The sequence below is a fragment of the Lepisma saccharinum genome, chromosome 13, assembly GCF_977018435.1.
Source record: "Lepisma saccharinum chromosome 13, izLepSacc3.1, whole genome shotgun sequence".
Classification (NCBI taxonomy): domain Eukaryota; kingdom Metazoa; phylum Arthropoda; class Insecta; order Zygentoma; family Lepismatidae; genus Lepisma; species Lepisma saccharinum.
In genome coordinates this window covers 15,755,185-15,815,288 of record NC_139241.1, presented here as the reverse complement: position 1 = coordinate 15,815,288, position 60,104 = coordinate 15,755,185, and the positions used below count along the sequence as shown (strand labels likewise).

The window sequence follows — 60,104 nt, the reverse complement described above, 5'->3', positions numbered from 1 at the left end:
TGCCATTGATATCCCGGGCCTTTTTTTCAAATTTATCAATATTCTGAACAGTCATTGGATATTCTAAACCCTCCATTGCATCGTCAAAATCATGTTCATGTTGTTTGTAATAATTTATTCTCTGAGGATTCCTTGAAACTGGAAACAAAGCAGCTAATATACACCACAAAAAGCATTTATTATCATTATTTTCTATATTAACCACGGCTCTTCTGTTTTTAATATTGATAGGTAATGGCAAATATGTAGAACCTTGTAATGGGCTGAATTCAGAAATATTAACATATAACCTGTGTGGAGAGCCACATAGGCTCCATCCAGACTCTTTTCCAGCAAATTCAGAGTGTTTAATGTTCAATTGATCTATCAACCTGCTTATTATTCTGTCCGAATTTGCATTTGAATATACCGGTACAGTTTCTGTCATGTGGGGCTGTGTAAATTTTGTGCCGTTTGGCTTCTTATATTGTGTATACAATTTGAGAGACAGCTTATAAGAGCCATTTTGTGCATTAAGAATTGCCTGCAGATCAGAATTTATACTGTTCAAAAAATTCCCAATGCCACATCTTGGCTCTGATACAAACCGATAATCCCTAAGTTGAGCATTAAAACTGCTATGGATAGGTTCATAGCGTGGCTGCTTTGCTGCTCTGGCATTAAGAGGTGCTTCATGCTTCCTCTTCAGACCAGATGTGGATGGTTGTGGGGGCAATGTTGATGACTGTGCAGAACAAGTATTTTTATGTGTATATGTGAAGTATTGCATGTTATATTTTCTATGGCATTTGGGGCAAATTTTTGTGGGAGCTCTGCATTTGTCTGGGTTACAAATCTTTTGGTGTCTAGCCCAATTAGAGCTAAATATATTTTTATTGCACTGATTGCAATATTTTTGTTTTGGCATTTTTGCCGTTGTTTATTATATACAATTTCCCGGGTTTCAATTCAAAATTCTATGCTGGATCAGTTGGGTTCAACACTGTGCTGTGTGTGTGTGTGTGTGTTAATATTTCTCGCTTTGGTATTTATATAAAATTTCCTGGGTTTTAAATCTAATCTCTATACTGGATCAGTTGGGTTCAGTGCAGACAAAAAAACTGCATAGCTCTATGTCAATTAGTTCTTGAGATATTAATTATTTTGTATTTAGGAACCACTTTGGCCCCCCTGCCAAAAATTGGCTTTTACTGCACCAGTGTATATTGTTCCTATGATCTTGCTTGGGTTATTCCACCAGACTGTATGGCAGACAAAAAAAACTGCAAAGCTCTATGTCAATTAGTTCTTGAGATATTAATTATTTTGTATTTAGGAACCACTTTGGCCCCCCTGCCAAAAATTTGGCTTTTATTGTATTAGTGTATATTGTCTCTATGACCTTACTTGGGTTATTCCGCCAAATTATATGCTTCAAGTCTCCTATACTTTGGTGGAGCCTGTTCAGGTTCTATCCCCCACTTGTGGGTTCCATTGCCGATCCAGCAATGGTGAAGAATCTGCACTTTGCCCTGGCTTATATAGATTTACAGAGCCAATCAGAAAACACCACATCATCACATTATGTCATAAGCATTTAATCAATTAATATTGCACAACATAATGCAATAGAACTGGACTGGGAAGTAAATATGTATGGATGTGGGTGGGTGGGGATGTGGGTAGGTGTGGGGGTAGGTAGGTGTGGGGGTGGGTGGGGGTGGGGGTGGGTAGGGGTGGGGGTGGGTGGGGGTGGGGGTGGGTGGGGGTGGGGGTGCATCTTGACTTAGTTTTAAGTGCTGTGTTCAAAATAAAAATATAGTGGCTAGTAGCTATATCCAAGCCCTATTATAATTTTTGTTTCTCTATTCTGTTACTAATTTTGATCCTAGGATAATTATATTTATGGGGGTGATTCTGCATAGCTGGAGTATTTTCTCCTGTGCGTACCTCCCGTTTCTCTGCTGGGTGTACATGCAATCAACACTGCACGCCATGCCCCAGGACTCTCCGGAACTAATCCATCAGGGGCTTCTAATAGAATCGCTCGAAATCAATAGAACAGCCCAAAATATTGACCGGCCTCACTGCGCAGGAACTGCTGTAGCCCGCACGGTGCAGGAAGCCCAAAGTATTGATCTTACCTCTACTCTATCCCACAGCGCTACGGGAATTGGAGAAACTATAGCCCCAAACATTGATCCGAGGTGCTTGCAGCGATCCGATGCTCACAGCACCTCGGGAATTGGAGGAGCTAATGTATTGCCTGCAGTCTTGAGAATCAATATATTGATTCTCCCCGGTACTAGGGCATTGAGACTCTTCAGACTTGTGGCTCATATACAAACATCTGCTTGGCCCCCGAGCAACATACTGAAATTTTGGAAAAAATCGATAATTTTGTTTCTCTTATATCTTCGGAACCATGAATCCTAGAGACATGGGGTTTGTTGCTTTGGCCTGGGCATGTCAAGATGCAACTTTTTGATGTCTATAAATTTTTCAAAATATCTTGCTGTTCTCTAGATCTTGAATAACTTGCCTAATTTTCAAGATAGGAGCATGGGGGTTGCATATTTGAAATCTAGAGGCTGTTTAGAAGTTTTGTTAAAAAATCGATAATTTTTTTAAATTTGAGATTTTTCAGAAACTATCAATACTGGAGACTTGAAATTTTGTAGACATATTCTATTCGAGATTCTCTACATTTTATGTCTCTATAATTTTCCTGTTATATGCAATATTTAAGCTACAAATCTCTGATTTATATCTGTTCTATAAATAGAATTTTCTGAAAAGTGCAATATTAACAAAGTTGTTAATATCTTCGGAACCATGAATGCTAGAGACATGGGGCTTGGTGATTTCTCATGGGCATTTCAAGATGCAACTTTTTGATCTCTATAAATTTTCAAAAATCTCTTGCCATTCTCTAGATCTTGAATAACTTGCCTATTTTTCTTGAATAACTTGCATATATCATACAATATCAAGAGGGGCATATTTTTAACAAGTTTATGGACAACAATCTCACAGAAGTGCCTTTTTGTAAGTATAGGCACATCAATCTGAGGGGGCTCTTCCTTTCTCATGGAATCCATGAGGGCTTTTTTACAAAAATCTTGGATTAGAGGGGGTGCTACACTTGAGCAAAAAGCTCATATGCTCATGTTGAGCTAGCTTTAAGTATAGCCAAATATGCTTGGGGAGAGCTCTTCCTTTCTTGAGTTTATAATAGCACAAGTACTACTACTTACCAAATATAGGTTAGACCGTCTTTGGCGTAAAAGTTGTCAGCATCGCACAACCAGAAGATCTTAATGTCGTATTTGGCTAGCTTGCTTCCTATGTATTGCACGAACTGGCATCTCCCACGGAAAGGCACTAACTGTTCATCAATCGTAAGAAAGGCGCCGGGCACCATGATTCTGCTACAGTTTTTGATAAAAAGTGTCCAGATATATCGAAATGCAGCCATGTGATCAGTCTCCAGACATGCAGCGCCAGTATGTTTGTCATCAGATCAGAGCAGTCTTCTGATGTCTTCGAAACGATTTACTTCAAAGGTTGCTTTGTATTTCGGGTTGAAGAATTTGTTGATAAAAAGCTAAGGAACAGGGACATCCCAACTTCTCTCAGTTGGCCTCGATCCGCGCCAAATACATCTGCGCATGCGCACTTTGCAGTGAGTCATGGCAGGGTATGTGGTTGACCTTGAGATGATTGCGTTTAGTTTGGGCATAATTGAACATAATATGTAGGATCAATTTCCCTTTATGAATGTTTTCCTGCTGTTTTCAGGCTGGGGTCAAAATGACCCCACACATGGAAAGGAAGGGTATTGTTAAAAAAACGTAAAAAATATAATTTAAAATAAATTGTAAGCAATTTATTTATACATGTTCCTATAGCTGAAGGAGTATGGTAAGATGTCAGAGAAAATCAGAATTATTTATTTAGATTTTATTATAATACCAGGAAATAAACAGACAGTAGGGTCAAAATGACCCCACACATGCATCCGAGGGTTAAATGTGTATCATTCTCTTTATTGTGCATTAGAATCTGCTCAGTGGTTCAAAATGTACATCAAATAACACACATATGGTGATGAATACCGTGGGCCACGTTTAAAATTCATGGCTATGATTTATGCAGATGTTTAAGATTTAGATCCATTCACGATAATAATTAATCAGAAGCTACCACTTGGACTCAGTGGGGCCTGGAAACTGTGGATTAGTGGGAGCTTCTCCAACAGCGTACAGGCGAGATTTAAGACTAACATAAATGTGTATTTTAAGAAGTTAGTCAAGCGTTTGCTTGTAATATGAACACAATCAATCCTTGGATGTTCTACAAATACATTATTTTTCATTATTCTAAAAAAAATGTCATCTTGGCATTTTGTTTAAAAGTTTTATTTTTTAAAAAAAAATATATCCTTTTCGACAAATCAACATTAAAAGCATGTTAAAACAAACAAGAGAACACAAATTTGCCAACCCTGTATGGAAGTAACATTGTGAAAAAGAAGTCGTTAGCGTATGATAGGAAATTTTGGAACACAAAATTCCTTTTACTTATTTCTTTCTCTCTAATTTACAATTGTCGAAATGTAACTTGCTTTGATGCCGAGAATTATTACGTTAAGTAATTTCCACGGAACTATCTTGTTTTATATTCATGGTTATTTCCCAATCTATACTAAATTTCGAGATTCCATCACTACATATATACGTGCAAGAATCGCATGACATTAAAGTGACCCGTCACAACCGAAATAACTGCGGTAATTTTCTTTCTTGCTTCGGTTTGGTTTCTTTACGAAACATTATTAAGCATGCCTGTGGGAGAAACCCGAAAGTGTAATCGTGTTGCATATGAGAACAGGTAAACTGAAAATTCTTCGTGAAATGGAATTTGTTGCCAAAGTACAAGTTCCCACTAGTTGAAATGGTGGCCGAGAGATGGCAGAATTTGCTGTCGGTTTATCATTTGTGTACGTTGGTCCGTGCACATGACGCAAATTAGAAATCGGCACGGATTTATATTTTTATTCTCTCGTTTTAAGAAACGAAAATCACACAAAACGAGGTTTTATGTTTCAACAAGTAAAACAGCAAATTCCTACGAAACCTACACGTTCCCATGCGCAGTGAATTGAACTTCAACATAGGCTAGGAAAAATTGGTGGCCTGGAAACAACTCTGGTTTCCCTTCATACGCAAAAATCTTTCGCCTTTTACTAAAGATTTCCGTGGAGGGGAACAACAAACGAGTCTAATATTATTTTTTATAAAGGCTTGGTACAAACTGAGCCCGATTAGCAAACACAACGAAAACTGTAGGTGGAAATGTGTGCTCTTGCTCAGCTTGATAATCTCTCACCTTCTGAAATTTGCAGGCAGGAGGATCTGTATGGGCGCTTGCTGCTAAATTTCCAAATGTTCTTGTCATTTCACAACGAAGCCGAACATGGAAATGACTTCACTGGGAGGATTGTATGGAAACAGAGTTAGCATGATCAAAACGAAGTGTTTTGAACAATATGGTTTTTCCGTTTAAAACATATTTCTTTGTTAATTCAAATGTTTAAACAAAGCGTTTGAAACATGTTTCTTTTCAGATTTGTTTAAAACACATTTTGATACTTGACGTTTGATAGTTTGTGATTATTTGTGTGTTTTGTAACTACGCGTTTTCTTTAACCCTCGGATGCATGTCACTTTTTTTTACAACTTTACATATGTGTGGTCATTTTGACCCCAATGCAATTATGCATTGAAATAAGTACGACAGAGTAAATAGTTTAGCTAATATGGTTTATGGATCAATAATTTCTCTGAATATAACATAGGAAACAATTATCATTTTATTATTATTATTTAAGCCCCCCCAAGAAAATAACAATGTATTGACAATTCACTGTTCTACATATTAATGGTAGTTACACTTCGCTCGCAATTATCAGAACTTCAGTTGACATGAGAAACAGTATTTTAAAGATAACACAATACAGCCCTAAATATTATTTTATCTAGAACAAATAAATTAAAAGAAAAATATTATAAAAAAATAATAGAAAATAAATAAATAAATTTCCGGCCTCTCATGGCAATCAAATACACCTCACTCTTATTCTGAGCACATCACTATCACACTGCTGTGGACCTTGCACACAGGTTTCCCACATCTTCTGCAACGTTCCGTCGTCTTCCTGCCCTCTTGTCTTGTGCAGACCTGGCATCTTACTCTTCTCTTTGAAGATCTATCCTACAGTCTCTGTGCCTGCCTTACTTTACTACGCCGCAAAGTTTCATTGCCTCGGTTACTGGTTTCTTCAGGTTCAAGCTTTGGCACTTCCCCGCATGTGAGGAAGAATCAACTCATTCGCACACTCGATAAGGAACGTACGGCGTCTGTGACTGAAGCCTGAATGGTTATCAGAATGCTGTGACAAGTAGCATGTGTATGCATTTAGAACGCCTACATTGATTACATTATAGAAGAGGGACATTGGCCATCGACGTGTCTGTATTCTGCAGGTGTATGTTTGAACCAGTTTGTCCATGGCGTTCACTCCCTTCTTTGTTTGGTTGTAAAACTTTATGATTTCTGACTTCTTCTTACAATCATCATCAATGTGTGTGTCATGATGCATGGTGCTGAGTAGAATAACACTCTTGTTTTTCTCCGGCACGTAGCTTACCAGGGTCTCATTTTCATGGAAGGCGAATTGTGATGTGCAAGGCTGTCTTGTCTTGATATTGGTAACTGCAGGTGGGATTTCACGTCTGTTTTTCTTTACTGTTCCAACAATGGTTACATTTTGTAACAGGAGAGCGTTAGCCAAGTCATGACTTGTGAATAATTGGTCAGTTGTGATATTTCTTCCAGAGTTCCGCAGTGTGTAGCACAGTTTCTTCACGACGTTGCTGATGAGGATCTTTTGAATTGGCTCTCCTGGCTGTCGTACCAAATATAGGTTAGACCGTCTTTGGCGTAAAAGTTGTCAGCATCGCACAACCAGAAGATCTTAATGTCGTATTTGGCTAGCTTGCTTCCTATGTATTGCACGAACTGGCATCTCCCACGGAAAGGCACTAACTGTTCATCAATCGTAAGAAAGGCGCCGGGCACCATGATTCTGCTACAGTTTTTGATAAAAAGTGTCCAGATATATCGAAATGCAGCCATGTGATCAGTCTCCAGACATGCAGCGCCAGTATGTTTGTCATCAGATCAGAGCAGTCTTCTGATGTCTTCGAAACGATTTACTTCAAAGGTTGCTTTGTATTTCGGGTTGAAGAATTTGTTGATAAAAAGCTAAGGAACAGGGACATCCCAACTTCTCTCAGTTGGCCTCGATCCGCGCCAAATACATCTGCGCATGCGCACTTTGCAGTGAGTCATGGCAGGGTATGTGGTTGACCTTGAGATGATTGCGTTTAGTTTGGGCATAATTGAACATAATATGTAGGATCAATTTCCCTTTATGAATGTTTTCCTGCTGTTTTCAGGCTGGGGTCAAAATGACCCCACACATGGAAAGGAAGGGTATTGTTAAAAAAACGTAAAAAATATAATTTAAAATAAATTGTAAGCAATTTATTTATACATGTTCCTATAGCTGAAGGAGTATGGTAAGATGTCAGAGAAAATCAGAATTATTTATTTAGATTTTATTATAATACCAGGAAATAAACAGACAGTGGGGTCAAAATGACCCCACACATGCATCCGAGGGTTAAATGTGTATCATTCTCTTTATTGTGCATTAGAATCTGCTCAGTGGTTCAAAATGTACATCAAATAACACACATATGGTGATGAATACCGTGGGCCACGTTTAAAATTCATGGCTATGATTTATGCAGATGTTTAAGATTTAGATCCATTCACGATAATAATTAATCAGAAGCTACCACTTGGACTCATTGGGGCCTGGAAACTGTGGATTAGTTGGAGCTTCTCCAACAGCGTACAGGCGAGATTTAAGACTAACATAAATGTGTATTTTAAGAAGTTAGTCAAGCGTTTGCTTGTAATATGAACACAATCAATCCTTGGATGTTCTACAAATACATTATTTTTCATTATTCTAAAAAAAATGTCATCTTGGCATTTTGTTTAAAAGTTTTATTTTTTTAAAAAAAATATATCCTTTTCGACAAATCAACATTAAAAGCATGTTAAAACAAACAAGAGAACACAAATTTGCCAACCCTGTATGGAAGTAACATTGTGAAAAAGAAGTCGTTAGCGTATGATAGGAAATTTTGGAACACAAAATTCCTTTTACTTATTTCTTTCTCTCTAATTTACAATTGTCGAAATGTAACTTGCTTTGATGCCGAGAATTATTACGTTAAGTAATTTCCACGGAACTATCTTGTTTTATATAATGGTTATTTCCCAATCTATACTAAATTTCGAGATTCCATCACTACATATATACGTGCAAGAATCGCATGACATTAAAGTGACCCGTCACAACCGAAATAACTGCGGTAATTTTCTTTCTTGCTTCGGTTTGGTTTCTTTACGAAACATTATTAAGCATGCCTGTGGGAGAAACCCGAAAGTGTAATCGTGTTGCATATGAGAACAGGTAAACTGAAAATTCTTCGTGAAATGGAATTTGTTGCCAAAGTACAAGTTCCCACTAGTTGAAATGGTGGCCGAGAGATGGCAGAATTTGCTGTCGGTTTATCATTTGTGTACGTTGGTCCGTGCACATGACGCAAATTAGAAATCGGCACGGATTTATATTTTTATTCTCTCGTTTTAAGAAACGAAAATCACACAAAACGAGGTTTTATGTTTCAACAAGTAAAACAGCAAATTCCTACGAAACCTACACGTTCCCATGCGCAGTGAATTGAACTTCAACATAGGCTAGGAAAAATTGGTGGCCTGGAAACAACTCTGGTTTCCCTTCATACGCAAAAATCTTTCGCCTTTTACTAAAGATTTCCGTGGAGGGGAACAACAAACGAGTCTAATATTATTTTTTATAAAGGCTTGGTACAAACTGAGCCCGATTAGCAAACACAACGAAAACTGTAGGTGGAAATGTGTGCTCTTGCTCAGCTTGATAATCTCTCACCTTCTGAAATTTGCAGGCAGGAGGATCTGTATGGGCGCTTGCTGCTAAATTTCCAAATGTTCTTGTCATTTCACAACGAAGCCGAACATGGAAATGACTTCACTGGGAGGATTGTATGGAAACAGAGTTAGCATGATCAAAACGAAGTGTTTTGAACAATATGGTTTTTCCGTTTAAAACATATTTCTTTGTTAATTCAAATGTTTAAACAAAGCGTTTGAAACATGTTTCTTTTCAGATTTGTTTAAAACACATTTTGATACTTGACGTTTGATAGTTTGTGATTATTTGTGTGTTTTGTAACTACGCGTTTTCTTTAACCCTCGGATGCATGTCACTTTTTTTTACAACTTTACATATGTGTGGTCATTTTGACCCCAATGCAATTATGCATTGAAATAAGTACGACAGAGTAAATAGTTTAGCTAATATGGTTTATGGATCAATAATTTCTCTGAATATAACATAGGAAACAATTATCATTTTATTATTATTATTTAAGCCCCCCCAAGAAAATAACAATGTATTGACAATTCACTGTTCTACATATTAATGGTAGTTACACTTCGCTCGCAATTATCAGAACTTCAGTTGACATGAGAAACAGTATTTTAAAGATAACACAATACAGCCCTAAATATTATTTTATCTAGAACAAATAAATTAAAAGAAAAATATTATAAAAAAATAATAGAAAATAAATAAATAAATTTCCGGCCTCTCATGGCAATCAAATACACCTCACTCTTATTCTGAGCACATCACTATCACACTGCTGTGGACCTTGCACACAGGTTTCCCACATCTTCTGCAACGTTCCGTCGTCTTCCTGCCCTCTTGTCTTGTGCAGACCTGGCATCTTACTCTTCTCTTTGAAGATCTATCCTACAGTCTCTGTGCCTGCCTTACTTTACTACGCCGCAAAGTTTCATTGCCTCGGTTACTGGTTTCTTCAGGTTCAAGCTTTGGCACTTCCCCGCATGTGAGGAAGAATCAACTCATTCGCACACTCGATAAGGAACGTACGGCGTCTGTGACTGAAGCCTGAATGGTTATCAGAATGCTGTGACAAGTAGCATGTGTATGCATTTAGAACGCCTACATTGATTACATTATAGAAGAGGGACATTGGCCATCGACGTGTCTGTATTCTGCAGGTGTATGTTTGAACCAGTTTGTCCATGGCGTTCACTCCCTTCTTTGTTTGGTTGTAAAACTTTATGATTTCTGACTTCTTCTTACAATCATCATCAATGTGTGTGTCATGATGCATGGTGCTGAGTAGAATAACACTCTTGTTTTTCTCCGGCACGTAGCTTACCAGGGTCTCATTTTCATGGAAGGCGAATTGTGATGTGCAAGGCTGTCTTGTCTTGATATTGGTAACTGCAGGTGGGATTTCACGTCTGTTTTTCTTTACTGTTCCAACAATGGTTACATTTTGTAACAGGAGAGCGTTAGCCAAGTCATGACTTGTGAATAATTGGTCAGTTGTGATATTTCTTCCAGAGTTCCGCAGTGTGTAGCACAGTTTCTTCACGACGTTGCTGATGAGGATCTTTTGAATTGGCTCTCCTGGCTGTCGTACCAAATATAGGTTAGACCGTCTTTGGCGTAAAAGTTGTCAGCATCGCACAACCAGAAGATCTTAATGTCGTATTTGGCTAGCTTGCTTCCTATGTATTGCACGAACTGGCATCTCCCACGGAAAGGCACTAACTGTTCATCAATCGTAAGAAAGGCGCCGGGCACCATGATTCTGCTACAGTTTTTGATAAAAAGTGTCCAGATATATCGAAATGCAGCCATGTGATCAGTCTCCAGACATGCAGCGCCAGTATGTTTGTCATCAGATCAGAGCAGTCTTCTGATGTCTTCGAAACGATTTACTTCAAAGGTTGCTTTGTATTTCGGGTTGAAGAATTTGTTGATAAAAAGCTAAGGAACAGGGACATCCCAACTTCTCTCAGTTGGCCTCGATCCGCGCCAAATACATCTGCGCATGCGCACTTTGCAGTGAGTCATGGCAGGGTATGTGGTTGACCTTGAGATGATTGCGTTTAGTTTGGGCATAATTGAACATAATATGTAGGATCAATTTCCCTTTATGAATGTTTTCCTGCTGTTTTCAGGCTGGGGTCAAAATGACCCCACACATGGAAAGGAAGGGTATTGTTAAAAAAACGTAAAAAATATAATTTAAAATAAATTGTAAGCAATTTATTTATACATGTTCCTATAGCTGAAGGAGTATGGTAAGATGTCAGAGAAAATCAGAATTATTTATTTAGATTTTATTATAATACCAGGAAATAAACAGACAGTGGGGTCAAAATGACCCCACACATGCATCCGAGGGTTAAATGTGTATCATTCTCTTTATTGTGCATTAGAATCTGCTCAGTGGTTCAAAATGTACATCAAATAACACACATATGGTGATGAATACCGTGGGCCACGTTTAAAATTCATGGCTATGATTTATGCAGATGTTTAAGATTTAGATCCATTCACGATAATAATTAATCAGAAGCTACCACTTGGACTCATTGGGGCCTGGAAACTGTGGATTAGTTGGAGCTTCTCCAACAGCGTACAGGCGAGATTTAAGACTAACATAAATGTGTATTTTAAGAAGTTAGTCAAGCGTTTGCTTGTAATATGAACACAATCAATCCTTGGATGTTCTACAAATACATTATTTTTCATTATTCTAAAAAAAATGTCATCTTGGCATTTTGTTTAAAAGTTTTATTTTTTTAAAAAAAATATATCCTTTTCGACAAATCAACATTAAAAGCATGTTAAAACAAACAAGAGAACACAAATTTGCCAACCCTGTATGGAAGTAACATTGTGAAAAAGAAGTCGTTAGCGTATGATAGGAAATTTTGGAACACAAAATTCCTTTTACTTATTTCTTTCTCTCTAATTTACAATTGTCGAAATGTCCCCCTCCATGTAGGACTGCCTTGACGGGGCGAGGGGGCTTAGTAGGGAGGTCAATTTCATCTAATCATTTCACCCATTCTTCATATCCATATCTCACGTTTTTCACCATTCCATCACGTCATTCATCTCCATCTCTTTGACCTCCCTCTAAGAAACTAAGGTAGGGAGGTCATTTTCATCTCATCATTTCACTCATTCTTCACATCCATATCTCACGTTTTCACCATTCCATCATGTCATTCATCTCCATATCTTTGACCTCCCTATAACTAAGGGTCCTGCTAGAGGAGACAACCTCGATAAAAAACCCCTATCCCAAGGTGTGAGTTGCCGATGGGACAGTGTTGGCTGCAGGGGTAGGTGCAGTCGCGAACGTGGCCTCGGGGATTTCGGTTTGGTCCTCGAGTAGCCTCCATTTTTGGGGGTAGGCCTTCCTCGGCATAGAGGGCATGTCGAGGCGACAATTTATGGACCCTCAATCATAAAATAATTTTGTATATGGGTACAAAAAACAACTCAAACGGGGGGAAACTCCCAAAACGAGCGCGGCCTTCGAGCCCGCTCCAAGTAGTGGAAAAGACAAGTAACGTGCCACGTTACCTTGTTATCAGTATTGTTGAGAAGACCGATAGTAAGGATGTTTCTGCAACAACAAAAAAACACGGAGCTGCTACATTGAAGGACTTGTCACCATTCCTTATCAAGAAACAGCTAGACTACGCCGCTGGTTCCGATGTTCCAGAAATAAAGAAGCTGAGAAACGGGAGTCTACTTATCCAGACCAGCACAGATCGCCAGACCAACAACCTTTTAAAGTTACGATCTTTGGGCCACTTCACTGTTAATGTTGAACCCCATCGTCAACTTAACAGTAGTAAAGGTGTGATTCACCACTGGGATCTGCTAAATGCTGAGGAGGAAGAGATCCTTGAAGCACTCTCAGACCAACATGTCACCGCAGTGCAGCGAATCAAGACACGAAAATCCGGAGAACTTGTGCCAACTGCTTCGATTATACTAACGTTCCAAACGACCACTCTCCCAGATATTGTTCGGGCTGGATATTTGAGACTTAAAGTCCGGCCATACATCCCTAACCCGATGCGATGTTTCAAATGCCAGCACTTTGGGCACACTCAGCCTTCCTGCAAGGCCACTACCGCCCTTTGTGGTAAGTGTAGTAAGCCTGATCATGGGACCGAACCTTGTTCTTCAGGTCCCAAATGCATTAACTGCCAAGGCGAGCACCCAGTCTGGCATCGTGACTGCCCCTCTTTCCAACAAGAGAAGAAAATCAGAGAGTTGGTCGTTATAGAGAAAATCTCTGCTGGAGAAGCAAAACAACGTCTCCGTGAAAGTATACGCACCACTTTACCTGTGCCATTCGCTACAGTTGCTGCAGCTGCTCTTACCCGCCGCAGTGTGGGTGTACAAACCAGCGACGTGTCAACTCAAACACCAACGATTCCCGTAGTAGCCCGCCCTGCTTCGAGGAAACCAGCAACCACTCCTCGCTCCACAGAGAGGAAGTTCAAGCAGGTGCATAGCAAAGAATATTTTCTGAAGTCTACTAGCTCTCCCGTCAGGGTGGCAGCCACCACCCTGAGACTTAAGGCGCAGCTGAAGGCTGCCCGGCGAGCGCTCAAAGCACCTGCCCCCACTAAACCTTCTTCATCCCCTTCGCCCTCTGTGTCCTTACCCGAGGACATGATACAGGACGAAGCCGCGGATGAAGAATTTATCAAGGTGACAGGGCCTAGAAATAAAGTACGCCTTAAAAGGTAACACCCATACCTCCAGCTATGGCTTATTGTCTCCAATGGAACCTTAACGGTTTCCGTACACATCTCGAGGAACTGCAAATTCTAATATCTGAATTTGACCCTGCCATCATATGTCTCCAAGAGACACATTTTCGTCCAAATGAATCGATGATTATAAACGGATACACGCTTTACCGCACCGACAAGCTTCCTGAGGGTCGTCGTGCACACGGTGGTGTTGCAATCGGTGTTCGAGATAACATCCACTCAACACCAATCTTTCTCACCACCCCCCTCCAAGCTGTCGCCGTGCGGGTCCATCTACCACAGCCAATATCCATTTGCAGTGTCTACATCACAAGGGAGGAGCGATTCTCTCTTGACGACCTCCTTTCTATATTCGAGCAACTTCCGTCTCCTGTAGTTCTTTTGGGCGACTTTAATTCCTACCATCTTTTGTGGGGCTCCGTTCGTACAGAGCCCCGGGGTCAAATTATAGATCAATTCCGTGAGGCATCAGGTTTAACGTTGCTGAATGATGGGACTCCCACATATTTCAGTCCTTCCTCAGGCACACACTCTGCGTTGGACTTGTCCTTCTGCAGTCCCAGCCTTGCTCCTACCACATCTTGGAGCGTTCACCCTGATCTCTGTGGGAGTGATCACTTCCCTCTCATTCTTACCTTCGAACATCTTCAGCAATCACGTGAACAACACCCTCACTGGAATCTCAGTCGGGCCGACTGGGGTGCCTTCGAGCGTGCAGTGGACCTTGAAGTCGATCTTGCGTCGACTTTACCACCAATCGACGCCTTAGACATCTTTGTGTCAGGAGTGCATGATGCTGCACGCACCTCCATTCCACATCCCAGTGGACCTGCGAGGCGACGCCCTGTCCCATGGTGGACTGCGGAGATCGGTGCAGCCATCAAGGACCGCAATCATGCTCTCGATCGATTTAATAGGAACCACACTGCCGCAAACCTCGAGCAGTTCCGCATTAAACGTGCCCGTGCCCGTCGGCTCATCAGAGCCAGTAAGAAGGCGTGATGGGTCCAATACGTGTCTTCTCTGACGAAGCAGGCTTCGTCGAAAGCCGTTTGGACCAAAGTACGTCGCATCCAGGGGGGTGCATCTACTCCTCTGAGCGCTCTGGAGCACGATGGGACGTTGTACACTGATTCCGGAGACATAGCTAATATCTTGGCCACGCAGTTTTCTGATGCGTCTAGCTCTGAAAATTATGAACCACGTTTCCGCCGTGAGAAGGACCGTCAGGAACGACGCCCTCTAGTTTTTCGAAGTCATAACACCGAGCCATACAACTCTCCATTCACTGAACGGGAGTTCGATCAGGCGCTTCGAGATTCTAAGAATACAGCTCCTGGAGTGGACAAGATCCACTACGAGATGCTTCGTCATCTGCCCATTGGAGCCAAACATTTCCTTTTGGCGGTATTCAACAGGCTTTGGTTGGAGGACTCTTTCCCCACTTCCTGGAAAGAAGCTATTATTGTTCCCATCCTGAAACCAGGTAAACAACGCACCGCAGCCTCGAGTTATAGGCCTATTGCCTTAACTAGCTGTGTGTGCAAGTTGATGGAACGCATGATCAACAAGCGTCTCACCTGGTTTTTGGAGGAAAACTCATTGATAAGTAATTTTCAATGTGGTTTTCGCTCCAACCGTTCCACACTGGACCATCTGGTTCAGCTGGAAACACATATTCAGGATGCATTCATCAACAAGGAACATTTAGTTGCAGTTTTCTTTGACCTCCAAAAAGCATATGACACAACGTGGCGCTTTGGCATCCTAAAGCAGCTCCATTCTTGGGGCGTGCGTGGCCATATGGCGTACTTTATTGAAAATTTTTTATCAGATCGCTTTTTCCGCGTACGTGTTGGGAACTCCTTTTCGGATCTTCACGAACAAGAGAACGGTGTCCCGCAGGGCAGCGTACTTAGTGTGACTCTGTTTGCCATAGCAGTAAACAGTGTTATGGCAAACATTCTTTCCCCTGTACATGGCCTCCTCTATGTCGACGACCTCACGATCTTTTGTCGCTCACGGAATCTCGCGTCAGCTTCTCGTCAACTCCAACTGACGATAAACCGTTTGGTTGAGTGGTCCTCCCAAACAGGTTTCACCTTCTCATCCGAGAAATCCGTGTGTGTTCACTTTTGTCGTCAGCGTACATGTCATTTAGATCCTGACCTGTACATGGGGAAGTCTCCCCTGTGTTTCGTGAATGAGGTCCGCTTCCTGGGCCTCATTTTCGATAAGAAATTAACATGGCTACCTCACCTTCGCCAGTTAAAGTCCTCTTGTCTTCGAGTTCTCAACCTTTTACGCGTTTTATCTCATACTTCTTGGGGTGCTGATAGGACGGTATTGCTTCGTCTTTACCGTGCACTCATCAGGTCGAAGCTAGATTATGGATGTGTTGTGTATTCTTCTGCTCGCCCATCTAGACTTCGCATCTTAGACACCGTCCACCATGCTGGTATACGTGTGTGCACTGGTGCCTTTCGGACCAGTCCAGTCGCCAGTTTGTATGTAGAGGCATCTGAGCCGTCGCTGTCTCTGCGAAGACAGCGGCTAGCAGTTAACTACTTCCTCCATCTTCGCTCGATGCCTTCACATCCTTCATTCCACACCATCTCAGACGAGGGTAGGCTGGCAAGGTATCGGCTCCACCCTAGTGTCACTAGACCATTTGGTGTTCGTGCAGACGAGATCCTGTCAGCACTTGGTGTTGACAGTGATCTTCCTGGCGTCTCTCCACTCATTTCGCCTCTCCCTACCTGGGAGTTTCCTGCACCTTCCATCGATTTTTCTCTGACTGCTCTTCCAAAGTCAGAGACACCAATGGTTGTATACCAGCAACGGTTTTTAGAACTTCGTGCGAAGCACCCCAATTTTAATGTGTTTTACACGGATGGGTCCAAGACATTCGAATCAGTTGGTTGCGCCTTCGTCCTAGACTCTCAAAGTTCCAGTTACTTGCTACATCCTGCCTGTTCCATCTATACGGCAGAGTTGTACGCTATTCTAAAGGCACTGGACTTTGCAGACGTCAATGGTCTGAAGAAAGTCCTTGTGTGCTGTGATTCGACCAGCGTGTTGCAGTCTCTGGATTCGCCGTATTCCCGGCATCCGGTAGCGCAACGCATATTCAGACGGCTTGTGTCCTTATCTGCCAGCACAGATGTACACTTCTGTTGGGTCCCTAGCCACGTGGGCATCCAGGGGAACGAAGCAGCTGATGCTGCCGCCAAGTCTGCTGATGCAGATGGCGACGTTCTCGTCCACCTTTTGCCAGCTAGCGACCTACAGAATGTGTTCCGTTCTCGCTTTCTTGACACTTGGCAGACCGAGTGGGATGTGGAAACGGGGAACAAGCTTCACGCTCTTAAGCCCACAATAGGTGTTTGGCGTTCCTCGTCTCGTCCCTCTCGGCGAGAAGACGTTATTCTTACCCGCCTGCGTATAGGACACAGCCGTCTCACGCATGGTCACCTACTGCAAGGGCTGGACCCTCCGTTGTGTCGTACTTGTAATGTTATTTTAAGCATCCGACACATTCTCGTTGAATGTGTCGATCTTGCTTACCTCCGGCAGACTTTTAACCTTTCCGGCTGTTTGTCATCCCTCTTGGGTGATGACAGCAGTATTTTATCACATGTTATTAGTTTTTTGCGAAGAGCTGGACTCTTCCACCGTCTGTAAGGAGGTTTTTAGTTTACTCTGACTTTTTAATGTGTTGTGTTTGTCTCGTGAAGGTCTTTTTACAACCTTGCACTTTTAATGTTTTCCCCCCTTTTTATGATTTTAGTCAGAATTTTAGATAAGGGGCTACTTCCCCGTATACATTGAAGGGTGCAAAATGGCCTTCAGTGCCGACGCACCCAAACAATTTTTAAATCAATCAATCAATTGTCGAAATGTAACTTGCTTTGATGCCGAGAATTATTACGTTAAGTAATTTCCACGGAACTATCTTGTTTTATATTCATGGCTATTGCCCAATCTATACTAAATTTCGAGATTCCATCACTACATATATACGTGCAAGAATCGCATGACATGAAAGTGACCCGTCACAACCGAAATAACTGCGGTAATTTTCTTTCTTGCTTCGGTTTGGTTTCTTTACGAAACATTATTAAGCATGCCTGTGGGAGAAACCCGAAAGTGTAATAGTCTTGCATATGAGAACAGGTAAACTGAAAATTCTTCGTGAAATGGAATTTGTTGCCAAAGTACAAGTTCCCACTAGTTGAAATGGTGGCCGAGAGATGGCAGAATTTGCTGTCGGTTTATCATTTGTGTACGTTGGTCCGTGCACATGACGCAAATTAGAAATCGGCACGGATTTATATTTTTATTCTCTCGTTTTAAGAAACGAAAATCACACAAAACGAGGTTTTATGTTTCAACAAGTAAAACAGCAATTTCCTACGAAACCTACACGTTCCCATGCGCAGTGAATTGAACTTCAACATAGGCTAGGAAAAATTGGTGGCCTGGAAACAACTCTGGTTTCCCTTCATACGCAAAAATCTTTCGCCTTTTACTAAAGATTTCCGTGGAGGGGAACAACAAACGAGTCTAATATTATTTTTTATAAAGGCTTGGTACAAACTGAGCCCGATTAGCAAACACAACGAAAACTGTAGGTGGAAATGTGTGCTCTTGCTCAGCTTGATAATCTCTCACCTTCTGAAATTTGCAGGCAGGAGGATCTGTATGGGCGCTTGCTGCTAAATTTCCAAATGTTCTTGTCATTTCACAACGAAGCCGAACATGGAAATGACTTCACTGGGAGGATTGTATGGAAACAGAGTTAGCATGATCAAATCAAAGTGTTATAAACAATATGGTTTCTCCGTTTAAAACATATTTCTTTGTTAATTCAAATGTTTAAACAAAGCGTTTGAAACATGTTTCTTTTCAGATTTGTTTAAAACACATTTTGATACTTGACGTTTGATAGTTTGTGATTATTTGTGTGTTTTGTAACTACGCGTTTTCTTTAACCCTCGGATGCATGTCACTTTTTTTTACAACTTTACATATGTGTGGTCATTTTGACCCCAATGCAATTATGCATTGAAATAAGTACGACAGAGTAAATAGTTTAGCTAATATGGTTTATGGATCAATAATTTCTCTGAATATAACATAGGAAACAATTATCATTTTATTATTATTATTTAAGCCCCCCCAAGAAAAAAACAATGTATTGACAATTCACTGTTCTACATATTAATGGTAGTTACACTTCGCTCGCAATTATCAGAACTTCAGTTGACATGAGAAACAGTATTTTAAAGATAACACAATACAGCCCTAAATATTATTTTATCTAGAACAAATAAATTAAAAGAAAAATAAAATAAAAAAATAATAGAAAATAAATAAATAAATTTCCGGCCTCTCATGGCAATCAAATACACCTCACTCTTATTCTGAGCACATCACTATCACACTGCTGTGGACCTTGCTTACAGGTTTCCCACATCTTCTGCAACGTTCCGTCGTCTTCCTGCCCTCTTGTCTTGTGCAGACCTGGCATCTTACTCTTCTCTTTGAAGATCTATCCTACAGTCTCTGTGCCTGCCTTACTTTACTACGCCGCAAAGTTTCATTGCCTCGGTTACTGGTTTCTTCAGGTTCAAGCTTTGGCACTTCCCCGCATGTGAGGAAGAATCAACTCATTCGCACACTCGATAAGGAACGTACGGCGTCTGTGACTGAAGCCTGAATGGTTATCAGAATGCTGTGACAAGTAGCATGTGTATGCATTTAGAACGCCTACATTGATTACATTATAGAAGAGGGACATTTGCCATCGACGTGTCTGTATTCTGCAGGTGTATATTTGAACCAGTTTGTCCATGGCGTCCACTCCCTTCTTTGTTTGGTTGTAAAACTTTATGATTTCTGACTTCTTCTTACAATCATCATCAATGTGTGTGTCATGATGCATGGTGCTGAGTAGAATAACACTCTTGTTTTTCTCCGGCACGTAGCTTACCAGGGTCTCATTTTCATGGAAGGCGAATTGTGATGTGCAAGGCTGTCTTGTCTTGATATTGGTAACTGCAGGTGGGATTTCACGTCTGTTTTTCTTTACTGTTCCAACAATGGTTACATTTTGTAACAGGAGAGCGTTAGCCAAGTCATGACTTGTGAATAATTGGTCAGTTGTGATATTTCTTCCAGAGTTCCGCAGTGTGTAGCACAGTTTCTTCACGACGTTGCTGACGAGGATCTTTTGAATTGGCTCTCCTGGCTGTCGTACCAAATATAGGTTAGACCGTCTTTGGCGTAAAAGTTGTCAGCATCGCACAACCAGAAGATCTTGATGTCGCATTTGGCTAGCTTGCTTCCTATGTATTGCACGAACTGGCATCTCCCACGGAAAGGCACTAACTGTTCATCAATCGCAAGAAAGGCGCCGGGCACCATGATTCTGCTACAGTTTTTGATAAAAAGTGTCCAGATATATCGAAATGCAGCCATGTGATCAGTCTCCAGACATGCAGCGCCAGTATGTTTGTCATCAGATCAGAGCAGTCTTCTGATGTCTTCGAAACGATTTACTTTCGGGTTGAAGAATTTGTTGATAAAAAGCTAAGGAACAGGGACATCCCAACTTCTCTCAGTTGGCCTCGATCCGCGCCAAATACATCTGCGCATGCGCACTTTGCAGTGAGTCATGGCAGGGTATGTGGTTGACCTTGAGATGATTGCGTTTAGTTTGGGCATAATTGAACATAATATGTAGGATCAATTTCCCTTTATGAATGTTTTCCTGCTGTTTTCAGGCTGGGGTCAAAATGACCCCACACATGGAAAGGAAGGGTATTGTTAAAAAAACGTAAAAAATATAATTTAAAATAAATTGTAAGCAATTTATTTATACATGTTCCTATAGCTGAAGGAGTATGGTAAGATGTCAGAGAAAATCAGAATTATTTATTTAGATTTTATTATAATACCAGGAAATAAACAGACAGTGGGGTCAAAATGACCCCACACATGCATCCGAGGGTTAAATGTGTATCATTCTCTTTATTGTGCATTAGAATCTGCTCAGTGGTTCAAAATGTACATCAAATAACACACATATGGTGATGAATACCGTGGGCCACGTTTAAAATTCATGGCTATGATTTATGCAGATGTTTAAGATTTAGATCCATTCACGATGATAATTAATCAGAAGCTACCACTTGGACTCATTGGGGCCTGGAAACTGTGGATTAGTTGGAGCTTCTCCAACAGCGTACAGGCGAGATTTAAGACTAACATAAATGTGTATTTTAAGAAGTTAGTCAAGCGTTTGCTTGTAATATGAACACAATCAATCCTTGGATGTTCCACAGATACATTATTTTTCATTATTCTTAAAAAAATGTCATCTTGGCATTTTGTTTAAAAGTTTTATTTTTTAAAAAAAATATATATCCTTTTCGATAAATCAACATTAAAAGCATGTTAAAACAAACAAAAGAACACAAATTTGCCAACCCTGTATGGAAGTAACATTGTGAAAAAGAAGTCGTTAGCGTATGATAGGAAATTTTGGAACACAAAATTCCTTTTACTTATTTCTTTCTCTCTAATTTACAATTGTCGAAATGTAACTTGCTTTGATGCCGAGAATTATTACGTTAAGTAATTTCCACGGAACTATCTTGTTTTATATTCATGGCTATTGCCCAATCTATACTAAATTTCGAGATTCCATCACTACTTATATACGTGCAAGAATCGCATGACATGAAAGTGACCCGTCACAACCGAAATAACTGCGGTAATTTTCTTTCTTGCTTCGGTTTGGTTTCTTTACGAAACATTATTAAGCATGCCTGTGGGAGAAACCCGAAAGTGTAATAGTCTTGCATATGAGAACAGGTAAACTGAAAATTCTTCGTGAAATGGAATTTGTTGCCAAAGTACAAGTTCCCACTAGTTGAAATTGTGGCCGAGAGATGGCAGAATTTGCTGTCGGTTTATCATTTGTGTACGTTGGTCCGTGCACATGACGCAAACTAGAAATCGGCACGGATTTATATCCTTATTCTCTCGTTTTAAGAAACGAAAATCACACAAAACGAGGTTTTATGTTTCAACAAGTAAAACAGCAATTTCCTACGGAACCTACACGTTCCCATGAGCAGTGAATAGAACTGCAACATAGGCTAGGAAATATTGGTGGCCTGGAAAATTCGAAGACTGCCTAAAAACAAGGCTTCCGGGCCAGATGATATACGACCCGAACTGCTGCGACATCCCACTCGCAAATTACTTGTAAACATTACATACATATTCAATGCCATCCTACAACTAGGCTACTTTCCCACTGCATGGAAGAAGGCAAAGGTAATAACATTGCCCAAACCTGGAAAGAGTACTCTCAAACCGGAGAATTATAGGCCAATAAGTCTCCTTTTACACCTTGGAAAACTCTTCGAAAGAGTATTTCTCTCAAGACTCATGACACACGTAGAAACCTCCTCGCTCCTACCACACCACCAATTTGGTTTTAGAGCCTACCACAGTACCACCTCTCAACTGGTCCGTGTGGTAGACTACATCACAACGGCATTCAATAGAAAACAGTTCGCAATAGGGGTTTACCTAGATATAAGCAAGGTCTTTGACCGAGTCTGGCACTCTGGTCTCATATATAAACTATTACGGCAAGGTTTCCCGGATTGCTATGTCCGACTCCTCCAATCTTACCTGAGCAAACGCAGTTTCTTTGTCTCCTTCTCAGGTGCAACGTCTCAAACCCGGCTCATATTAGCAGGTGTACCTCAAGGAGCAGTACTCTCTCCACTATTGTACACGCTATATACAGCAGATGTCCCAACTTCAGAGAGATGTTTCCAAGCCACATATGCTGACGACACCGCATTCTTTGCAGCCAGTCGTCGAATAGCCTTATGCTACCGCTACCTTCAACAACAACTCGATGAGTTCCAAGCGTGGGCTCGCAAATGGCGTCTGAAGGTGAACACCGGGAAAAGTGTATGTGTCATCCACACAAAAAGAAGAAAGTATGAACTCAGACAACTTTCATATTACGGACAAGCAGTGCCACATGAAGACAAAGTCAAATATCTAGGGGTCACCCTAGATCGAGGACTCACGTTTGCCTCTCACATCCAAGATGTGGCCAACAGATGACTACGAAAAGTATTTGCACTTTTCGTTATGTTCACATGTCCGGAACTCACACTACAGACGAGGCTACATCTACTCCAGATGTACATCATTCCAACTTTGACCTACGCGGGCCCAGCCTGGCAGCATGCCGCCTATTCACATCTTAAACGATTGGAACGGGTGCAAAGCAAAGCAGCTCGGATAATCTCTGGCCACGACATCTATACACGCAGCACCCAAGTTTTGGAGGATCTGGAATTAACTCCAGTGATCCAGCAGCTTCGAGATGCTCACCAAAAATTCTGGCAAACCCTGCCGAGACATACAAATCCGGAAATAGAACATATGGGAACAGCAAATCCCTTCAGACACACATATGCAATGCCACGGCCATGAAACATAATTTCCATATGAAGCATTCCTTGTGTTGCGACAGTTGCACACACAAGATCCACGTATAGCCACAGTCACTTTTCATTAATCCCACACACACTTCATTTATACACTTTTCATAGAGTCAAGGGCCAAAACAGCTCGACACTCACCTTCAAAACGTCAGATTTATGCCATGCCATGCCATGCCATGTCTGGAAACAACTCTGGTTTCCCTTCATGCGCAAAAATCTTTCGCCTTTTACTAAAGATTTCCGTGGAGGGGAACAACAAACGAGTCTAATATTATTTTTTATAAAGGCTTGGTACAAATTGAGCCCGATTAGCAAACACAACGAAAACTGTAGGTGGAAATGTGTGCTCTTGATAATCTCTCACCTTATGAAATTTGCAGGCAGGAGGATCTGTATGGGCGCTTGCTGCTAAATTTCCAAATGCTCTTGTCATTTCACAAACGAAGCCGAACATGGAAATGACTTCACAGGGAGGATTGTATGGAAACAGAGTTAGCATGATCAAAACAAAGTGTTTTAAACAATATGTTTTCTCCGTTTAAAACATATTTCTTTGTTTATTTCAAATGTTTAAACAAAGCGTTTGAAACATGTTTCTTTTCAGATTTGTTTAAAACACATTTTGATACTTGACGTTTGATAGTTTGTGATTATTTGTGTGTTTTGTAACTACGCGTTTTCTTTAAATGAGTATCATTCTCTTTATTGTGCATTAGAATCTGCTCAGTGGTTCAAAATGTACATCAAATAACACATATATGGTGATGGATACCGTGGGCCACGTTTAAAATTCATGGCTATGATTTATGCAGATGTTTAAGATTTAGATCCATTCACGATGATAATTAATCAGAAGCTACCACTTGGACTCATTGGGGCCTGGAAACTGTGGATTATTTGGAGCTTCTCGAACAGCGTACAGGCGAGATTTAAGACTAACATAAATGTGTATTTTAAGAAGTTAGTCAAGCGTTTGCTTGTAATATGAACACAATCAATCCTTGGATGTTCTACAAAGGCATTATTTTTCATTATTCTTAAAAAAATGTAATCTTGGCATTTTGTTTAAAAGTTTTATTTTATTAAAAAAAAAATATATCCTTTTCGACAAATCAACATTAAAAGCATGTTAAATCAAACAAAAGAACACAAATTTGCCAACCCTGTATGGAAGTAACATTGTGAAAAAGAAGTCGTTAGCGTATGATAGGATATTTTGGAACACAAAATTCCTTTTACTTATTTCTTTATCTCTAATTTACAATTGTCGAAATGTAACTTGCTTTGATGCCGAGAATTATTACGTTAAGTAATTTCCACGGAAATATCTTGTTTTATATTCATGGCTATTGCCCAATCTATAGTAAATTTTGAGATTCCATCACTACATCTATACGTGCAAGAATCGCATGACATGAAAGAGACCCGTCACAACCGAAATAACTGCGGTAATTTTCTTTCTTGCTTCGGTTTGGTTTCTTTACGAAACATTATTAAGCATGCCTGTGGGAGAAACCCGAAAGTGTAATCGTCTTGCACATGAGAACAGGTAAACTGAAAACTCTTCGTGAAATGGAATTTGTTGCCAAAGTACAAGTTCCCACTAGTTGAAATGGTGGCCGAGAGATGGCAGAATATGCTGTCGGTTTATCATTTGTGTACGTTGGTCCGTGCACATGACGCAAATTAGAAATCGGCACGGATTTATATCCTTATTCTCTCGTTTTAAGAAACGAAAATCACACAAAACGAGGTTTTATGTTTCAACAAGTAAAACAGCAATTTCCTACGGAACCTACCCCTTCCCATGAGCAGTGAATAGAACTGCAACATAGGCTAGGAAAAATTGGTGGCCTGGAAAATTCGAAGACTGCCTAAAAACAAGGCTTCCGGGCCAGATGGTATACGACCCGAACTGCTGCGACATCCCACTCGCAAATTACTTGTAAACATTACATACATATTCAATGCCATCCTACAACTAGGCTACTTTCCCACTGCATGGAAGAAGGCAAAGGTAATAACATTGCCCAAACCTGGAAAGAGTACTCTCAAACCGGAGAATTATAGGCCAATAAGTCTCCTTTCACACCTTGGAAAACTCTTCGAAAGAGTATTTCTCTCAAGACTCATGACACACGTAGAAACCTCCTCGCTCCTACCACACCACCAATTTGGTTTTAGAGCCTACCACAGTACCACCTCTCAACTGGTCCGTGTGGTAGACTACATCACAACGGCATTCAATAGAAAACAGTTCGCAATAGGGGTTTACCTAGATATAAGCAAGGCCTTTGACCGAGTCTGGCACTCTGGTCTCATATATAAACTATTACGGCAAGGTTTCCCGGATTGCTATGTCCGACTCCTCCAATCTTACCTGAGCAAACGCAGTTTCTTTGTCTCCTTCTCAGGTTCAACGTCTCAAACCCGGCTCATATTAGCAGGTGTACCTCAAGGAGCAGTACTCTCTCCACTATTGTACACGCTATATACAGCAGATGTCCCAACTTCAGAGAGATGTTTCCAAGCCACATATGCTGACGACACCGCATTCTTTGCAGCCAGTCGTCGAATAGCCTTATGCTACCGCTACCTTCAACAACAACTCGATGAGTTCCAAGCGTGGGCTCGCAAATGGCGTCTGAAGGTGAACACCGGGAAAAGTGTATGTGTCATCCACACAAAAAGAAGAAAGTATGAACTCAGACAACTTTCATATTACGGACAAGCAGTGCCACATGAAGACAAAGTCAAATATCTAGGGGTCACCCTAGATCGAGGACTCACGTTTGCCTCTCACATCCAAGATGTGGCCAACAGATGACTACGAAAAGTATTTGCACTTTTCGTTATGTTCACATGTCCGGAACTCACACTACAGACGAGGCTACATCTACTCCAGATGTACATCATTCCAACTTTGACCTACGTGGGCCCAGCCTGGCAGCATGCCGCCTATTCACATCTTAAACGATTGTAACGGGTGCAAAGCAAAGCAGCTCGGATAATCTCAGGCCACGACATCTATACACGCAGCACCCAAGTTTTGGAGGATCTGGAATTAACTCCAGTAATCCAGAAGCTTCGAGACGCTCACCAAAAATTCTGGCAAACCCTGCCGAGACATACAAATCCGGAAATAGAACATATGGGAACAGCAAATCCCTTCAGACACACATATGCAATGCCACGGCCATGAAACATAATTTCCGTATGAAGCATTCCTTGTGTTGCGACAGTTGCACACACAAGATCCACGTATAGCCACAGGCACTTTTCATTAATCCCACACACACTTCATTTATACACTTTTCACAGAGTCAAGGGCCAAAACAGCTCGACACTCACCTTCAAAACGTCAGATTTATGCCATGCCATGCCATGCCATGCCTGGAAACAATTCTGGTTTCCCTTCATGCGCAAAAATCTTTCGCCCTTTACTAAAGATTTCCGTGGAGGGGAACAACAAACGAGTCTAATATTGTTTTTTATAAAGGCTTGGTACAAACTGAGCCCGATTAGCAAACACAACGAAAACTGTAGGTGGAAATGTGTGCTCTTGATAATCTCTCACCTTATGAAATTTGCAGGCAGGAGGATCTGTATGGGCGCTTGCTGCTAAATTTCCAAATGCTCTTGTCATTTCACAAACGAAGCCGAACATGGAAATGACTTCACAGGGAGGATTGTATGGAAACAGAGTTAGCATGATCAAAACAAAGTGTTTTAAACAATACTTTTTTTTCTCCGTTTAAAACATATTTCTTTGTTTATTTCAAATGTTTAAACAAAGCGTTTGAAACATGTTTCTTTTCAGATTTGTTTAAAACACATTTTGATACTTGACGTTTGATAATTTGTGATTATTTGTGTGTTTTGTAACTACGCGTTTTCTTTAAATGAGTATCATTCTCTTTATTGTGCAATAGAATCTGCTCAGTGGTTCAAAATGTACATCAAATAACACACATATGGTGATGGATACCGTGGGCCACGTTTAAAATTCATGGCTATGATTTATGCAGATGTTTAAGATTTAGATCCATTCACGATAATAATTAATCAGAAGCTACCACTTGGACTCATTGGGGCCTGGAAACTGTGGATTAGTTGGAGCTTCTCCAACAGCGTACAGGCGAGATTTAAGACTAACATAAATGTGTATTTTAAGAAGTTAGTCAAGCGTTTGCTTGTAATATGAACACAATCAATCCTTGGATGTTCTACAAACACATTATTTTTCATTATTCTAAAAAAAATGTCATCTTGGCATTTTGTTTAAAAGTTTTATTTTTTTAAAAAAAATATATCCTTTTCGACAAATCAACATTAAAAGCATGTTAAAACAAACAAGAGAACACAAATTTGCCAACCCTGTATGGAAGTAACATTGTGAAAAAGAAGTCGTTAGCGTATGATAGGAAATTTTGGAACACAAAATTCCTTTTACTTATTTCTTTCTCTCTAATTTACAATTGTCGAAATGTAACTTGCTTTGATGCCGAGAATTATTACGTTAAGTAATTTCCACGGAACTATCTTGTTTTATATTCATGGCTATTGCCCAATCTATACTAAATTTCGAGATTCCATCACTACATATATACGTGCAAGAATCGCATGACATGAAAGTGACCCGTCACAACCGAAATAACTGCGGTAATTTTCTTTCTTGCTTCGGTTTGGTTTCTTTACGAAACATTATTAAGCATGCCTGTGGGAGAAACCCGAAAGTGTAATAGTCTTGCATATGAGAACAGGTAAACTGAAAATTCTTCGTGAAATGGAATTTGTTGCCAAAGTACAAGTTCCCACTAGTTGAAATTGTGGCCGAGAGATGGCAGAATTTGCTGTCGGTTTATCATTTGTGTACGTTGGTCCGTGCACATGACGCAAACTAGAAATCGGCACGGATTTATATCCTTATTCTCTCGTTTTAAGAAACGAAAATCACACAAAACGAGGTTTTATGTTTCAACAAGTAAAACAGCAATTTCCTACGGAACCTACACGTTCCCATGAGCAGTGAATAGAACTGCAACATAGGCTAGGAAATATTGGTGGCCTGGAAAATTCGAAGACTGCCTAAAAACAAGGCTTCCGGGCCAGATGATATACGACCCGAACTGCTGCGACATCCCACTCGCAAATTACTTGTAAACATTACATACATATTCAATGCCATCCTACAACTAGGCTACTTTCCCACTGCATGGAAGAAGGCAAAGGTAATAACATTGCCCAAACCTGGAAAGAGTACTCTCAAACCGGAGAATTATAGGCCAATAAGTCTCCTTTTACACCTTGGAAAACTCTTCGAAAGAGTATTTCTCTCAAGACTCATGACACACGTAGAAACCTCCTCGCTCCTACCACACCACCAATTTGGTTTTAGAGCCTACCACAGTACCACCTCTCAACTGGTCCGTGTGGTAGACTACATCACAACGGCATTCAATAGAAAACAGTTCGCAATAGGGGTTTACCTAGATATAAGCAAGGTCTTTGACCGAGTCTGGCACTCTGGTCTCATATATAAACTATTACGGCAAGGTTTCCCGGATTGCTATGTCCGACTCCTCCAATCTTACCTGAGCAAACGCAGTTTCTTTGTCTCCTTCTCAGGTGCAACGTCTCAAACCCGGCTCATATTAGCAGGTGTACCTCAAGGAGCAGTACTCTCTCCACTATTGTACACGCTATATACAGCAGATGTCCCAACTTCAGAGAGATGTTTCCAAGCCACATATGCTGACGACACCGCATTCTTTGCAGCCAGTCGTCGAATAGCCTTATGCTACCGCTACCTTCAACAACAACTCGATGAGTTCCAAGCGTGGGCTCGCAAATGGCGTCTGAAGGTGAACACCGGGAAAAGTGTATGTGTCATCCACACAAAAAGAAGAAAGTATGAACTCAGACAACTTTCATATTACGGACAAGCAGTGCCACATGAAGACAAAGTCAAATATCTAGGGGTCACCCTAGATCGAGGACTCACGTTTGCCTCTCACATCCAAGATGTGGCCAACAGATGACTACGAAAAGTATTTGCACTTTTCGTTATGTTCACATGTCCGGAACTCACACTACAGACGAGGCTACATCTACTCCAGATGTACATCATTCCAACTTTGACCTACGCGGGCCCAGCCTGGCAGCATGCCGCCTATTCACATCTTAAACGATTGGAACGGGTGCAAAGCAAAGCAGCTCGGATAATCTCAGGCCACGACATCTATACACGCAGCACCCAAGTTTTGGAGGATCTGGAATTAACTCCAGTGATCCAGCAGCTTCGAGATGCTCACCAAAAATTCTGGCAAACCCTGCCGAGACATACAAATCCGGAAATAGAACATATGGGAACAGCAAATCCCTTCAGACACACATATGCAATGCCACGGCCATGAAACATAATTTCCATATGAAGCATTCCTTGTGTTGCGACAGTTGCACACACAAGATCCACGTATAGCCACAGTCACTTTTCATTAATCCCACACACACTTCATTTATACACTTTTCATAGAGTCAAGGGCCAAAACAGCTCGACACTCACCTTCAAAACGTCAGATTTATGCCATGCCATGCCATGCCATGTCTGGAAACAACTCTGGTTTCCCTTCATGCGCAAAAATCTTTCGCCTTTTACTAAAGATTTCCGTGGAGGGGAACAACAAACGAGTCTAATATTATTTTTTATAAAGGCTTGGTACAAATTGAGCCCGATTAGCAAACACAACGAAAACTGTAGGTGGAAATGTGTGCTCTTGATAATCTCTCACCTTATGAAATTTGCAGGCAGGAGGATCTGTATGGGCGCTTGCTGCTAAATTTCCAAATGCTCTTGTCATTTCACAAACGAAGCCGAACATGGAAATGACTTCACAGGGAGGATTGTATGGAAACAGAGTTAGCATGATCAAAACAAAGTGTTTTAAACAATATGTTTTCTCCGTTTAAAACATATTTCTTTGTTTATTTCAAATGTTTAAACAAAGCGTTTGAAACATGTTTCTTTTCAGATTTGTTTAAAACACATTTTGATACTTGACGTTTGATAGTTTGTGATTATTTGTGTGTTTTGTAACTACGCGTTTTCTTTAAATGAGTATCATTCTCTTTATTGTGCATTAGAATCTGCTCAGTGGTTCAAAATGTACATCAAATAACACATATATGGTGATGGATACCGTGGGCCACGTTTAAAATTCATGGCTATGATTTATGCAGATGTTTAAGATTTAGATCCATTCACGATGATAATTAATCAGAAGCTACCACTTGGACTCATTGGGGCCTGGAAACTGTGGATTATTTGGAGCTTCTCGAACAGCGTACAGGCGAGATTTAAGACTAACATAAATGTGTATTTTAAGAAGTTAGTCAAGCGTTTGCTTGTAATATGAACACAATCAATCCTTGGATGTTCTACAAAGGCATTATTTTTCATTATTCTTAAAAAAATGTAATCTTGGCATTTTGTTTAAAAGTTTTATTTTATTAAAAAAAAAATATATCCTTTTCGACAAATCAACATTAAAAGCATGTTAAATCAAACAAAAGAACACAAATTTGCCAACCCTGTATGGAAGTAACATTGTGAAAAAGAAGTCGTTAGCGTATGATAGGATATTTTGGAACACAAAATTCCTTTTACTTATTTCTTTATCTCTAATTTACAATTGTCGAAATGTAACTTGCTTTGATGCCGAGAATTATTACGTTAAGTAATTTCCACGGAAATATCTTGTTTTATATTCATGGCTATTGCCCAATCTATAGTAAATTTTGAGATTCCATCACTACATCTATACGTGCAAGAATCGCATGACATGAAAGAGACCCGTCACAACCGAAATAACTGCGGTAATTTTCTTTCTTGCTTCGGTTTGGTTTCTTTACGAAACATTATTAAGCATGCCTGTGGGAGAAACCCGAAAGTGTAATCGTCTTGCACATGAGAACAGGTAAACTGAAAACTCTTCGTGAAATGGAATTTGTTGCCAAAGTACAAGTTCCCACTAGTTGAAATGGTGGCCGAGAGATGGCAGAATATGCTGTCGGTTTATCATTTGTGTACGTTGGTCCGTGCACATGACGCAAATTAGAAATCGGCACGGATTTATATCCTTATTCTCTCGTTTTAAGAAACGAAAATCACACAAAACGAGGTTTTATGTTTCAACAAGTAAAACAGCAATTTCCTACGGAACCTACCCCTTCCCATGAGCAGTGAATAGAACTGCAACATAGGCTAGGAAAAATTGGTGGCCTGGAAAATTCGAAGACTGCCTAAAAACAAGGCTTCCGGGCCAGATGGTATACGACCCGAACTGCTGCGACATCCCACTCGCAAATTACTTGTAAACATTACATACATATTCAATGCCATCCTACAACTAGGCTACTTTCCCACTGCATGGAAGAAGGCAAAGGTAATAACATTGCCCAAACCTGGAAAGAGTACTCTCAAACCGGAGAATTATAGGCCAATAAGTCTCCTTTCACACCTTGGAAAACTCTTCGAAAGAGTATTTCTCTCAAGACTCATGACACACGTAGAAACCTCCTCGCTCCTACCACACCACCAATTTGGTTTTAGAGCCTACCACAGTACCACCTCTCAACTGGTCCGTGTGGTAGACTACATCACAACGGCATTCAATAGAAAACAGTTCGCAATAGGGGTTTACCTAGATATAAGCAAGGCCTTTGACCGAGTCTGGCACTCTGGTCTCATATATAAACTATTACGGCAAGGTTTCCCGGATTGCTATGTCCGACTCCTCCAATCTTACCTGAGCAAACGCAGTTTCTTTGTCTCCTTCTCAGGTTCAACGTCTCAAACCCGGCTCATATTAGCAGGTGTACCTCAAGGAGCAGTACTCTCTCCACTATTGTACACGCTATATACAGCAGATGTCCCAACTTCAGAGAGATGTTTCCAAGCCACATATGCTGACGACACCGCATTCTTTGCAGCCAGTCGTCGAATAGCCTTATGCTACCGCTACCTTCAACAACAACTCGATGAGTTCCAAGCGTGGGCTCGCAAATGGCGTCTGAAGGTGAACACCGGGAAAAGTGTATGTGTCATCCACACAAAAAGAAGAAAGTATGAACTCAGACAACTTTCATATTACGGACAAGCAGTGCCACATGAAGACAAAGTCAAATATCTAGGGGTCACCCTAGATCGAGGACTCACGTTTGCCTCTCACATCCAAGATGTGGCCAACAGATGACTACGAAAAGTATTTGCACTTTTCGTTATGTTCACATGTCCGGAACTCACACTACAGACGAGGCTACATCTACTCCAGATGTACATCATTCCAACTTTGACCTACGTGGGCCCAGCCTGGCAGCATGCCGCCTATTCACATCTTAAACGATTGTAACGGGTGCAAAGCAAAGCAGCTCGGATAATCTCAGGCCACGACATCTATACACGCAGCACCCAAGTTTTGGAGGATCTGGAATTAACTCCAGTAATCCAGAAGCTTCGAGACGCTCACCAAAAATTCTGGCAAACCCTGCCGAGACATACAAATCCGGAAATAGAACATATGGGAACAGCAAATCCCTTCAGACACACATATGCAATGCCACGGCCATGAAACATAATTTCCGTATGAAGCATTCCTTGTGTTGCGACAGTTGCACACACAAGATCCACGTATAGCCACAGGCACTTTTCATTAATCCCACACACACTTCATTTATACACTTTTCACAGAGTCAAGGGCCAAAACAGCTCGACACTCACCTTCAAAACGTCAGATTTATGCCATGCCATGCCATGCCATGCCTGGAAACAATTCTGGTTTCCCTTCATGCGCAAAAATCTTTCGCCTTTTACTAAAGATTTCCGTGGAGGGGAACAACAAACGAGTCTAATATTGTTTTTTATAAAGGCTTGGTACAAACTGAGCCCGATTAGCAAACACAACGAAAACTGTAGGTGGAAATGTGTGCTCTTGATAATCTCTCACCTTATGAAATTTGCAGGCAGGAGGATCTGTATGGGCGCTTGCTGCTAAATTTCCAAATGCTCTTGTCATTTCACAAACGAAGCCGAACATGGAAATGACTTCACAGGGAGGATTGTATGGAAACAGAGTTAGCATGATCAAAACAAAGTGTTTTAAACAATACTTTTTTTTCTCCGTTTAAAACATATTTCTTTGTTTATTTCAAATGTTTAAACAAAGCGTTTGAAACATGTTTCTTTTCAGATTTGTTTAAAACACATTTTGATACTTGACGTTTGATAATTTGTGATTATTTGTGTGTTTTGTAACTACGCGTTTTCTTTAAATGAGTATCATTCTCTTTATTGTGCAATAGAATCTGCTCAGTGGTTCAAAATGTACATCAAATAACACACATATGGTGATGGATACCGTGGGCCACGTTTAAAATTCATGGCTATGATTTATGCAGATGTTTAAGATTTAGATCCATTCACGATAATAATTAATCAGAAGCTACCACTTGGACTCATTGGGGCCTGGAAACTGTGGATTAGTTGGAGCTTCTCCAACAGCGTACAGGCGAGATTTAAGACTAACATAAATGTGTATTTTAAGAAGTTAGTCAAGCGTTTGCTTGTAATATGAACACAATCAATCCTTGGATGTTCTACAAACACATTATTTTTCATTATTCTAAAAAAAATGTCATCTTGGCATTTTGTTTAAAAGTTTTATTTTTTTAAAAAAAATATATCCTTTTCGACAAATCAACATTAAAAGCATGTTAAAACAAACAAGAGAACACAAATTTGCCAACCCTGTATGGAAGTAACATTGTGAAAAAGAAGTCGTTAGCGTATGATAGGAAATTTTGGAACACAAAATTCCTTTTACTTATTTCTTTCTCTCTAATTTACAATTGTCGAAATGTAACTTGCTTTGATGCCGAGAATTATTACGTTAAGTAATTTCCACGGAACTATCTTGTTTTATATTCATGGCTATTGCCCAATCTATACTAAATTTCGAGATTCCATCACTACATATATACGTGCAAGAATCGCATGACATGAAAGTGACCCGTCACAACCGAAATAACTGCGGTAATTTTCTTTCTTGCTTCGGTTTGGTTTCTTTACGAAACATTATTAAGCATGCCTGTGGGAGAAACCCGAAAGTGTAATCGTGTTGCATATGAGAACAGGTAAACTGAAAATTCTTCGTGAAATGGAATTTGTTGCCAAAGTACAAGTTCCCACTAGTTGAAATGGTGGCCGAGAGATGGCAGAATTTGCTGTCGGTTTATCATTTGTGTACGTTGGTCCGTGCACATGACGCAAATTAGAAATCGGCACTGATTTATATCCTTATTCTCTCGTTTTAAGAAACGAAAATCACACAAAACGAGGTTTTATGTTTCAACAAGTAAAACAGCAACTTCCTACGGAACCTGCACGTTCCCATGAGCAGTGAATTGAACTGCAACATAGGCTAGGAAAAATTGGTGGCCTGGAAACAACTCTGGTTTCCCTTCATCCGCAAAAATCTTTCGCCTTTTACTAAAGATTTCCGTGGAGGGGAACAACAAACGTGTCTAATATTATTTTTTATAAAGGCTTGGTACAAACTGTGCCCGATTAGCAAACACAACGAAAACTGTAGGTGGAAATGTGTGCTCTTGCTCAGCTTGATAATCTTTCACCTTCTGAAATTTGCAGGCAGGAGGATCTGTATGGGCGCTTGCTGCTAAATTTCCAAATGCTCTTGTCATTTCACGAACGAAGCCAGTAGTGTGGTTTGTGGTATTATTGGCGCGAGAAATGATGAACCCCTCTCAGGCAGATTTGCCTACACTTAAAACTAGCTCAACATGCCCATATGAGCTTTTTGCTCAAGTGTGGAACTCTGTCTAATCCAAGATTTTTGTAAAAATGCCCTCGAGAATTTCCTGTGATAGTATGACCCCCCTCAGATTGATTTGCCTACACTTATAAAAGGCACTTCTGTGAGATTCTTGTCCATAAATTTGTAAAAAATATGCTCTTCTTGATATTGTATGATATCTTAAGTATAGTAACTGCTATAGTGCCCTAGCATGTATAGATTTCAAAATATTAACAATTTTGTTAATATTGCACTTTTCAGAAAATTCTATTTATAAAAATTAGGCATTTACAGCTTAAATATTGCATATATCAGGAAAATTATAGAGACATAAAATGTAGAGAATCATGCCTAGAATATGCCTACAAAATTTCAAGTCTCCAGTACTGATAGTTTTTGAAAAATCTCAAATTCAAAAAATTATCGATGTTTTAACAAAACTTCTAAACAGCCTCTAGATTTCAAATATGCAACCCCCATGCACCTATCTTGAAAAATAGGCAAGTTATTCAAGATCTAGAGAACAACAAGAGATTTTTGAAAAATTATAGAGATCAAAAAGTTGCATCTTGCCATGTCCAGGCCAAAGCAACAAACCCCATGTCTCTAGGATTCATGGTTCCAGAGATAATCAAAATTCAAAAAATTATCGATTTTTTAACAAAACTTCTAAACTTCAAATATGCAACCCCCATGCTCCTATCTTGAAAAATAGGCAAGTTATTCAAGATCTAGAGAACAACAAGAGATTTTTGAAAAATTATAGAGATCAAAAAGTTGCATCTTGCCATGTCCAGGCCAAAGCAACAAACCCCATGTCTCTAGGATTTATGGTTCCAGAGATAATCAAAATTCAAAAAATTATCGATTTTTTCAAAATTTGAGTATGTTGCTCTGGGGAACATGCAGAGTCACCCCCAGGAATATAACTGGCCTAGGATCAAAACTAGTGAAAATTGCAAAAATAAAATAATCGATTTTTTCAAAATTTCAGTATGTTGCTCTGGGGGCCATGCAGAGTCACCCCCATAAATATAATTATCCTAGGATCAAAACTAGTGACAGAATGCAGAAACAAAAATTATAATAGGGCTTGGATACAGCTACCAGCCACTATATTTTTATTTTGAACACAGCACTTAAAACTAGGCCAAGATGCACCCCCACCCACCCCCACCCACACCCATACATATTTACTTCCCGGTGCACTTCTATTGCATCATGCTGTGTAATATTATGCAATAAATTATTAGGCATGTGTTGTTTTCTGATTAATTGGTTATGACATAATGTGATGATGTGGTGTTTTCTGATTGGTTTAAATAAGCAAGGTTTCTATTGGCTCTGTAAATCTATATAAGCCAGGGCACAGTGCAGATTCTTCACCATTGCTGGATCGGCAGTGGAACCCACATCGCGGGGGATAGAACCTGAACAGGCTCCACCAAAGTATAGGAGACTTGAAGCATATAATTTGGCGGAATGACCCAAGTAAGGTCATAGAAACAATATACACTGATACAATAAAAGCCAATTTTTGGCAGGGGGGCCAAAGTGGTTCCTAAATACAAAATAATTAATATCTCAAGAACTAATTGACATAGCGCTATGCAGTTTTTTTGTCTGCCATACAGTCTGGTGGAATAACCCAAGCAAGATCATAGGAACAATATACACTGGTGCAGTAAAAGCCAATTTTTGGCAGGGGGGCCAAAGTGGTTCCTAAATACAAAATAATTAATATCTCAAGAACTAATTGACATAGAGCTATGCAGTTTTTTTTGTCTGCACTGAACCCAACTGATATTTTTTATTAAGCATATAATTTTGATTTGAATCCCAAGAAATTTTACATAAATACCAAAGCCAAAAATATTAACACTCATACATACATACACACACTAAATATACAAAGCACATTGCTGAACCCAACTGATATTTTTTATTAAGCATAGAATTTTGATTTGGACCCCAAGAAATTTTATATAATAAACATAACAAAATTCTAATTGTTTAACAGGCACAACAAGTTCTGAGCACATAAACAGGTTCTGAGGAATACAAGGCAGCAGCAGCAGCAAGCAATTAACTTATAGAAGGCAGTGTGTATCCTATCTAATTGCATGGATAATCTTGACACAGGATTTTTTGAGAGAAGATGTATTTCAAAATACATAAAATCTAAGTCACTTGTTGATGATTTAAAGCTTAGATTTTTAGGCCTGTCCGAGTATGACCTGTTTGCAGTGCAAAATGAAACTGAAATGCAGTGGGTGCTTGCCAGTAACAGGCCATTCCAATGCCTGTATCTCAATTTTATCAGCGAGTTTGAAAGGCTTGTATACAACAGGTACAAAAGAATTGTTGGATCCTTTGATAATTTTTATACAGACAGGTGCCATTAAAATTTAAGGTTGAAATTGTTTCACAATTATTGGTTCAACAATGCTCATAGCAATTGTTTAGAATATAGGATGTGCATGATTGCATCTCAGAGTTTAAATTGGAGACATTATAAATAAAATAAAATTATTAACAGGATATCTAAAAATAAGAATATTGAATTTGTTACAACTGATAATGGGCATTTGTACAGTGGTGAGGATTTCAATCCAGAGTTTGTATCATATTCCAAGTGTATATGTTTGAATGAGCTTGTCATGTATTTCATAAGGCAAAAATTTAGAGATTGCACTTATGATTGTATTGTTCAGGCACTGGGGCAGAATAATTTGCATGACATATGCAACTGTGGGAGAGTTTTGTCCAGCCTCTCAGTGTGATTTCAGGCACAGGAATCTGGCAGTTGGGAATCAACCCGCAGCAGGCAACTCTGATTATTTCAGCAGAGACAGCAATCAAGGTAAATAAATATTTGCTGCAAGTGTAAATCCCTGCCCATCACAGCCAGGCTCGGGTCTGTATGCAGGAAGAGGCAAGATATTTGTTTGAAATCTGCTTGGGTATAATTTTCTGATTTTTTTATAGCAGAGTTGTGTTACTGTTATTGGAATAGGCTTCAAATCACACACAGATACCCTAAATACTTAATATCATCATACCTGACAGAGCTGTGTTGTTAGTGGGGATGAATTGCCATATCTCTATACATGACAGAGATGTGTTGTTATTGGGAACAGGTTTCATATCCCAACACAGATACTATTATGAATAGGTAACAGATTTTGAATAATATTTTTCCAGAAATCTATACTCCATATCCCTGTACAAAACTGTGCTATGTCCTGTGAATTATCCAGACACAAACACAGAAGATAAATATATTCTTAACACCCGCTTTAGCTGTGAGTGCTATTATTAGGTACAAGATTCAATTACACGTGATTATCTAGATATTTTAATAGATAGAAGATACATACTTAATTAAATCTATATTCAATATCCCTATCCCTAACAATTACAAATCCCACCCAGAACCTTGCCGATATTGCTACAAGCATGAAACTGAAAATAACAGAACTGTGCTGTTATAAGGAACAAGCTTCAAATCCCACACAGACACAGAGCCTTGTTGAGTTTAGAATTATTATAATAGATATTTTAATAGATAGAAGATACATACTTAATTAAATCTATATTCAATATCCATATCCCTATCCCTAACAATTACAAATCCTACCCAGAACCTTGCCGATATTGCTACAAGCACGGAACTATTGCCGTGAAATAACATCTAGATGTTTCCTAAACATAACAGAACTGTGCTGTTATTGGGAACAAGCTTCAAATCTCACACAAACACAGAGCCTTGCTGATATTTCGGAACTGTTGCCGTGAAATAACATCTAGATGTTTCCATAATTTCTATACATAACAGTGATGCTGTTATTGGGAACAAGTTTTGAGGTTCAGGCACTCAAGATGGTTGAAGCCATATATTGATACAAACAAGCTTCAAATCTCACACAAACACAGAGCCTTGCTGATATTTCGGAACATAACATCTGGATGTTTCAATAGTTTCTATACATAACAGTGATGCTGTTATTGGGAACAAGCTTCTCCCACACAGATACAGAGCCTTGGAATCTAGATATTTTAATAGATAGAAGATACATACCTACTTAATTAAATCTATACTCAATATCCCTATACCTAACAATTACAAATCACACAGATACAGAGCCTTGCTCGGAACTGTTGCTGAAATAACATCTAGATGTTTCATCCCTGACAGAGCTGTGCTGTTATGGGGAACAAGCTTCAAACTTGGAATCTAGATATTTTAATAGATGGAAGATACATACTTACTTAATTAAATCTATACTCAATATCCTATCCCTATCTCTAACAATTCCCCCTCCATGTAGGACTGCCTTGACGGGGCGAGGGGGCTTAGTAGGGAGGCCAATTTCATCTCATCATTTCACCCATTCTTCACATCCATTCCTCACGTTTTCACCATTCCATCACGTCATTCATCTCCATATCTTTGACCTCCCTATTAAGTAAGGTAGGGAGGTCATTTTCATCTCATCATTTCACTCATTCTTCACATCCATATCTCACGTTTTCACCATTCCATCACGTCATTCATCTCCATATCTTTGACCTCCCTATAACTAAGGGTCCTGCTAGAGGAGACAACCTCGATAAAAAAAACCCTATCCCAAGGTGTGAGTTGCACGTGCCGATGGGACAGTGTTGGCTGCAGGGGTAGGTGCAGTCGCGAACGTGGCCTCGGGGATTTCGGTTTGGTCCTCGAGTAGCCTCCATTTTTGGGGGTAGGCCTTCCTCGGCATAGAGGGCATGTCGAGGCGACAATTTATGGACCCTCCACCATAAAATAATTTTGTATATGGGTACAAAAAACAAGTCAAACGGGGGGAAACCCCCAAAACGAGCGCGGCCTTCGAGCCCGCTCCAATTAGTGGAAAAGACAAGTAACGTGCCACGTTACCTTGTTATCAGTATTGTTGAGAAGACCGATAGTAACGATGTTTCTGCAACAACAAAGAAACACGGAGCTGCTACATTGAAGGACTTGTCACCATTCCTTATCAAGAAACAGCTAGACTACGCCGCTGGTTCCGATGTTCCAGAAATAAAGAAGCTGCGAAACGGGAGTCTACTTATCCAGACCAGCACAGATCGCCAGACCAACAACCTTTTAAAGCTAAGATCTTTGGGCGACTTCCCTGTTAATGTTGAACCTAACCGTCAACTTAACGGTAGTAGAGGTGTGATTCGCCACTGGGATCTGCTAAATGCTGAGGAGGAAGAGATTCTTGAAGCACTCTCAGACCAACATGTGACCGCAGTACAGCGAATAAAGACTCGTAAGTCCGGAGAACTAGTACCTACTGCTTCACTCATAGTGACCTTCCAAACGACCACTCTCCCAGATATTGTACGGGCTGGATATTTGAGACTCAAAGTCCGTCCGTACATACCTAACCCGATGCGGTGTTTCAAATGCCAGCACTTTGGGCACAGTCAGCCTTCCTGCAAGGCAACTACCGCCCTTTGTGGTAAGTGTAGTAAGCCTGATCATGGGACCGAACCTTGTTCTTCAGGTCCCAAATGCATTAACTGCCAAGGCGAGCACCCAGTCTGGCATCGTGACTGCCCCTCTTTCCAACAAGAGAAGAAAATCAGAGAGTTGGTCGTCACAGAGAAAATATCTGCTGGTGAAGCAAAACAACGTCTCCGTGACAGTATACGCACCACTTTACCTGTGCCATTCGCTACAGTTGCTGCAGCTGCTCTTACCCGTCGCAGTATAGGGGTACAAACCAGCGACGTGTCCACGCAAACAACAACACTTCCTGTAGTAGCTCGTCCTGCTTCGAGGAAACCAGCAACCACTCCTCGCTCCACAGAGAAGAAGTTGAAGCAGGTTCACACAAAAGAATACTTCCTGAAGACCAGTAGCTCTCCAGTCAGGGTGGCAGCCACCACCCTGAAACTTAAGGCGCAGCTGAAAGCTGCCCGGCGGGCGCTCAAAGCACCCACCCCCACTCCTCCTCCTTCATCCCCTTCGCCCTCTGTGTCCTTACCCGAGGACATGATACAGGACGAAGCCGCGGATGAAGAATTTATCAAGGTGACAGGGCCTAGAAATAGAGTACGCCTTAAAAGGTAACAATCACACCTACAGCTATGGCTTATTGTCTCCAATGGAACCTTAACGGTTTCCGTACACATCTCGAGGAACTGCAGATTCTAATAACTGAATTTGACCCTGCCATTATATGTCTCCAAGAGACACATTTTCGTCCAAATGAATCAGTGATTCTGAACGGATACACGCTTTACCGCACCGACAAGCTTCCTGAGGGTCGTCGTGCACACGGTGGTGTTGCAATCGGTGTTCGAGATAACATCCACTCAACGCCAATCTTTCTCACCACCCCCCTCCAAGCTGTCGCCGTGCGGGTCCATCTACCACAGCCAATATCTGTGTGCTGTGTCTACATCACAAGGGAGGAGCGATTCTCTCTTGAGGACCTCCTTTCTATATTTGAACAACTTCCGTCTCCTGTAGTTCTTTTGGGCGATTTTAATTCCTACCATTGTTTGTGGGGCTCCGTTCGTACAGAGCCCCGGGGTCAAATTGTAGATCAATTCCGTGAGGCATCAGATTTAACGTTGCTGAATGATGGGACTCCCACATATTTCAGCCCTTCCTCTGGCACATATTCTGCGTTGGACTTGTCCTCTTGCAGTCCCAGCCTTGCTCCTACCACATCTTGGAGCGTTCATACTGATCTCTGTGGGAGTGATCACTTCCCTCTCATTCTTACCATCGAACATCTTCAGCAATCACGTGAGAAACACCCTCACTGGAATCTCAGTCGGGCCGACTGGGAAGCCTTCGAGCGTGCAGTGGACCTTGAAGTCGATCTTGCATCGACTTTACCACCAATCGACGCCTTAGACATCTTTGTGTCAGGAGTGCATGATGCTGCACGCACCTCCATTCCACATCCCAGTGGACCTGCGAGGCGACGCCCAGTCCCCTGGTGGACTGCGGAGATCGGTGCAGCCATCAAGGACCGCAATCATGCTCTCGATCGATTTAATAGGAACCACACTGCCGCAAACCTCGAGCAGTTCCGCATTAAACGTGCCCGTGCCCGTCAGCTCATTCGAGCCAGTAAGAAGGCGTGCTGGGTCCAATACGTGTCTTCTCTGACGAAGCAGGCTTCGTCGAAAGCCGTTTGGACCAAAGTACGTCGCATCCAGGGGGGTGCATCTACTCCTCTGAGCGCTCTGGAGCACGATGGGACGTTGTACACAGATTCCGGAGACATAGCTAATATCTTGGCCACGCAGTTTTCTCGTGCGTCTAGCTCTGTAAATTATGAACCACGTTTCCGCCGTGAGAAGGACCGTCAGGAACGACGTCCTCTCGTTTTTCGAAGTCATAACACCGAGCCATACAACTCTCCATTCACTGAACGGGAGTTCGATCAGGCACTTCGAGATTCTAAGAACACAGCTCCTGGAGTGGACAAGATCCACTATGAGATGCTTCGTCATCTGCTCATTGGAGCAAGAAATTTCCTTTTGGCGGTATTCAACAGGCTTTGGTTGGAGGACTCTTTCCCCACTTCCTGGAAAGAAGCTATTATTGTTCCCATCCTGAAACCAGGTAAACAACGCACCGCAGCCTCGAGTTAGAGGCCTATTGCCTTAACTAGCTGTGTGTGCAAGTTGATGGAACGCATGATCAACAAGCGTCTCACCTGGTTTTTGGAGGAAAACTGCTTGATAAGTAATTTTCAATGTGGTTTTCGCTCCAACCGTTCCACACTGGACCATCTGGTTCAGCTGGAAACACACATTCAGGATGCATTCCTCAACAAGGAACATTTAGTTGCAGTTTTCTTTGACCTCCAAAAAGCATATGACACAACGTGGCGTTTTGGCATCCTAAAGCAGCTCCATTCTTGGGGCGTCCGTGGCCATATGGCGTACTTTATTAAAAACTCTTTATCTGATCGTTTTTTCCGCGTACGTGTTGGGAACTCCTTTTCGGATCTTCAAGAACAAGAGAACGGTGTCCCGCAGGGCAGCGTATTAAGTGTGACTCTGTTTGCCATAGCAGTGAACAGTGTTATGGCGAGCATTGTTGCCCCTGTACATGGTCTTCTGTATGTAGACGACCTCACGATCTTTTGTCGCTCACGGAATCTCGCGGCAGCTTCTCGTCAACTCCAACTGACGATAAACCGTTTGGTTGAGTGGTCCTCCCAAACAGGTTTCACCTTCTCATCCGAGAAATCCGTGTGTGTTCACTTTTGTCGTCAACGTACATGTCATTTCGATCCTGACCTGTACATGGGGAAATCTCCCCTGTGCTTCGTGAATGAGGTCCGCTTCCTGGGCCTCATTTTCGATAAGAAATTAACATGGCTACCTCACATTCGCCAGTTAAAGTTCTCTTGTCTTCGAGTTCTCAACCTTTTACGTGTTTTATCCCATGCTTCCTGGGGTGCTGATACGACGGTACTGCTTCGATTGTATCGTGCACTCATCAGGTCGAAGATTGATTATGGATGTGTTGTGTATTCTTCTGCCCGCCCATCTAGACTTTGCATCCTAGACACCGTCCACCATGCTGGTATACGTGTGTGCTCTGGTGCTTTTCGGACCAGCCCTATCGCCAGTTTGTACGTAGAGGCATCTGAGCCGTCGCTGTCTCTGCGAAGACAGCGGCTGGTAGTGAACTACTTCCTCCATCTTCGCTCGATGCCTTCACATCCCTCATTTCACACCATCTCAGACATGAATAGGCTGGAAAGGTATCGGCTCCATCCTAGTGTCACTAGACCATTTGGTGTTCGTGCAGACGAGATCCTGTCAGCACTTGGTGTTGACAGTGATCTTCCTGGCGTCTCTCCACTCATTCTGCCTCTCCCTACCTGGGAGTTTCCTGCACCTTCCATCGATTTTTCTCTAACTGCTCTTCCAAAAGCAGAAACACCAATGGTTGTATACCAGCAACGGTTTTTAGAACTTCGTGCGAAGCACCCCAATTTTAATGTCTTTTACACGGATGGGTCCAAGACAGTGGAATCAGTTGGTTGCGCCTTCGTCCTAGACTCTCAAAGTTCCAGTTACTCGCTTCATCCTGCGTGTTCCATCTTTACGGCAGAGTTATATGCCATTCTAAAGGCACTGGACTTTGCAGACATCAATGGTCTGAAGAAAGTCCTTGTGTGCAGTGATTCGACCAGCGTGTTGCAGACCCTGGATTCGCCGTATTCCCGGCATCCGGTAGCGCAACGCATATTCAGACGGCTTGTGTCCTTATCAGCCAGTGCGGATGTACACTTCTGTTGGGTCCCTAGCCACGTGGGCATCCAGGGGAACGAAGCAGCTGATGCTGCCGCCAAGTCTGCTGATGCAGATGGCGATGTTCTCGTCCACCTTTTGCCTGCTAGCGACCTGCAGAACGTGTTCCGTTGTCGCCTTCTTGACACTTGGCAGGCCGAGTGGGATACGGAAACGGGGAACAAGCTTCATGCTGTTAAACCCACCATAGGTGCTTGGCGTTCCTCATCCCGTCCCTCTCGGCGAGAAGAAGTTATTCTTACCCGCATGCGTATAGGACACAGCCGTCTAACGCATGGTCACCTGCTCCAAGGGCTGGAACCTCCGTTGTGTCGTGCTTGTAATGTTATTTTAGGCATCCGACACATTCTCGTTGAATGTGTCGATCTTGCTTACCTCCGGCAGACTTTCAACCTTTCCGGCTGTTTGTCATCCCTCTTGGGTGATGACAGCAGTATTTTATCCCATGTTTTTAGGTTTTTGCGAAGAGCTGGACTCTTCCACCGTCTGTAAGGAGGTTTTTAGTTTGCTTTTTCTGACTTTTTAATGTGTTGTGTTTGTCTCGTGCAGGTCTCTTTACAACCTTGCACTTTTAGTTTTTCCAAGGGGCTATCTACACCCCTTTTTTAAATTTTAAGTCAGAATTTTAGATAAGGGGACATTTCCCCGTATACATAGAAGGGTGCGAAATGGCCTTAAGTGCCGACGCACCCACAAATTTTAATTCAATCCAATCCAATCCTAACAATTACAAATCACACAGACACAGAGCCTTGCTGATATTTCTACAAGCACGAAATTGTTGCTGTAACATCTAGATGTTTCATCCCTAACAGAGCTGTGCTGTTATTGGGACTAAGCCTCAAATCCCACACAGATACAGAGTCTTGGAATCTGGAGATTTTAATAGATAGAAGATACATACTTAATTAAATCTATACTCAATATTCCTATCCCTAACAATTACAAATATTTCTACAACATTTACATGTTTCCTATACATAACAGAGCTGTGCTGTTATTGGGAATAAGCCTCAAATCCTACACTGATACAGAGCCTTGGAATCTAGAGATTTTAATAGATCGAAGATATATAATTAATTAAATTTATACTCAATATTTATATCCTAACAATTACAATCATGGAACTGTTTGAACTAAATCTAGATGTTTCATCCCTGACAGAGCTGTGCTGTTATTGAGAACAAGCTTCAAATTCCACACAGACACAGAGGCTTGGAATCTACATATATTAATATCCCTATCTCGAACAATTACAAATATTTATACAAGCATGGAACTGTTGCTGGAATAACATCTAGATGTTTCATCCCTGACAGAGCTGTGCTGCTTCAAAATCTGTTATGTGTGAGATTTGAAGCTTGTTTGTATCAATATATGGCTTCAACCATCTTGAGTGCCTGAACCTCAAAACTTGTTCCCAATAACAGCATCACTGTTATGTATAGAAATTATGGAAACATCTAGATGTTATTTCACGGCAACAGTTCCGAAATATCAGCAAGGCTCTGTGTTTGTGTGAGATTTGAAGCTTGTTCCCAATAACAGCACAGTTCTGTTATGTTTAGGAAACATCTAGATGTTATTTCACGGCAATAGTTCCGTGCTTGTAGCAATATCGGCAAGGTTCTGGGTAGGATTTGTAATTGTTAGGGATAGGGATATGGATATTGAATATAGATTTAATTAAGTATGTATCTTCTATCTATTAAAATATCTATTATAATAATTCTAAACTCAACAAGGCTCTGTGTCTGTGTGGGATTTGAAGCTTGTTCCTTATAACAGCACAGTTCTGTTATTTTCAGTTTCATGCTTGTAGCAATATCGGCAAGGTTCTGGGTGGGATTTGTAATTGTTAGGGATAGGGATATTGAATATAGATTTAATTAAGTATGTATCTTCTATCTATTAAAATATCTAGATAATCACGTGTAATTGAATCTTGTACCTAATAATAGCACTCACAGCTAAAGCGGGTGTTAAGAATATATTTATCTTCTGTGTTTGTGTCTGGATAATTCACAGGACATAGCACAGTTTTGTACAGGGATATGGAGTATAGATTTCTGGAAAAATATTATTCAAAATCTGTTACCTATTCATAATAGTATCTGTGTTGGGATATGAAACCTGTTCCCAATAACAACACATCTCTGTCATGTATAGAGATATGGCAATTCATCCCCACTAACAACACAGCTCTGTCAGGTATGATGATATTAAGTATTTAGGGTATCTGTGTGTGATTTGAAGCCTATTCCAATAACAGTAACACAACTCTGCTATAAAAAAATCAGAAAATTATACCCAAGCAGATTTCAAACAAATATCTTGCCTCTTCCTGCATACAGACCCGAGCCTGGCTGTGATGGGCAGGGATTTACACTTGCAGCAAATATTTATTTACCTTGATTGCTGTCTCTGCTGAAATAATCAGAGTTGCCTGCTGCGGGTTGATTCCCAACTGCCAGATTCCTGTGCCTGAAATCACACTGAGAGGCTGGACAAAACTCTCCCACAGTTGCATATGTCATGCAAATTATTCTGCCCCAGTGCCTGAACAATACAATCATAAGTGCAATCTCTAAATTTTTGCCTTATGAAATACATAATAAGCTCATTCAAATATATATAGTTGGAACATGATACAAACTCGGGATTGAAATCTTCACCACTGTACAAATGCCCATTATCAGTTGTAACAAATTCAATATTCTTATTTTTAGATATCCTGTTAATAATTTTATTTGAATATTTATAATGTCTCCAATTTGAACTCTGAGATGCAATCATGCACATCCTATATTCTAAACAAATGCTATGAGCATTGTTGAACCAATAATTGTCAAACAATTTCAACCTTAAATTATAATGGCACCTGTCTGTATAAAAATTAACAAAGGATCCAACAATTCTTTTGTACCTGTTGTATACAAGCCTTTCAAACTCGCTGATAAAATTGAGATACAGGCATTGGAATGGCCTGTCACTGGCAAGCACCCACTGCATTTCAGTTTCATTTTGCACTGCAAACAGGTCATACTCGGACAAGCCTAAAAATCTAAGCTTTAAATCATCAACAAGTGACTTAGATTTTATGTATTATGAAATACATCTTCTCTCAAAAAATCCTGTGTCAAGATTATCCATGCAATTAGATAGGATACACACTGCCTTCTATAAGTTAATTGCTTGCTGCTGCTGCTGCCTTGTATTCCTCAGAACCTGCTTATGTGCTCTGAACTTGTTGTGCCTGTTAAACAATTAGAATTTTCTTATGTTTATTATATAAAATTTCTTGGGGTCCAAATCAAAATTCTATGCTTAATAAAAAATATCAGTTGGGTTCAGCAATGTGCTTTGTATATTTAGTGTGTGTATGTATGTATGAGTGTTAATATTTTTGGCTTTGGTATTTATATAAAATTTCTTGGGATTCAAATCAAAATTATATGCTTAATAAAAAATATCAGTTGGGTTCAGTGCAGACAAAAAAACTGCATAGCTCTATGTCAATTAGTTCTTGAGATATTAATTATTTTGTATTTAGGAACCACTTTGGCCCCCCCTGCCAAAAATTGGCTTTTACTGCACCAGTGTATATTGTTCCTATGATCTTGCTTGGGTTATTCCACCAGACTGTATGGCAGACAAAAAAACTGCATAGCGCTATGTCAATTAGTTCTTGAGATATTAATTATTTTGTATTTAGGAACCACTTTGGCCCCCCTGCCAAAAATTGGCTTTTATTGTATCAGTGTATATTGTTTCTATGACCTTACTTGGGTCATTCCGCCAAATTATATGCTTCAAGTCTCCTATACTTTGGTGGAGCCTGTTCAGGTTCTATCCCCCGCGATGTGGGTTCCACTGCCGATCCAGCAATGGTGAAGAATCTGCACTGTGCCCTGGCTTATATAGATTTACAGAGCCAATAGAAACCCTGCTTATTTAAACCAATCAGAAAACACCACATCATCACATTATGTCATAACCAATTAATCAGAAAACAACACATGCCTAATAATTTATTGCATAATATTACACAGCATGATGCAATAGAAGTGCACCGGGAAGTAAATATGTATGGGTGTGGGTGGGGGTGGGTGGGGGTGCATCTTGGCCTAGTTTTAAGTGCTGTGTTCAAAATAAAAATATAGTGGCTGGTAGCTGTATCCAAGCCCTATTATAATTTTTGTTTCTGCATTCTGTCACTAGTTTTGATCCTAGGATAATTATATTTATGGGGGTGACTCTGCATGGCCCCCAGAGCAACATACTGAAATTTTGAAAAAATCGATTATTTTATTTTTGCAATTTTCACTAGTTTTGATCCTAGGCCAGTTATATTCCTGGGGGTGACTCTGCATGTTCCCCAGAGCAACATACTCAAATTTTGAAAAAATCGATAATTTTTTGAATTTTGATTATCTCTGGAACCATAAATCCTAGAGACATGGGGTTTGTTGCTTTGGTCTGGACATGGCAAGATGCAACTTTTTGATCTCTATAATTTTTCAAAAATCTCTTGTTGTTCTCTAGATCTTGAATAACTTGCCTATTTTTCAAGATAGGAGCATGGGGGTTGCATATTTGAAGTTTAGAAGTTTTGTTAAAAAATCGATAATTTTTTGAATTTTGATTATCTCTGGAACCATGAATCCTAGAGACATGGGGTTTGTTGCTTTGGCCTGGACATGGCAAGATGCAACTTTTTGATCTCTGTAATTTTTCAAAAATCTCTTGTTGTTCTCTAGATCTTGAATAACTTGCCTATTTTTCAAGATAGGTGCATGGGGGTTGCATATTTGAAATCTAGAGGCTGTTTAGAAGTTTTGTTAAAACATCGATAATTTTTTGAATTTGAGATTTTTCAAAAACTATCAGTACTGGAGACTTGAAATTTTGTAGGCGTATTCTAGGCATGATTCTCTACATTTTATGTCTCTATAATTTTCCTGATATATGCAATATTTAAGCTGTAAATGCCTAATTTTTATAAATAGAATTTTCTGAAAAGTGCAATATTAACAAAATTGTTAATATTTTGAAATCTATACATGCTAGGGCACTATAGCAGTTACTATACTTAAGATATCATACAATATCAAGAAGAGCATATTTTTTACAAATTTATGGACAACAATCTCACAGAAGTGCCTTTTATAAGTGTAGGCAAATCAATCTGAGGGGGGTCATACTTTCACAGGAAATTCTCGAGGGCATTTTTACAAAAATCTTGGATTAGACAGAGTTCCACACTTGAGCAAAAAGCTCATATGGGCATGTTGAGCTAGTTTTAAGTGTAGGCAAATCTGCGTGAGGGGGGTTCATCATTTCTCGCGCCAATAATACCACAAACCCCACTACTGAAGCCGAACATGGAAATGACTTCACAGGGAGGATTGTATGGAAACAGAGTTAGCAAGATCAAAACAAAGTGTTTTAAACAATATGTTTTCTCCGTTTAAAACATATTTCTTTGTTTATTTCAAATGTTTAAACAAAGCGTTTGAAACATGTTTCTTTTCAGATTTGTTTAAAACAAATTTTGATACTTGACGTTTGATAGTTTGTGATTATTTGTGTGTTTTGTAACTACGCGTTTTCTTTAAATGAGTATCATTCTCTTTATTGTGCATTAGAATCTTCCCAGTGGTTCAAAATGTACATCAAATAACACACATATGGTGATGAATACCGTGGGCCACGTTTAAAATTCATGGCTATGATTTATGCAGATGTTTAAGATTTAGATCCATTCACGATGATAATTAATCAGAAGCTACCACTTGGACTCATTGGGGCATGGAAACTGTGGATTAGTTGGAGCTTCTCGAACAGCGTACAGGCGAGATTTAAGACTAACATAAATGTGTATTTTAAGAAGTTAGTCAAGCGTTTGCTTGTAATATGAACACAATCAATCCTTGGATGTTCTACAGATACATTATTTTTCATTATTCTTAAAAAAATGTCATCTTGGCATTTTGTTTAAAAGTTTCATTTTTTTAAAAAAAATATATCCTTTTCGACAAATCAACATTAAAAGCATGTTAAAACAAACAAAAGAACACAAATTTGACAACCCTGTATGGAAGTAACATTGTGAAAAAGAAGTCGTTAGCGTATGATAGGAAATTTTGGAACACAAAATTCCTTTTACTTATTTCTTTCTCTCTAATTTACAATTGTCGAAATGTAACTTGCTTTGATGCCGAGAATTATTACGTTAAGTAATTTCCACGGAACTATATTGTTTTATATTCATGGCTATTGCCCAATCTATACTAAATTTCGAGATTCCATCACTACTTATATACGTGCAAGAATCGCATGACATGAAAGTGACCCGTCACAACCGAAATAACTGCGGTAATTTTCTTTCTTGCTTCGGTTTGGTTTCTTTACGAAACATTATTAAGCATGCCTGTGGGAGAAACCCGAAAGTGTAATAGTCTTGCATATGAGAACAGGTAAACTGAAAATTCTTCGTGAAATGGAATTTGTTGCCAAAGTACAAGTTCCCACTAGTTGAAATTGTGGCCGAGAGATGGCAGAATTTGCTGTCGGTTTATCATTTGTGTACGTTGGTCCGTGCACATGACGCAAACTAGAAATCGGCACGGATTTATATCCTTATTCTCTCGTTTTAAGAAACGAAAATCACACAAAACGAGGTTTTATGTTTCAACAAGTAAAACAGCAATTTCCTACGGAACCTACACGTTCCCATGAGCAGTGAATAGAACTGCAACATAGGCTAGGAAAAATTGGTGGCCTGGAAACCACGTCAGTGCGTCGAGAGAAAACCCCCTTGGAACATTCGCTGTGACTGTAATTTCAGTACGTTTGGAACGGACGACTGGAGGTAATTGCAGTCTACACAGTGGTTTGGTGTTCCCGAGGTACTTTGTTGAACGCCTTGCTGCGAAGGGATATCTAGCTCGAACGAAACTTTTCAGGTGGCCGCAACTAGGTTGTAGCCCCAAACATTCACCGGTGGAGCTCTGGTCACAGTACCAATCCTTTCTTTCTTTCGTTGGCTCTGGTTTCTGTCCTCGTTTCTCATTGGCTGTTTGGTTCTAAAATCTTGTTTGGTAAGTGTCTGTTCCTAGACTTTGACTCTGACTCTCTCCATCACGTGCAAAGTGCAGCTTCCACACTCACTCGCCGATTGCAAAGTAGTGCAAGGGAAGCGATGCATAAAGGGCTCCCCCAACAAGTTGGGGTTACTGTTCCTAGAGATGTCAGAGCCAGAGGCCGGAACAAGCTAGAAAATCCAAATTCCCGAAGCTCTTCCATGGATTCCCGCGATCGATCTAGGTCACCACTTGCCAACAAAAAGCAGAAACTTCCAGAGAGAACAGACTCCAGACAGAACAAAACCGACGTAAACACACAGACACCAGTGTTGTACAATTTCCTTCTTTCGAACTACGACACCAAATACAAGACGCCATAACATATCCTAAATCAAATCCTAAAATATGTGCCAAGAGCTTCAGTTAATGAAATAGTCTTCACCAGGAACGGAATACTTATAAAATCTACTGACCCACATTTCTCCACCATTATCAGAGACAAGGCCTCCTACCAAATTTTTGGTACAAATGCCAATATGAAGCCACTAACCTCTACACGTCCAAAGCAACCTCCTCCGCCTAAACGAGCACCAATGCTATCAGTGGTGATTCGGGGTGTTCCCCCTGAATACACCGACACAGAAATCGCTGAAGAAATTCAGGCAGAAGGTCACACCATCCACAAGTGCATGAGAATCCGAAATGACAACGGACCAACCTATATGGTTCGAACACTGACAGTAGATAAAGATACCGTAGCCGAACTATTGCACAATGGAGCCTATATATATTGACGAAAGCACAGAGTCGAACCTTCCAGGACGTCAACACCACTGCCCGTGCGTTGTTAACGTTGTCAAACATACAATCAGCACACTACAACCAACTGTCCAAATTCAGCAATCTGTGGATACTGTTCTGGGCCACATTCTACCAACACTTGTACAAACATCCAGAACCCACCTAAATGCAACACATGCTCTGAAGGACATCCTACTTACAGCTATAAATGCCAAGCCAAACCTAACCCAGAACCAAATCACCCTGAGCTTGTTGTTCCCATCCGAACTATAGATAGCTCAACCAAACCGGCAAATTCACTAATGGACCCAATCACTGTGGAAGATCTGCTACGATTCTTTACTATTACAACTCAAAACATCCAGCCATTTCTACGCACACATATTCTGGAACAAAGTCATACTCGCTGCAAAAACACTTTTCAAACTGCAGTTACACGCTACGTATACGGGACCACATGTCCATTTCAATATCAACCCTCTTGAAAACACAAGTACATCCTAAAACAGTTTTCAGACTCTTCATAACAATCATGGGCTATTATTTTCTCTTCTTAAATATTCGCTCTTTAACAAAACACAAAAGCTTATTTGAGACTGTCTTGCAGGAAAAGAATATATCAGCTTTCGCCCTCAACGAAACATTCCTAACGCCAAAACTCAAACCCAAGATCAGCGGATATACTCTGATTCGACATGATGGGCCAACGGAAGCTCAACGTGCAAATGGAGGGACTGCAATTTGCTTTCGAAAATCATATCCGCACAGAGAACACACATTACCACCGCATTTCAACTTGCCGGAATACAGCATAGCAACAATATATCTGAGGCACAGAAGCATTACCCTAGCAACCATCTATGTCCGGCCTGGACATCCTATACCATACAACTTTATCAACTATATCGAAAACAGCTACAAGCATTACATAATCATGGCCGACATAAATCTCCATAGTCACCACAAGCCGAAAAGCAACAATTTCACCAAACTATAGACAGCTGCCAAAATTGCCATTTCCACCAACTTCCGAAACCAACTAGACCAATCAGCAGTACTTCTCCAGATGTTGTACTTACATCGACTTCCCTCCTTACAAATAGCAAAGTGGATGTACTTGAACCCATTGGTAGCGATCACGCACCTATAATCTTTACAGTTGACGCACCTGCACCAACTCCTCACAAACCCTTTCTCATAACAAGGTACTCCTACGATCAAGCAGACTGGGAAAAATATCGTAATGCAATCGAAAACACCGTGCAAAACGCAGATACGCCAACAAACGATAGGGATCTGGATGATGTAGTCCCATTACTCACTTCTGCCTTAACCGAAGCTGCGAAAAGTACCATCCCACTTCAAACCATCAATCTATATAAACCAAAATTACCGCCGAACTATCTAAAACTGATTTCAGCCTCCAGGCATGCCTTCCGAGAGTATGTTGTAACAAGAAATCCTGAAGCGTTACGGCATCATAGACAACTCCTCCGAACGGTACAAAACTATATCATTGCATGTAAAAGAAGGAATTGGATAAAAACGTGCAATACACTGGCTGATACATCACATCCATCCAAATACTGGCAACAATTTAACAAACTCACAGGGAAAAGGTCATGAACTACATATCCCATTATAGTCGATGGGAAATCCATAGACGACGACCAAGAGAAAGCAAACGTCTTTGCACACCACTTTCAAGGTATCTTTACACCACAAACTGAACCATTACACAAAACAACCCAATCACGTACAGTACAACGTGTCTCAAACCCACATAACCGAGCTCTCAAACCTAACAATGACCACAGTATGGATGAAAATGAACCTCTAACCTCACCTATAACACCAGAAGACATAGAATGCGCCATATCTCGGAAAAGAAACACTACTCCAGGCTTCGACTCGGTAACCTACCGACTCGTCAGAGAGGCTCCAAGAACCTTTCTGCTCATCCTGGCCACCATATATACTTATATACTACGAACAGGCTACTTCCCGACAGAATGGAAAGTTTCCAAAATGCTGCTGTTCGCCAAACCCGGGAAACCTGTTCTCGAAGTATCCTCTTACAGACCAATACAGCTCACATCGACCCTCAGCAAAATCTTTGAAAAAGTACTTGTACGCAGATTGCACCAACACCTTTCATCCAAGAAGCTCCTACCCGCACATCAAGCAGGCTTCCGACCATCTATCAGCCTCAACGACCAACTTCTGAGATTGATAACAACTATAACAAACCACTATAACAAGTCCTTGCTATCGTGTCTTCTTTTATTCGATCTCGAAAAGGCGTTTGACAAAGTATGGCATTCGGGATTAATATATAAACTCCACAAATTCCAGCTCCTCAATGCTACATTCGCCTTATCCATTCGTTCCTGGCAGGCCGCATGGCATACATCTCTCTGAACTCGGCAACATCCTATCCCATCTTCTTGCACACAGGAGTCCCACAGGGGTCTGTTTTGTCACCGCTATTATATTTAATGTATGTAACAGATATGCCGACCATGGTTACCAGCACACACGTATTCCAATTTGCAGATGACACTGCTTTCCTAACTCTTGGGAAAGCAGTTCAATCCATTAATAAAACACTCCAAAAGGCCGTAGACTCCTTTATTCGCTGGTGCAACCAATGGAAACTATCAATAAACTCTTCAAAAACTCAGGCAGTAGTTTTCCTACCTCCCCACTGTCGCTCCAAAGTACACCGAAACCCCAAACTCTTGGAGATTAAAATAGAGGGGAGACGCATCTTACCTTCAAAACACGTAACATACCTTGGGGTTACCATAAATGAAAAACTGACTTGGCGCCCACACTTAGAAAGGATAAAGAAGAAGGTAAAGAACCGCCTAAACCTATTATGGAAACTGGTGGGTACATCTTGGGGATTACACCCGACAACAGTCCTAACCACCTACAAAATGTTCTTGCGCCCAGCCATCACTCACGGGCATATTGCTTGGATTGACGCTTCTGCCTCCTTCTACGACCAACTGGAAATCTTTGAACGGCACGCATTTAGATTGGCTTTCCGGATTAAATTACCTTATCCCACAGCACTACTGTATGACAGAATTTCCTTCCCGACTATTCTGTATCACGTCGAGAGCCTTCGCCAACGATACATAAACAAAGCCATGATATCCGAAAACCCAGTATTCTGGAATACCATTCATCTTGATATCCGACATGATGCAGCACCTACACATATTTATACGCCATTACAACACCTGCTCACCATGTATTCATGTTATCTAGATGATCTAGACCCACAGAAACACGAATACGATATATATCATCCATCGCAGTTATCATGCCATATTTATCCCACCACTACAGCCTAAGCAGTACCAACAATACTCCGACTCCAAATATCGAAATCCATATTTACAATCCTCTCAACCACGCCCAAAAGTAAGATAACACATACGCATCACCAATCTTAATAAGAAAAAATATTCTGCAATAAAAAAAGCACTTAGACCATCCAAAATGATGAAAGACACATAACTTACAATGAAATCACTTACCGAAGTGAGGGCATAACCCTCTCAACGGGTTAACTCTAGTAAAAAAAAAAAAAAAAAAAAAAAAGCCTGGAAACAACTCTGGTTTCCCTTCATACGCAAAAATCTTTCGCCTTTTACTAAAGATTTCCGTGGAGGGGAACAACAAACGAGTCTAATATTATTTTTTATAAAGGCTTGGTACAAACTGAGCCCGATTAGCAAACACAACGAAAACTGTAGGTGGAAATGTGTGCTCTTGCTCAGCTTGATAATCTCTCACCTTCTGAAATTTGCAGGCAGGAGGATCTGTATAGGCGCTTGCTGCTAAATTTCCAAATGCTCTTGTCATTTCACAACGAAGCCGAACATGGAAATGACTTCACAGGGAGGATTGTATGGAAACAGAGTTAGCATGATCAAAACAAAGTGTTTTAAACAATATGTTTTCTCCGTTTAAAACATATTTCTTTGTTTATTTCAAATGTTTAAACAAAGCGTTTGAAACATGTTTCTTTTCAGATTTGTTTAAAACAAATTTTGATACTTGACTTTTGATAGTTTGTGATTATTTGTGTGTTTTGTAACTACGCGTTTTCTATAAATGAGTATCGTTCTCTTCATTGTGCATTAGAATCTTCTCAGTGGTTCAAAATGTTCATCAAATAACACACATATGGTGATGAATACCGTGGGCCACGTTTAAAATTCATGGCTATGATTTATGCAGATGTTTAAGATTTAGATCCATTCACGATGATAATTAATCAGAAGCTACCACTTGGACTCAGTGGGGCCTGGAAACTGTGGATTAGTTGGAGCTTCTCGAACAGCGTACAGGAGAGATTTAAGACTAACATAAATGTGTATTTTAAGAAGTTAGTCAAGCCTTTGCTTGTAATATGAACACAATCAATCCTTGGATGTTCTACAGATACATTATTTTTCATTATTCTTAAAAAAATGTCATCTTGGCATTTTGTTTAAAAGTTTTATTTTTTTAAAGAAATATATAATTTTCGACAAATCAACATTAAAAGCATGTTAAAACAAACAAAAGAACACAAATTTGCCAACCCTGTATGGAAGTAACATTGTGAAAAAGAAATCGTTAGCGTATGAATAAAATTTTGGAACACAAAATTCCTTTTACTTATTTCTTTCTCTCTCATTTGCAATTGTCGAAATGTAACTTGCTTTGATGCCGAGAATTATTACGTTAAGTAATTTCCACGGAACTATCTTGTTTTATATTCATGGCTATTGCCCAATCTATAGTAAATTCCGAGATTCCATCACTACTTATATACGTGCAAGAATCGCATGACATGAAAGTGACCCGTCACAACCGAAATAACTGCGGTAATTTTCTTTCTTGCTTCGGTTTGGTTTCTTTACGAAACATTATTAAGCATGCCTGTGGGAGAAACCGAAAGTGTAATCGTGTTGCATATGAGAACAGGTAAACTGAAAATTCTTCGTGAAATGGAATTTGTTGTCAAAGTACAAGTTCCCACTAGTTGAAATGGTGGCCGAGAGATGGCAGAATTTGCTGTCGGTTTATCATTTGTGTACGTTGGTCCGTGCACATGACGCAAATTAGAAATCGGCACGGATTTATATCCTTATTCTCTCGTTTTAAGAAACGAAAATCACACAAAACGAGGTTTTATGTTTCAACAAGTAAAACAGCAATTTCCTACGGAACCTACACGTTCCCATGAGCAGTGAAATGAACTGCAACATAGGCTAGGAAAAATTGGTGGCCTGGAAACAACTCTGGTTTCCCTTCATACGCAAAAATCTTTCGCCTTTTACTAAAGATTTCCGTGGAGGGGAACAACAAACGAGTCTAATATTATTTTTTATAAAGGCTTGGTACAAACTGAGCCCGATTAGCAAACACAACGAAAACTGTAGGTGGAAATGTGTGCTCTTGCTCAGCTTGATAATCTCTCACCTTCTGAAATTTGCAGGCAGAAGGATCTGTATGGGCGCTTGCTGCTAATTTTCCAAATGCTCTTGTCAATTCACAACGAAGCCGAACATGGAAATGACTTCACAGGGAGGATTGTATGGAAACAGAGTTAGCATGATCAAAACAAAGTGTTTTAAACTATATGTTTTCTCCGTTTAAAACATATTTCTTTGTTTATTTCAAATGTTTAAACAAAGCGTTTGAAACATGTTTCTTTTCAGATTTGTTTAAAACACATTTTGATACATGACGTTTGATAGTTTTTGATTATTTGTGTGTTTTGTAACTACGCGTTTTCTTTAAATGAGTATCATTTTCTTCATTTCGCATTAGAATCTTCTCAGTGGTTCAAAATGTACATCAAATAATACACATATGGTGATGAATACCGTGGGCCACGTTTAAAATTCATGGCTATGATTTATGCAGATGTTTAAGATTTAGATCCATTCACGATGATAATTAATCAGAAGCTACCACTTGGACTCAGTGGGGCCTGGAAACTGTGGATTAGTTGGAGCTTCTCGAACAGCGTACAGGCGAGATTTAAGACTAACATAAATGTGTATTTTAAGAAGTTAGTCAAGCGTTTGCTTGTAATATGAACACAATCAATCCTTGGATGTTCTACAGATACATTATTTTTCATTATTCTTAAAAAAATGTCATCTTGGCATTTTGTTTAAAAGTTTTATTTTTTTAAAAAAATATATCCTTTTCGACAAATCAACATTAAAAGCATGTTAAAACAAACAAAAGAACACAAATTTGCCAACATTGTATGGAAGTAACATTGTGAAAAAGAAGTCGTTAGCGTATGATAGGAAATTTTGGAACACAAAATTCCTTTTACTTATTTCTTTCTCTCTAATTTACAATTGTCGAAATGTAACTTGCTTTGATGCCGAGAATTATTACGTTAAGTAATTTCCACGGAACTATCTTGTTTTATATTCATGGCTATTGCCCAATCTATACTAAATTTCGAGATTCCATCACTACATATATACGTGCAAGAATCGCATGACATGAAAGTGACCCGTCACAACCGAAATAACTGCGGTAATTTTCTTTCTTGCTTCGGTTTGGTTTCTTTACGAAACATTATTAAGCATGCCTGTGGGAGAAACCCGAAAGTGTAATAGTCTTGTATATGAGAACAGGTAAACTGAAAATTCTTCGTGAAATGGAATTTGTTGCCAAAGTACAAGTTCCCACTAGTTGAAATGGTGGCCGAGAGATGGCAGAATTTGCTGTCGGTTTATCATTTGTGTACGTTGGTCCGTGCACATGACGCAAATTAGAAATCGGCACGGATTTATATCCTTATTCTCTCGTTTTAAGAAACGAAAATCACACAAAACGAGGTTTTATGTTTCAACAAGTAAAACAGCAATTTCCTACGGAACCTACACGTTCCCATGAGCAGTGAATAGAACTGCAACATAGGCTAGGAAAAATTGGTTTCCCTTCATACGCAAAAATCTTTCGCCTTTTACTAAAGGTTTCCGTGGAGGGGAACAACAAACGAGTCTAATATTATTTTTTAAAAAGGCTTGGTACAAACTGAGCCCGATTTGCAAACACAACGAAAACTGTAGTTGGAAATGTGTGCTCTTGCTCAGCTTTATAATCTCTCACCTTCTGAAATTTGCAGGCAGGAGGATCTGTATGGGCGCTTGCTGCTAATTTTCCAAATGCTCTTGTCATTTCACAACGAAGCCGAACATGGAAATCACTTCACAGGGAGGATTGTATGGAAATAGAGTTAGCATGATCAAAACAAAGTGTTTTAAACAATATGTTTTCTCCGTTTAAAACATATTTCTTTGTTTATTTCAAATGTTTAAACAAAGCGTTTGAAACATGTTTCTTTTCAGATTTGTTTAAAACACATTTTGATACTTGACGTTTGATAGTTTGTGATTATTTGTGTGTTTTGTAACTACGCGTTTTCTTTAAATGAGTATCATTCTCTTTATTGTGCATTAGAATCTGCTCAGTGGTTCAAAATGTACATCAAATAACACACATATGGTGATGAATACCGTGGGCCACGTTTAAAATTCATGGCTATGATTTATGCAGATGTTTAAGATTTAGATCCATTCACGATG

General features: G+C 40.2%; 11 non-coding genes across 11 annotated transcripts; all 11 read left to right on the top strand.

Moving 5' to 3' along the window:
- Positions 1-5,184: 5,184 nt before the first annotated feature.
- LOC145997575 (U5 spliceosomal RNA) lies at positions 5,185-5,302 on the top strand. The gene has a single exon (XR_014442976.1). It is a non-coding gene; the product is annotated as a U5 spliceosomal RNA (small nuclear RNA).
- Positions 5,303-8,905: 3,603 nt separating this feature from the next.
- LOC145997574 (U5 spliceosomal RNA) lies at positions 8,906-9,023 on the top strand. Its single transcript, XR_014442975.1, has one exon. It is a non-coding gene; the product is annotated as a U5 spliceosomal RNA (small nuclear RNA).
- A 9,319-nt stretch (positions 9,024-18,342) lies between these two features.
- LOC145997573 (U5 spliceosomal RNA) lies at positions 18,343-18,460 on the top strand. Its single transcript, XR_014442974.1, has one exon. It is a non-coding gene; the product is annotated as a U5 spliceosomal RNA (small nuclear RNA).
- Positions 18,461-23,586: 5,126 nt separating this feature from the next.
- On the top strand, positions 23,587-23,705 carry LOC145997650 (U5 spliceosomal RNA). The gene has a single exon (XR_014443047.1). It is a non-coding gene; the product is annotated as a U5 spliceosomal RNA (small nuclear RNA).
- A 3,094-nt stretch (positions 23,706-26,799) lies between these two features.
- Positions 26,800-26,917, top strand: LOC145997830 (U5 spliceosomal RNA). Its single transcript, XR_014443219.1, has one exon. It is a non-coding gene; the product is annotated as a U5 spliceosomal RNA (small nuclear RNA).
- Positions 26,918-30,013: 3,096 nt separating this feature from the next.
- On the top strand, positions 30,014-30,132 carry LOC145997648 (U5 spliceosomal RNA). Its single transcript, XR_014443046.1, has one exon. It is a non-coding gene; the product is annotated as a U5 spliceosomal RNA (small nuclear RNA).
- Positions 30,133-33,226: 3,094 nt separating this feature from the next.
- LOC145997799 (U5 spliceosomal RNA) lies at positions 33,227-33,344 on the top strand. Its single transcript, XR_014443190.1, has one exon. It is a non-coding gene; the product is annotated as a U5 spliceosomal RNA (small nuclear RNA).
- Positions 33,345-34,901: 1,557 nt separating this feature from the next.
- On the top strand, positions 34,902-35,016 carry LOC145997753 (U5 spliceosomal RNA). The gene has a single exon (XR_014443147.1). It is a non-coding gene; the product is annotated as a U5 spliceosomal RNA (small nuclear RNA).
- Positions 35,017-56,106: 21,090 nt separating this feature from the next.
- Positions 56,107-56,224, top strand: LOC145997572 (U5 spliceosomal RNA). The gene has a single exon (XR_014442973.1). It is a non-coding gene; the product is annotated as a U5 spliceosomal RNA (small nuclear RNA).
- A 1,559-nt stretch (positions 56,225-57,783) lies between these two features.
- On the top strand, positions 57,784-57,901 carry LOC145997571 (U5 spliceosomal RNA). The gene has a single exon (XR_014442972.1). It is a non-coding gene; the product is annotated as a U5 spliceosomal RNA (small nuclear RNA).
- A 1,541-nt stretch (positions 57,902-59,442) lies between these two features.
- LOC145997831 (U5 spliceosomal RNA) lies at positions 59,443-59,560 on the top strand. The gene has a single exon (XR_014443220.1). It is a non-coding gene; the product is annotated as a U5 spliceosomal RNA (small nuclear RNA).
- The last annotated feature ends 544 nt before the right edge of the window (positions 59,561-60,104 follow it).